The 71,133-nt window shown below is 45.2% G+C and overlaps 5 protein-coding genes and 3 pseudogenes across 5 annotated transcripts; 5 read left to right on the top strand and 3 right to left on the bottom strand.

Annotated features, from left to right (window-relative positions):
* The first annotated feature begins 1,077 nt into the window (after positions 1-1,077).
* Positions 1,078-3,643, top strand: LOC125530102 (FBD-associated F-box protein At5g60610-like; annotated as a pseudogene).
* Positions 3,644-9,033: 5,390 nt separating this feature from the next.
* LOC147961938 (uncharacterized) lies at positions 9,034-10,596 on the bottom strand (annotated as a pseudogene).
* A 5,978-nt stretch (positions 10,597-16,574) lies between these two features.
* On the top strand, positions 16,575-24,384 carry LOC125523736 (transducin family protein / WD-40 repeat family protein). The gene is made up of 19 exons (XM_048688797.2): positions 16,575-16,858; positions 17,252-17,279; positions 17,372-17,472; positions 18,010-18,213; positions 18,301-18,544; positions 19,092-19,267; positions 19,652-19,734; positions 19,816-19,888; positions 20,137-20,202; positions 20,287-20,329; positions 20,599-20,738; positions 20,911-21,123; positions 21,205-21,289; positions 21,370-21,664; positions 22,395-22,653; positions 23,059-23,272; positions 23,417-23,634; positions 23,709-23,864; positions 24,078-24,384. Exons 1-18 carry the CDS (start codon positions 16,730-16,732, stop codon positions 23,856-23,858), a joined length of 2,721 nt encoding a protein of 906 aa, XP_048544754.1. The 5' UTR covers positions 16,575-16,729; the 3' UTR covers positions 23,859-23,864; positions 24,078-24,384.
* Positions 24,385-25,466: 1,082 nt separating this feature from the next.
* Positions 25,467-27,999, bottom strand: LOC125523737 (Transmembrane amino acid transporter family protein). The gene has a single exon (XM_048688798.2). It carries the CDS (start codon positions 27,845-27,847, stop codon positions 25,793-25,795), a length of 2,055 nt encoding a protein of 684 aa, XP_048544755.2. The 5' UTR covers positions 27,848-27,999; the 3' UTR covers positions 25,467-25,792.
* A 3,709-nt stretch (positions 28,000-31,708) lies between these two features.
* LOC125521163 (uncharacterized) lies at positions 31,709-34,035 on the top strand. The gene has a single exon (XM_048686209.2). It carries the CDS (start codon positions 31,881-31,883, stop codon positions 33,873-33,875), a length of 1,995 nt encoding a protein of 664 aa, XP_048542166.1. The 5' UTR covers positions 31,709-31,880; the 3' UTR covers positions 33,876-34,035.
* Positions 34,036-35,088: 1,053 nt separating this feature from the next.
* OS9 (ER lectin-like protein) lies at positions 35,089-38,056 on the bottom strand. The gene is made up of 8 exons (XM_048686210.2): positions 37,846-38,056; positions 37,381-37,457; positions 36,742-36,942; positions 36,544-36,615; positions 36,061-36,173; positions 35,896-35,962; positions 35,666-35,772; positions 35,089-35,583 (listed from the first exon to the last, which is right to left on the bottom strand). The coding sequence occupies exons 1-8, from the start codon at positions 37,931-37,933 to the stop codon at positions 35,418-35,420; spliced, it is 891 nt and encodes a 296-aa protein (XP_048542167.1). The 5' UTR covers positions 37,934-38,056; the 3' UTR covers positions 35,089-35,417.
* A 16,205-nt stretch (positions 38,057-54,261) lies between these two features.
* On the top strand, positions 54,262-54,968 carry LOC125522465 (putative calcium-binding protein CML25/26). The gene has a single exon (XM_048687522.2). It carries the CDS (start codon positions 54,368-54,370, stop codon positions 54,821-54,823), a length of 456 nt encoding a protein of 151 aa, XP_048543479.1. The 5' UTR covers positions 54,262-54,367; the 3' UTR covers positions 54,824-54,968.
* Positions 54,969-57,538: 2,570 nt separating this feature from the next.
* LOC125523518 (putative calcium-binding protein CML25/26 pseudogene) lies at positions 57,539-58,248 on the top strand (annotated as a pseudogene).
* Positions 58,249-71,133: the final 12,885 nt, after the last annotated feature.

Genomic DNA, 71,133 nt, shown 5'->3' with positions numbered 1-71,133 from the left:
TACTTATTCAAATGGTCTCTTTTCTTTAAGCAGTGGAGTCCTCTGGGTAAGAGGAAGGACAGTTACATGACCTTCGAGGTGCTTCGCGAGATCAAATGCATGTACACCATCAACCGAAGCTCCAGCCAGTGATATCGGCTACCCCCATTTTACTAATCTACTTCGACGATGTTGAGCTATACCTTTTGAGTGGCTTTGTAATGTTTAGACTTATGCTCTGTTTTCTGTTTTCGGCTATGTATTCCTTTTGGTTGTAAGATTTTGTATGACTTTGTTGGTTTTTTAATCTAAAGCCGGGCGCTCCTTGCGCCTTTTATCCATAAGAAAAGTTTAATTCTTCTCATCCAACTCCTCGCAAATGAAATGAAAGAGCATGTACATTTCTCTAATTCCATAATTTTCAAAAAATATTATAGCATGAATTAGATACACATTAATAGATAATAGAAAATTCCCCGAAAATCCATTTCTGCACCCGAGCTCATCTGCACCCGCGCCGATGAAAAAAATCAAAACAAATACTAGAAAAATTCTAAAAATACCAAATAAAATTTGTGTGGTAGACAATTTGATGCGTGAGGCTCGCTCCAAATTTTAAATTATTTGGACATATGAGCAGCTCTCAGCAAAAAAGATAAATTAGGGGTCTGTAAAAATGTTTACTGTTCATGTTCTGCTTTGGCCTGATTTGTCTTTTTTGCTGAGAGTTGCTCATATGTCCAAATGAATTGAAATTTGGAGCGGGCCTCACCCATCAAATTGTCTACCACACAAATTTTATTTGGAATTTTTTGAATTTGTTTGTATTTTTTACGAATATTTTTAACCGGATGCAGATGAGCCTGGGCATCAAAACGCCCTACTCAAAATTCCCTAAAAAGATTAGATAATAGAGAAGGGGTCTCAAACCTGGAGCGCAGAATCCGGGGTCTCAAACCTAACCAAACCGTCATGACAATTTGTCAGCTTTACATGATTATAGCTGGGAGGATTCCAAAAAGGAAACTGGGAGGGGAACGTGCGCACATAGTAAACCTAGGGTTTTTATTTTGTGAAGCTACGCCCCCGACCCCGACGATGGAGTTGAGATCGGGGCACCGCTCCCCTTCCTCCCAGCAGCAGCCACCTCCAGCTCCAGGAGATGGCGGAGTGGACCGCATCAGCGCCCTCCCCGATGACCTGCTCCTCCTCGTCCTCGCCCACCTCCGCTGCGCCCGCTTAGCCGCGCGCACCAGCGTCCTCTCCCGCCGGTGGCGCGGCCTCTGGGCATGCCTTCGCCAGATCGTCTTCAGCGACGTCCCGTTCCCCTCGCTCAAAGCGGCGCTCGGCCGCGTCCACCCTCCAGTAGTTTCCCTCCTAGAAATCCGCGTCCCCCACTACGACGAGAGGCACAGCCCCCTCCTCGACCCCACCGGCGTCAAGTCTCTGCTGCGCGGCTCGCGCCGGAGGAGTTCGCCTTCACCCTCCGCGGGCACTTGAACGGACATGTCTTTCTCAGGCCCGTACCAGGCACATGTGCAGCGTGTGCGCCTGCACAGGGCCCCAAAGTCAGCAGGGCCCCCAAATCAGCGAGAGTATTAGTTAATTGCTGGGGTTAGTAGGAGGTAGGTACACTTATTACCATGAACGGTTGAATAATCAAAGCAGGAATGTACCAGCCTCTCCTCACGCATGGGAACCTGGCGCTTAATTAACTCGGCCAATACTAGTACTACATGGGAACCTGCATGAAGAAATTATCCAGCCTCTCCTCAACGCATGGCTCTTTTTTCCATAAAAAAAATGAGGTTCTCACCCATGGCTCTCTATCTACTCTTCGGCTTCTTTAGACATCAGGTACAATACCCCTTCCTACTCCTCATCAATCTTCACTCCTTGATCCTTAGTTTACTCCTAATTCCTAAATCCTCATCAACATTATTTCCTTGCTAATGTTCCACTCTGAATCCCCCATCTTCTTTTTTTTCGCATTTACCACAAGATAATCCATTGCGATGAACTTTCAATAGGTAACATTCCACTCCCAATCCCCATCTGCTAATTCTATGCTATTTCCACAAATAACCCATTGCGACGAACATTGAATAGGTAATGTTCCACTCTCAATCCCCATTTTTTTATTTGTGTTCTATTCTTCTTAGGTCTCAAATCGGTAGGGTTGCATATCAGTGTTTCTCTCGACCACTTAGCTGCCTGTTGCCAGCGCTGCAACTTATGTGCATCAGCATCAATTGGAGCCTGACTGCAATTGAAGGCTAAGGTAGCTTCAATCCTTTTTATCTATATATGTCCAATTTTTAACATTGGATGTTTGTCTCTTAGTTTTACCTTCTTCAGTGTCTTCAGAAGAATTAGGAACTACGAGTCATGATGACAAAAAAAGGAACTATGAGTCATGACATGGAAAAGTTAAGAAAAGGAAAAAAAAATGCCAAGTGCCCATAATTTGATTTCGCACCGGGCCTCCCTTTTCTCAGGTACGGCCCTGGTCTTGCTTCTACCGCGCCACCTCCATCGAGCTGGCGTCATGTCTCCTCTTGCTCCGCGTGCCGGCCGGCATCGAATTCCCGGCGCTCGAGACGCTTTCTCTGTCGGGCAGCGTCCCGGATCTCGACCCCTTGCTCTCCTACTGCCCACGCTTGCGCACACTCCGGCTCCGGAGCATTGAGAATGACAGGGGCGAGTTGAGTGTCAGCTCCGCGTCGCTGCACGAGCTCGTCGTCGACCGCTGGGGCAAGCGGACACGCCGTGTCAACATCGTCGCCCCCCTGCTTAAGCAATTGACCATGTCCTTCGCCGCCTTGGGGGTCAGCATCTCCGTCTTGGCACCGATGCTGGAGAACGCCTCGTGGGACTGCTGGTACTACAGCTTTGAGAGGGAGCCTAGTGCTTTTGGTATTTGGAGTCTCGAGATCAGGTGATGCTACAGACGGCAGAGAGACAAGGACATCTCCCTTCGCTGGAGATTTGGGTCTACGCAGTGGGTCTCATCTCCCCGCTCAGTTTACTGCAAAGCTTCAACCAAACTAAATGTGTTAATGATATATGTATCCTGTCAAATTGTTTTTTCAGATCGTCCACGTTTTAGGCCTAGGAGACAAGAACACCTTTGCACAGGAGATAGAGAAGCATATGGTTGCCGAGTTTTCTGTTTTGGAGCTAAATCTCACAACAAATGGACATGTTTTTGGACCACTCGTGTTTCATCTCCGAAGGATGGTTAAAAAATTTGGTTCCATGAGGAGGCTTAAAGTCATCCTACAGAGATCAGCGGTAATTCTACGCTTTAGTTATATATATACCCTAATGATACAATGTGTAGTAATTCACATATAACTTTTGGTTTTAGGTGGAAGAAGAAGAATGCCCATTTGGTTGTCCTTGTGAGCCTTCAAACTGGAGATCTCAAACAATCTCCTTGTTTGCTCTCGAAGAAGTGGAGATCAAAGAGTTTAAAGGATACGATCATGATATTGATTTCTTGAAACTCGTATTCAAATGTGCGCCGATGCTTAAAAAAATGATTGTGAAGCTGTTAGAGGAGGCCTCGGCAAGTAATGATGGATGCGCAAAGATATACAACATCTTCGAGGCATATTCTTCCGTGGAATGCACTATTTGCACGCACGCAGGTGAAACGTAAATGTAATTGTTAGCATGCGAATCATAGAGTTTAGTTGTGCATATACCATTTATTAGCTATATTTCCAAACTTTTGTGCCACGCCCTCATCCTTCCATGGAAATAGAAACCAAATGGTGGAGTGGATAATATGGACAATTCAACATTTTTACGCAGCTTTCCTTAACTAAGTTTCTCTTTTGCATTCTGCAATCTTCTCTAATGGTATCATGCCCTTTTGTTTTGCATAGTATAGTTTCTAGGTAAGCTGAGGTTGTCTCATCCTAATTTATTTGCCTTGGGGTTCGATACGAATTATTAGTTCCAGTTAAACTCTGCATCAAGTACTTCGCTATTTCTTTCTGCTATTAGCATGTATTATGTTTTATTTGCCACTGGCAATAATATGTTTTGCATCAGACAGTTGCTAGACTAAATGATGTTAGTTGCCCCATCTAAATTTCATTGGCCGTTGGGTTTCTATATGCTCTCACCATGTTGTGTTTGATTTTCCAGTTGCCACGTTCTTAACACATAAAAACTCCCTATTTCCTCATTGCGATAGTGACCAGATACGGATGTATCTAATACTAAAACGTGACTTGGTACATCCGTATTTAGACAAATCTAAAACAAGAATTTTAGGACGATGGGAGTATAAAAACTCCATATTTCCTCATCGCGATAGTGACCAGAGCTTGTTTAAATTTGTTTCCTCTGCCAGGTTAATGCATGACAGCCAAAAGTGCCCATCGACATGATGCTCATCCTTATTTGTGGATTCATGGTGCTAAAAGATCGTCCTTTCACATGCTGACCAACTCCGCTACCTTGTCTTAGAACTTAACTTGGTAGCTTCAATTGTCTGTGTTCTTGTGCCAGTGTACCTTAGCTATATATAAGGCACTCTTAGATTAATCTTGAATGGTCTCTCCAGTATTCAATTATTTAAGATAATGCACTCTAGATATTCTAGTCAATTATCATAAGCTAGTTATTATGTTAAGCCTAGGACTGAGCATTTTAGGGCTTTTAATATGCAAACAAATCTTTGGAATCCTGGATTATTTTTGAAAAAAGAGAATATAAATTTAAAGTTTAAACATTTTTTCAATATGCGAATAAAATTTTGGAATCCTGAACATTTTTTCAAAATTTGGACAATTTTTTAAAATTATAAATATTTTTTGAAAATTTATATATATGAAAAAATAAAAAAACTGGTTATATGGAAAAGAAACAGAAAAAGAAAAAAGAAACTAAAAAAATGAAAACTAATGAAAATTATTTCAGGAACCTTCGAGACGGTTCCCAAAACCGGATGAGGGCTGCTACAAATCAGCCGGTTGATTTGATCAAGAATTAAGCTGCCTGGAGAGCCGTTCGATCAAAAGCAAAACGAAGCAGCCATCGTCCTCCCCTTGCCTCACATCCACCACCCTAGTACAAGCAACAACGCAACTCCGCCATGACCAACGACGGATGTTATGAACCACGCTACTTATCTCTTCACCGTGGCACCGGTGCCAGCGCCGATGACCTAATCACAGCGGTGATGTTGCAATCCAGATGCACACAACATTATCAAGGCATGACGCCACCAGTCTACATCCTCGCCACGCAGCAGCTTTGGTTCTGCAAAAAAAATAGCCAAAAGGACGATGATCACCGCCCCCATTGTCGGTGTCTCGCTCAATCGACGCTTCATTGCAGTGTCGCCGTCCTCAACTTGTCGCGCCGCCGGCAGCAGCAGCCACTTCTTTGCAGCGCCGCCGTCCTTGACTTGTCGCATCGCCGGTAGCAATGCATGTTACATTACAGCGTTGTCGTCCTTGACTTGTCGCGTCACCGGCAACAATGCATGTTACATTACAGCATCGTCGTCCTGGACTTGTCGCACCGCCGGCAGCACCAGCCACATCATTGCGTCGTCCTTGACTTGCCGCGCTGCCGACAGGACCGGCCACTACACTGTGACGTCCTTGCCTTAGCACACGGCCGGCAACAGTGTGCACTTCATTGCAGCGTTGTCGGCAGCAGCACGCGCTTAATTGCAGCATGGCACACCGGCGGTGATGCGAGCCTGCCTCCCCATGCATGTTGCGTTGCAGCAGTACGGTAAGTGGCGCCGCCTTCGGCCTCCTTGGTCGTGCTGCACTGAAGCATTGTCGGGATGAAGCAGGCGGTGGTCGCAACCATGGCGGGATGAAGCAAAAGGAGATGAAGCGGGCGGGATGAAGCAAGGAGATGAGGCCATGGCGATCTCGTGCTGGCCGCTTGGGACAAAGGTGGAGGGGAGACTTCGGTGTGCATCGTTTTTTCCGTGGAGCTTGCAACACAGTGATTGGAGAAGGTATCAGCGAAGGATGGAGCAATGTCCGGTGACGAACGACGTACGATAGGGTTTGCTCAAGAAGAAGGCTGGAGGAAATGTGTGGATGAAGATCTCGCGTAGAGATAACGCTGTGAGATGGGAAACCGGTGGGTGGGCTGCACATGAGACACGTGTCAAGCGAGCGTGGCGGTTGATGGAGTGGAAAATCAGCCGGTTGAAACAGATCATTTTCCAAACCGGATACTGTAGCACATGCATTATCTCATAGTTGGGGCGGCCCATCTCGCTTGCTAGGTCGCTTGCCTCTATGCAAATGAGCCACAACTTGCCGCAGATAGCGGAAAAAAATAGATTTCCACCGTATTTAGCACCTAGGCTTTTTTTCAAATTTGTTAATCTTTTTCAATTTCTTGAACTGGTTTTTGTAACTTTTTCGTGATTTTTTTAGAATCTATAAAATATTTCCAATTTAAAAAAACTATGAATTTTTTGTGTAGGTAGAACTTTTTTTACAAAAAGATTCATAAACTTGAGAAAAAGTTCAGGAACAATAGATTATTTTTTGGAAAATCTGTGAAAGATTTTTAAGAAATTACGAAAAAAGTATGAACTTCCCCAAATCTGCAAACATTTGGGCATCCCCAGCATGCGCCCATGAGAGCGATGTCGTCGCCTAGTTGGCCCAAGGCCTAAAAATTTTGTTTCTATTTTTTCATTATTTTTCTCCTTTTGAGCTTTATTATTCTTTTGAAATCAGTTCAAAAAATTGAAATATTATTTGGAATACCAAAAAATATTCTTCAAAATTTTGAAAATGTTCTGGAATTTTAAAAGATTTTCCTTTAAAAAAATAAAATTTAAGAAATGTATGCATTACAAAAAAGTTGATTATAAAAAACCTCATGTTTACAGATGTATCCGTGTGGATTAGTCTAGCACACTTCTCTCGACTGGTAGTTTTTTTAGACTATAGATAAACGACTCTAACTTCTTGCATTAGTTTGGCATGGACATATGAAACATACATGTTAGGTTTGAACGACTTCCAACACCATTTGCATGTTGCGACATGTCCGGCCATTTATTGATCCTTTTTCACCATGAAAACTTTAGAAAATGTAAAATTTGTCAAAAATCCAAACTACTTGGCATGATACCTTAAATTGGTTACAGAAACTGATGGAAAAAATTGGGGCCATTTAACGAACATAGAAAATAAGGTCCTTTCAAATGGACCCTTTCGGCCTATCAGAACAACCTTCATTGCACATAGTCTATTCTTGAACGTCGTTGAAATGACCTCAACTTTTGCAAGGAGGTGGCATGCCCATGTTAGGCACCTATGCCTGGTTTGAATAACTTCTGACACCGCATGCACGTTGCGATACGTCGGCCATTCATCGCTCTTTTTCACCAAGAAAACTCCAGAAAATGCAGCACTTATCAAAACCCCAAAATATTTGGCATGGTTCCTTGAATTGGTCAGACTTATAAAAACTTGGGGCTATTTCAAGTATGTCGAGAAATAACGTGCTCTTAGATGAAGCCTTCTAGCCTACACAAACACCCTCTATTCAACATGCTCTATTTTTGTGCACCCTTGAAATTACTCCAAGTTTGCAAGTAGGTGGTCATGCCCATGGTAGGCATCCATGTCAGTTTTGAACGATTTTCGACACCGTATGCAAGATGTGACACGTCCAGCCATTTTATCGGTCTTCTGTTGATTGGGAAAACTATAAAAAATGCAAAATTTGTCGAAAACCAAAACAACTTGGCATGGTGCCTTAAATTGGTCATACAAGGTCATAGGAAAAAATTGGGGCCATTTAAAGGATGTCGAGAAACAACATGCTCTCAGGCGGAGCCTTCTGGCCTACCCGGAAACCCTCCATTGAACATGGTCTATTTTTGAATATTTTTGAAATGACCTCAACTTTTGCAATAAGGTGGGCATGCCCATGGTAGGCATTCATGTCGGGTTTGAACGATTTTCGACACCCTAAGCAAGTTGCGATACATTCGGCCATTTATCAACCTTTTTTGACTAAGAAAGCTTCAGAAATTGCAAAAATTGTTGAAAATTAAAAAAATTGGCAAGGTGCCCTGAATTGGTAATACAAGCCACTGGAAAAATTTGGGACCATCTCTAGGATGTTGAGAAACAACATGCTTTCACATGGAGCCTTCTAGATGTTTTCTCCGTTGCTTCTCTAGATGCTTTCACATGCTTTTCTCCGTTGAATGTGGTCTGTTTTTAAAAAACTTTAAATGACCCCAACTTTTAAAAGAAGGTGGGCATGCTCATGTTACGCATCCATGCTTTGTTTGAACAATTTTTTACACTATATACAAGTTGCGACATGTCTCGCTATTTATCGACCTTTTTTGAATGAGAAAGCTCTAGGGAATGCAAAATTTGTCAAAAAAAATAAAAGTTGACAAGGTGCCTTGAATTGGTTATAAAAATCAATTAAAAAAATTAGGGTCATCTCAAGGATGTCGAGAAACAATGTACCCTCAAACAAAGTCTTTTGGCCTACGCGAACACCCTCCATTCCACATGGTTTATTTTTGGACATTCTTAAAATGACCGCAATTTTTACAAGCACGTGGGCATGCCAATGGTAGGCATCCATGTCAGTCTTGAAGAAAAAATATTCAAATTATAGTTTAAACAGGTGCTTAAAACTGTTATTTCAATATTTTAACATAAATATAAACACAAAATGATTAAATTGAAAGCAAATAATGCTTTTTAAAAAGCATTTAATAAATTTCTAAACAAAAAAGAATTTTAAATCACTATTTAAAATAGTTACTTAAAACTACTAGTAAGCATGCACGTGCAACACACGTCTCAAACAAAATATGTTCACATGATATAATGCTAAAATGATTTTTACAAAAAAATCAGATCGCTACAAAATGTTATCATGTCACTCAAATTGTATTTTCAAAAAGTGCGATATATCTGTGATCCAACACACGTATCATAAACATGTCTTCGCATAAAACTCACTATCACATAATAATTGTATTATAATTGCTACAAGAATATATTATAAAAACCGCAACTAAGCATGTCTTGAAGGTCCTTCTTTTGAAGCAATGAAGGTCCATCTATAGATGCGATCAATGATGCTTCGTTCAATGTATGGGATATTGTTTTGAGCTTCATTCTCTTCGTACTTTAAAATATGCACCAAAAATTGCTTCCTCGGTTGAAAACCATCCTACATTGGCATTATACAACATTGTTATAACAAGTTGCATGTGCAATGTGTATACAAATAAGCATGGTGTAAATAGTCACCTGGGGTATGGGAAAATATAGCTTTCCATCGCACAATGAGTGCATGTAATTAAAAACCAAATAACCAGACAAGGCACTGCACATATGAAATAAACACATAATGTGTGTTGAATGAATCAATTAATATTGTAATGCGTTTAAAAGATTCATACCGGTGTGAGTTTGTTGGAGTAACAGGAACTATGCATTCCCATTTAGAGATATCATCCTTGAATGCAGGGTTTGCAACTTAAAGCGCAAGGTTTAGATTGTCGACCACAGTTTTAAGTACATTCTTCCCGAAAGTAGGTATTGGTATCAGATCGAAAATTGAGACAACTTTTCTATTTTGATCCAAGACAAACAATAGAAATAACCCAAACATATACCAAGGCAATAAAATCTGCAATGATGAAATAGTTTAGAAATACATAGAATATTAATTAAGGCCAAGTAAAGCAGTGTTACAAATGAAAAAAAATCTTACCATATCACATTGAGAGATATGATAATCATTACGGTCAGGCCAGCTATGAAACAATCGTTTCAATGTATCAATTTCCATATGTTCACGATGACTTGAGTCTCGTGCATAGTGGAACATGGACTAAAGTAAGAATGAGAAAATATTAGTGCAATGAGAGAAAAAATGCAGTACGTGATTATAGTAACTTACACAAAAGTTCAGATCCATATAGTGAGATGGAATGTCTCTGAGAAGCTGGACTTCCTGGTGCGCTAGTATTCGCATAGCCATATTAAAGCAATGAATATCCATGTATTCATCATTGCTTAATATGTTTTTATAGGGTACGGATCAGAGCTTTTCACCCATTTGCTTCGGTAAATCAAAATTCTATAAATTATAATGACATTATAGTAATTTGTTGGAATACAAAATGAACTAAAAATTATGGCTTACTCTAGTAGAGCGACATCATCAACCATACTGATGAACAAGCAAAGTTCATCTATTAAATCATCGTTTGTTGGGTTGACAGACGGTGAAAGGATAAATGACCGCGAGATGAGCTCAACTTCTGTCGATGTATTTGATGTTTTGAAATTCTCAGGGGGTCTATCCAAAATCATACATTCTGTGGGATATGTGTTGTTTTCGTCCTCTTCCATGTCTCGATTTCTTATATTATCATCATTCAATTCTGAGTCCACTAAAATGACAGCTAGTTTTGTTCTAAGATCTATCATATGTTCCTATTAAAATAGTAATGAGAGTTAAATAGTGATACCACATAGAATAAGTATAATGCTACACAGTAAAAAATACATGTGTAGGAATGTCAAACAACATATCTCCTGTGAAGTACTCGATAAAATTTACCATCCACAGACCACAAGATGATCTGCATGATTACAAATATAAAACTTAAATATACTCAATCATTTTTTATTATCAAATTTATAGATATTTGTATAAAACAACTTCTAGAATCATCAAATGATCATGACTGAAACAAGCCGTGATGAAAACAAAATTTTCACAAACTTAGTGAACCGGACATGCCCTATGAAATATAATGTTTATTTAGAAGATCTAATACAGTATTTTTTTTTGGACAACGCCGCACTCACTCGAAGCTCAATCAAACTTCCACCGCCCCCTCATTTCTCCATTCCTCCCCATTCTTCCCTCATCCCTCAAACTTCCACATTCCGTACTACATAAAAATCCCCATTCAGTCAAACTATTATTTTGGTGTTCCAAAAAGTATTTTAATTTTAAAAAAGGTTTCAAAATAATAATAACGTTTAAAAATGAGGAAAAAAATAACAAAACAAAGAAGAAAACGAAAAAAATAGAAAAGCAGCAGAATTCGGCAGATTGCCGCTGCTTCACACAAGGCGAACGGCCGAGAGACGCGTTTGGGCCTGCCCCATCTGGTTCTGGGAACCTTCTAGAAGTTTCCGCGAACCATTTATTTTTCATTCACCGGTTTTCTGGTTTCATTTTCTTTGTCGTTTTTTTTGCTTTTTCTCTTTCATTTTCTTCGTTCTTTTTACATTTTGTTTTCTGTTTCTTTTTCATTGTTTTCATCTTTTCCCTTTTCGTTTAATTTTTCCTCTTCAAATCTATTTACTTTTTTTAAAATTCTTCATGATTTCAAAAAATGTTTGAAAAGTACAAAAATGTTTAGGTTTTTTAAAGGTTGTTTCGAATTACAAAATAATTTGTTTTCAAATTTTGTTCGTAAATTCAAAAAATGTATGGGATTTTTAAAACATGTTCTTGTTCTCTAAACATTGTTCAAAGTGTTTAATAATGTTTCAATTTTCAAGAAAAATCTCAAAACTCAAAAGATATTTGTGTTTTCAAAAAATGCTCGGGAATGAAAAAAATGTTTGGTTTTTTGAAACATGTTCTTGTTCTCTAAACATTGTTCAAAACGTTTAAAAATGTTTCCATTTTCAAAAAAATATCAAATCTCAAAAGATGTTTGTGTTTTCCAAAAATGCTCGGGAATGAAAAAAATGTTTGGTTTTTTGAAATCACAATTTCAAAAAAGTTTGAGTTTTTATTAAAGTATTCAAAATTTCAAAAAATATTTGTGTTTTTATATTTTTCTAGAAATTATAAAAATGTATGAGAATTTCAAAGAATGTTCTTGTTTTCTGAAAAGTGTTTAGAATGTTAAAAATGCTAATTATTTCAGAACTTAGAAGATGTTTGGGAATTTCAAAAAGTTCACACTTTCGGAAAATTGTTAGAATTTTGAAGGTTTTCCCATCAACATGTTTCTTCTCTAAATTCCTTAAATGTTCATGTTTTTCCGAAAATGTTCAGGATTTCCAAAAATTATTTTTGTCAAAAAGGATGGTTTAAAAAAATGATTTTTCAGTGTTGAGTTGTTCAAACAACTTTCGTATTTCTAAAAATTATTCAATTTTCAAAAATTCACAATTATCAGGAAAATTTGAAAAAATCTAAAAACTACCCGGATTATGCGTTGTATAGACTGCTTAAAGTGATGCGCTCATTGTTAGTCACCAACGCTTCTCAGGTCGACTAGTTAGCAACTCTTCTTTGTGAGTTACAGGTCCGAAGTTCGAATCCTTGGGAGGTGGTGCTTTGTTCTCTTTAGATACTAGATCGTTGTCGGGTGCGAACGCTACTGCGACCACGTCCATGGGCCAGCCCAATCGGAGTACGTACGGCTTATACGTTCTAGCGGGCGACTCACCATACATACAAAAATGGGTATAAATTGTCAAAAGTCCATATTGTCCTTTATACATTTGGTGAAGGTGTTGTACCGAAGCGGGGCTCTTTTAATTAAAGTCGGAAGACAACTATCACATATTTACTTCGCAAATCGACGTGAACTGAGAGTTGTGCAAAGAAGTTGAGGACATCTTAAATGGTCATCATCATACTAGAATTACCCACCGGGGTGTTAATCAAACACCACTCTGGCCTTTGGGTGTCATCCTAATCATGCAGAGTCAACGGCCAGAAGCAAGAAAATAATCAAGAGGGAGATTCTTGGTTGGGCACATCTATCAACAACATTCTCGCTGCTTCTTCTTCTTCCATTGCCAATTCCTACTTTGTAGGATGTAAACTATGAATATATTTTATAGCATTTTTCCTTTTGTTAAGAGTATGAAATTTTGTACCAAGGCAAAAGTTGCCCCTGTGGAACGCTAAGAGGAGAACATAAGTTATAACAATAGTTCTCCCCATTTTGTTCTTAATTGTGTTAAAGCACTCATAGACCGTCAATACATTGTCCATAATGAGCCTACTTGGGACCAAAGCACTTTGAGCATGGTTGATTATCCTTGGGTAGAATCAACTTCGAATGTGTCGCCACCATCTTTGATATAACTTTATATACTACACTACATGGACTAATCGGCCTAAGTTGGGTGACCTTCTTTGGGGACTTCACATTTGGGATCATAACAATTGTTGTGTCGTGATAGTGCAGTCTAGTGCCCCTTTAGTGTTTTGAAGATTGTTGGACAAAACAGTTGAGGAACTAATGTGTTTGCTTGTGAGTAAAATAGTCCCTGAAGTATTGAGGAGTTTGCTATAAACTCATGCGATGATTTTCTGTGCAGCAGAGAAGAATGGTTGCTATCGAGGAGATTGCATGTCGGAGACGGCCCCCAAATTTTGTTATGCTGAAGCATTTGCTACGGTGTGTTGTTCGAGAAACAAGTGTCTGCAGCGAAGAAGGATGAAGACCGTGTGAAGATGTTGTACTTTTTCATAGTTTTATTTTCTTCGTTTGAATCATAGGGAAACTATAGTACTAAGGGGGGTTCAAGTGCGTTGAGACTTTTTTCTGGGCTGATGCTTAATTGAAACCCTATGGGTGAGAGAAATCTCATATTGTGTTGTGTTTTTTACTTTTACTCGTAAGACATAGACGATGTTCTTTTGTGCTTCGTGAGGAATTCACAAAAGTGAGTCAACTTTACTTGTTACTCAAGTAAAATTGACGCGTGAGTTTGAAATCCGACAGTTGGATACGTGTCGTTTGACCGTTGCATGGCCGCAGACCCCTATTGGTCATTTCACCCTCGAGATTGCTCCTGCTATAAGTAGTCGCTGCCTCCCAACCATTGTTGCTTGGCTGCTCCATCTAATTTGAGTGAGATTGTTGAGCAATCCTTCTCCTCTGAGAGATTTCACCGAGAGAAAAACCCAGAGGCAAAGCTTAGACTGTGGTTGAGCATCACGTAGATCTAAGTTGAGATTGCTTGTGCCTATTACTATTGATAACTGCAAACTCTCTAGACGGTTAGGCGTCAGTCTAGAGCAACCACATGTTATTATGGTTTGTCAAAGACAAAGTCCGTGAAGGTTAGGATATTGCCTTGAAGTATCCACCCCAAGTGGATTGACTTAAGTTGATGAACTTGCGGTCAAGGAGAATAAGATGGAGATTCCTCCAACCAAACATAGCTCTTTTTGCAGAAGAGTGAACTGCTTGAACAAATAACTTGTCGCCATCGGGCAACACTGTTTCTTTCTTTTTACCGCATTTCCTTCAATATTTATATTCATCATGTTATTCTTTGGTGTAATTTTTTTTGGTGTTCTATCTGATAAGTTTGTTGAGCATTTTCCATTAGTGTGACGAACATTTTATCCTTCATATTTTCCCTCGTAATGCTTAAGATGATATGTTTGTTTTTTGTTCGCATGTTTTTCATCTACTATCATTTGATTATTCTTCTAGCATCGGTTTTTATGACTATCTTGCATAGTGTTACTTAGTTTTTCATGTAAGTTATTTCCCTTCTAGTTTATCTTCAAGTATAACTTGTTCTGTTTGAGTTGTTTCCGCCGTGTCGTGTTGAGAGACTTAAGTGTTCCGAAGAAAATTTAAATCTTCCATTCACCCACTCCAGTCGATTTACTTTGATCCTACATGTCGTCCATCCCTTGGGAATTGAACGAGAATTCTTATCCAATACTTCTTCAGATAGATCCTCCTAACATATGACAAATCGGTTTATGAAGAACAACATGTGCAAACCATGATTATGGCACCTTCAAATCACCGGTATCAAATAAAGATATATGAACCTCCTCAACCAAGTATGGTGATAATAAGGTGTCATACATAACGCGGCCCCACGCCATTTCGAGATGAAACAATTTGATCTGGATCAATCACTTCAGAACATAATGGGTTAGTCAAAAGAGAAGAATTTACAAGTGGAGTTTCCAGTTGTTCCATACCTTCATGCCAAACATCGGAATCATCAAGAAGGTGCTTAATTTGGTTTCTTTCCTCCTGGAGTTGTTGCCCTTTTGGGAAAAAAAGGTGTTCCGATAACCATGCCGACCAATTTTCTATCCCATGGTGTAACCAATATATCCATCTCGACCCATCAAGTTTTCAATGAGAATATGGAATTATATCTCAGTCGTGCTCTCGTTCAATCGTAGTTGGCCCCTAGTGCACCTTATGAAGCTCCTTTTCAGTTTTGCCAATATGTCGGCTTGGACTTATGAGAATCTCATGGTCACATGTATAGAGTTGAGTGCAAACAACCAAGGGTTGAGCCCAACCAACTTCACCTGATTCCATGTTGTAATGAGGATCTCAGAGACTGTTTCCATCTGTAACCAACATGCCTCGAACTAGTGCCCACCAGTGGATCTCAAGAACTAAATCTCGTCATTGTATTATTTTTCTAACATAAGTGGGTTGCGACCAAAGTGTATATGACGCTCATTTGTTATTATTGTTAAAGGATACTTCGTTATCCAAGCTGCATTGTCAATGGCTCGGTCCAATCCCTCTCAGATTTCTCCCCTCCTCCAAGTGAAATTCGCTCCCAGTTCTTCTTTGTCCCAGGGAGATATCATGCACCTAAAAATCCTACAGAAAGTGAAACAATGGAAAACAACCTAAAATGGTAACAATTAGTAGTATAATCCAAAGAATGTCAAGGTTAAACTCAAGGAAAATATCGGTGTTAAATACCCTCATCAATACCATGTTCTTCGGTGACGGACTCCTAGTACCAGTGCTCCACAAGCAACAAAAGACAAAAAACCCGGGAGCTTCTCCACTTGCACCTGATAGTATTTCTTCTTCTGACTCTTGGTGATCAACACAAATCTATTCAACTTCTTATTGACATCAAGAATCATCGTTAGACAGACAAACTCACCAACACAAATCTGTCGAAAGTTGAACTTGAGCCTCCAGAACCTGCCAATGATTCGGTAGACACCATTAACTATGCCGAGTTCAAGAAGTTGCCTGGTACCTTCAAGACCCTAGCCCAAACGACCCTCTTATCAAGAAGCACTAACCTCACATTACTAAATCCATCATACTCATTCATAGGCGTGTTCCAATCACCTAGACACCCAAATTGCACGGTGACGAGATCACCACCGATCTTTCGCCGGTGCACCCTTGTTCCAGAATTCTAGGATGATCTCATGTCGGACAATAGCTGGGCTAAATCCCTTTGGAAGTGTGCAACTTGGTATAGCCGGGTAGTATTGGTGCAGCCGGAGAGAAAGAGGGTAGTGCTAGCGGATGGGTATTGCTTTCCATGAACGAGATACATCTTGGCCAAAAATAAACTCATCATGTGTGAGGGAGGGTGTGTGTGTTAGATCATAAAAATGTTTTTTTTAAGCAGAAGAACTTATTTTAGGAGAAAAAACAGAAGACTTCTTTTTAGGAGAAAAAGCACAAGAACTTGTTGCGATACTTGTATACAGTCGGGTCTGGCCCAAAACACCGATGGACCGGACCGGGGGAAGGGAAGCTGGACCCAAGTCACCCAACCAACCCACCACATGGCCCAAACAAAACCACCCAAACTGACTGACCTACCGCGGCCTCCCTCACCCTTTGCTCCCCCTTCCTCCTCGCGCCGCCGCCCCAAACCCCCTCTAAAACCCTCGCCGCCGGCGCATCCTCCCGCCCCGCTCCAGACCAGAGAAGCCATAGACGTCCGCCGCGGCCGGGGGAGGGATGGGGATCTTCGAGCCGTTCCGCGCGATCGGGTACATCACCACCGGCGGCGTGCCCTTCTCCCTGCAGCGCCTCGGCACCGAGACCTTCGTCACCGTCAGCGTCGGCAAGGCCTTCCACGTCTACAACGTAAGCAAACCCGCCGCCTCCACCAACCCGCCCTCTCGTCTCCCTCGCCCCGCCCACCGTACTGGACTAGTGTCATAGCCAGGGAGCTCGCAGGAGCCTACTGCTCGCTTCTCCGTCAGTATTTAGGGTTGGTATACTAGAGGCAGCGATGTTATTAGCTTCCATTTGGGGCTCATGCGGATTTCAGCGCTGAATTCCTGCTGGTTGCTCGCCACACCGGGCTTAATGTGACTTGCGCCTACGGTCGAGCTTTGTCTTCATATAAACCTGTCTTACTGCACCTGTCTGTCTTCTGTTGTTTCCGACGGCTTTACATATAGGAGTAACTCTGATGCAGCCGACTTCCATTTTGTGGTATGATTAATCACGCCGTTTTCTCTTTTTGTTTTGCAGTGTGCCAAGCTCACTTTGGTCCTTGCCGGTGAGCCTGCTATTCAGTATCTCGGTTTCTTATGTTCAGTGTTTTTTTTCCCTCTCCCGCTCATGGTGCGTGAACTTTCTTTGCCATTTAAGGACCTCAACTGCCCAAGAAGATCCGCGCTCTGGCATCCTTCAAGGAATACACATTTGCTGCATACGGAAGCGACATCGCGGTTTTCAAACGGACCGATCTGGTAAGGGAATTGCTGTGTTTAGGATAGCTGAATTAGTGTATCAACCCTAAGTGTGTGGTGCCTGGTGAATGAAATGATTATTGGCTACTTATTCCAGACTTCCAAAATTGCGTTCCTGACCAGAAAATGCCGTTGTCTCAGATGTACTTGTAGATCTCTTGTGAAACCAGATGTTGATTGTGGAATAATAGGTGCACTTGTAATGTTCTGCGAAACAACATGTTTGATTGTGTGGTTATACAAACAAAGATAAATTGTGGGCACTTTTAGTTTCTATATTAGCTCCTCTTCCTTGTTTTTACAGCACACGAATGTACATTTTTTGCAAGTGGACACATCAATCGTACCACGATCTACATATATAACTTTTTCATGCTTCTGCAAATTTGCAAATTCTTGTTTGAAAAAGAAACCCTGGGACCAAATGCACCCAGGAGCAAAGTATCTGCTCTTTATCCAGACCCCACTATATCATGTCCATCAACTACTATTGAAGTATTGCGGCCTTCATGTTTACGTTTTCTCTTCAAAAATCAGGTGGTTACCTTTACTAAACATGAAGAAAAGGTCAACATGCTGTACCTGTTTGGAGAATACATTCTCAGTGCAGATATTAAAGGTGATTTATTTATCTGGGCCTTCAGAGGAGCTAAACCAAGCAGTGAGCCTGTTGGAAACATATCACTGGGAGACAAGTTTACTCCAACCTGCATTATGCATCCGGATACTTACCTAAATAAGGTGCCTGCAATTATTGATTTCTTTGGAGATAGTTTGCTTTCTGAATTTTGTGTTTGTTGACAAGTCTGTTTATCATTGGTACATCAGGTCATTATTGGTAGTGAAGAAGGACCCTTGCAGCTGTGGAATATCAGCACAAAGAAAAAAGTATATGATTTTAAGGGTTGGGATTCATCAGTACGTTGTTGTGTTTCTTCACCTGCTCTGGATATGGTTGCAGTCGGTTGCGCCGATGGATCTATTCATGTTCACAATATACGATATGATGAAGAGTTGATGTCTTTCAACCATGAAATTCGGGGTGATGTAACTGCCCTGTCATTTCGAACAGGTGATTTTGTCTGACACGATATACAGTACAACCTTCTATAATTCACGTTTGCTCATCCTGTGACAGTAATGAAATTCCCAAACAAATCCTGGTTTATTCAAGTCCTCAAGTTTGGTTTGTGATTATGATTATATCGTATTTATGATGCAAATTCGTTAATTCGGAGATCCAGTTCAGAAAATGTAGCTGACACATTCTTTTTGGCTTTATGAATTTTCTTTATATGAGTTTTTGGAGATTTGACTTGTCAATGAAACCTTTACTGATTTGCGTACTAGTTCAAACTAAATAACGATGATATTTGGTATGCTTGAATAAAATTCTAGAGCCTGTGTAGTTTATTGTGGAAATACGGATACAGAGCTAAATTTTATGACCAGTCAGTAGATACATTACTGCCACCAAGGTGTTTTTCATGGTTATATATAGCTTTGACTCTCCCTGTTTGAAATAAGGAGGTGCATTGTTTTATTTTAATAATACACATTTTCACGCTTCTACATGTCAAGCTTAAGTGCTATTTTCTCAAATTTACTTTGTCTGCCAGATGGGCAACCCCTTCTAGCATCTGGAGGTTCCTCGGGTGTTATTAGCATTTGGAATCTTGAGAAGAGAAGGCTGCACTCTGTGATTAGGGAGGCCCATGATGGTTCTATTGTATCACTTCATTTCTTTGCCAATGAACCTATTTTGATGAGCTCAGCAGCTGATAATTCAATAAAAGTAAGTGCTGTTTTCTTGTCTTCTTTTTTCACATTATTGGTAATTTGGTAGTGAGGGACAAAACCTTTGTATCTTATTAGCTCTTGAGCTGTGACATATGAAGGTCAAAAGCTGCTGCATGTTGCCTGACCGCTTAGCCTGTTACATAGAACACCATCTCCCTTTTTTCTATTTATACCACATTGCCTTATTTGGCGGGAGCATATAAGGTTCCTCCTAGAATCGAGCTTTGCGGCCGGTTAATAAGTAACAAAATCAGCCAAGAAAAACAAAATCAATACTGGTGTGAGAATACTTTGCTTTGACAATGAGATTAAATTAGCCACAACACCTTAATTTCGGTTTTACATTTGAAACTTAGTAATCTAATATACTGCATGCCAGATGTGGATATTTGATAATAATGAAGGAGATGCTCGTCTGTTACGATTTCGAAGTGGACATAGCGCTCCACCTCGGTGCATAAGGTAACTAATGCCCTCCAAGTTTGTTGCGTCTGTACTTTTGTTTCGCTTGTGTTTTAGTGAGTCAGCCTATTTTGTTGTTAGATTCTATGGCAATGGAAAATTCATCTTATCCGCTGGTCAAGACCGTGCCTTCCGTCTCTTCTCAGTTGTTCAGGTAATTCATAACCTTTGTAACATTAATTTTTACAGCTGCACACTGGCACACCTGTTATCATTTCCTGCACTTTTTTGTCATCTCAAAATGCTATTGAAGTAAGAGTGTCCACTTCACGCCGCACACTCGTCTTTAACCTGAATTCCTGCATGTTTGTCTTCTTCTCAGGTTGTTTTTTCCTTTTCGAGCAAAATGAGTTTATGTTTGCTGTTTTTTTAATCCTATTGAAGTAACACTTTTTTTGACAGGATCAACAAAGCAGAGAGCTTTCTCAGCGGCATGTGGCAAAAAGAGCGAAAAAGCTTAGAGTAAAGGTGAATTTTTTGTTACTATTCCTTTATCGCCTTCCGTTTCATCATTTCCTTGTTGAGATTTTGACATTTTCTTCTTCTCTGCAGGAGGAAGAGATAAAGCTAAAACCAGTTATTGCATTTGATTGTGGTAATTCTCCGGTCCTTGCAATATTAAAGTTCATATCATGTTCTTCTGCTTTTCTATCTGTGTAATTTCTTCTAAAGTAGTAAACCATGATAACCTTCAATCTTTACTATTTATACTTGGTGCAAAGGGCATACCTATTTCCATGTTAACACATAATAAACCACTTACCAGTATTCTGTGCACCTTTGCTAGTGTTGAAAAGAAACCAGAAACTGTTATCTTTTTTAGATAAAATTGCTTATTTACCAATGGAATCAACTGCTGTTCAGCTGAGATACGTGCACGTGATTGGTGTAATGTTGTTACATGCCACACGGATACTTCAAAGGCATATGTATGGCGTCTTCAGAACTTTGTTATAGGCGAACATATTCTTACACCATCGTCAGAGACTGAGTCACTGATTAAGGTAATGCTTGTTTTTGTAATCTGAATGTTTGACCGTATACTACAAGAATGTATTGAATTCTCACCATGGGCTAATCAAAACAAGCTTTCTTGGGACTAACAAGACTCAGCTGTTAAATGATAGAAGTATCTCCCTACCTCTTCTTTAAGAAATTCCTTTTCTTTTTTGTCAGGCTTGTACTATAAGTGCATGTGGTAATTTTACTATCTTGGGCACTGAAGGTGGTTGGATCGAAAAATTTAACCTTCAATCTGGGATTAGTCGTGGTAGTTACATTGATGGCTCTCTGTCATTGCAATGTGCACATGAAGGTGAAGTTGTTGGATTAGCCTGTGATGCAACAAATGGATCTCTGATTAGTGCTGGATACCGTGGGGATATTAAGGTTTGATGACGCTGTTGCACTTCAGCTGCAATTTATTTAAACTGTGATTGCATTACTCAGATATTGACTTGTCTCCTGCAGGTCTGGGATTTTAAGAGTTGCAAGCTAAAATCCAAATTCAATGTTGGTAAATCTGTAACTAAGATTGCATATCACCGGGCAAATGGTAATATTCAACATGTTTTGTTATTCCCTTGTAGGATGACATGGATGATTAACAGTTTTTTTGTTGCTGTTTTATGGCAGGTCTTTTTGCTACTGTAGCAGATGATATGGTGCTTGTATTGTTTGATACAGTATCAATGAAAATGGTCCGTAGATTTGAAGGACATACAGATCGTATCACTGATCTGTGTTTCAGTGAGGATGGGAAATGGCTCATTTCGTCTAGTATGGATGGGACGCTCAGAATATGGGATATCAGTTTAGCAAGACAGATAGATGCGATGCGCGTTGATGTATCTATAACATCCGTCTCTATGTCTCCTAATATGGATGTGCTGGCAACCACCCATGTTGATCAAAATGGCGTGTATCTTTGGTAGGCTTTCATTGTTTCCTGTTCTCACCCTGTGCATTTGCATACCTTTGGTAGCTTCATATTTCAGGAAAATATCATAAGATGAGTTTCCAAGCTGGTGTAGTTTGTGCTAATCATGGCACATCTCATTTAGGCAAATAAATACCACTTTCAGTCCACATTGTACCAATGTACATAATGAACTCAAATTCCATACCGTCGCATGCAACCAACCAACCACCCCCACAATCTAAAAAAACGCATGCAAGCAACCAACTACCCCCACAATCTAAAAAAGATGAGTTCACTGGACAATGCTTTTTTTTATTGAAATGTTCATTTCCACTCCGTTGATAAAACTATGATAGAGCTTAAGACTATTGACAATATAAGTAGTTTTATAGTTTAAGTTATGAGTTGCTGCTGACTGGTTGCCACATGGAACAGCTTCTGAAAAACGTAAACTTTTCCGACATGTTCATTGTGGCCCTTATGTTGTTCATGCACAGAGGACAGTTTCTCAGGATACCTCATAAGGTCAATTTAAGGATACACATTTACAGTTTTGCTTTCCATGAAGTTGAATGTTCCTAAAAGCAAAGAGTTGAATGCAAGCAGAGGCAACTCAAGATATTTCTACTTCATAATCTTCTGCCATTATGGATAACAAACATACGTAATTTATTGTTGTTCTGCAATTTATTATTTAGCTCATATATAAAGCTCATACTTCTCTTAATAATTTTGACAGGGTTAATCAAGCTTTGTTCTCACCTTTGACAAATGTTGATAGCTATGCAAGTGGTAAACATGTCCGGAACGTGCTTTTGCCAACTGTTTCGTCAGCCGAAAGATCTGAGGAGGAAGAACCCATTAAAAAATCACAAGATTCAAATCAATCTAATATTAAACCTTTTGTCATAATGGATCATCAAATACCAGATATGATCACACTCTCATTACTCCCAAGGAGTCAATGGCAAAGCTTGACAAATCTTGACATTATAAAGGTAATGTATTTTGTCTCCGTTTTGATCCTGAAAATTTCCGCTGCAAAGTAACGAATCCTGTTACCTTGCAATAACTATGCAAGTTCCTTGAGTTAGAGAATTAGGCGGTGTATATAGTAGCATGTGTAGAAGAACTACTTTAACTGTGGCTGACAATATTTTGATGAACATTTCAAGCATGAAGTTTCTATTAAAAAATGCTTGGTAATATTGTAAATTTATAAGTTTGACAAATATAATACTACAGTAGGAAGTGCTGATCATTGCTATCACTTGATGGCTGTAAATGTCCTAATGGACACTTATTTGTGTCTGAAGGAAGAACTTATTTAAGTAATATTTTTGTTTTGTGCGTAAGCCCGACTAGACTTGGAAGTGCTCATCGTCACATTTCTGTGTCTTTAGGTTCGAAACAAACCGATCGAGCCACCTAAGAAACCTGAGCAGGCGCCATTTTTCTTGCCCTCAGTTCCATCCCTTTCAGGGGAGATATTGTTTGAGCCTCCTTCCAGTAAAGAAACAGACGGCAGCACTACTGAGGACATAGGTCATAAAAAGATGGCCGATCTCTCCTCCCACTTCAGTCGGTTGTTACAATCCTGTGGAGAACTTGAGAGCTGTAAGTATTTATTAGTATCTTCAGTCAAGCAAAACGCGTAAATAAACATCAGATATTTTGGTTCTCACTGTCTATTGATGAGACTATATGAAGAAGCTGCAATCTTCGTCATAGTAAGCACTGACCTTGGAATCTGTTTTGCAGATTCAGCGTTCACCGACTACCTAAAAGGCCTATCTCCGTCATCCTTAGATATGGAACTACGGATGCTACAGATAATAGATGACGACGAGGTGGAAGAGTCTGAGGAACCAAGACCCGAGCTCCATTCCATTTCATTGCTGCTGGACTACTTCATTCATGAGCTTTCCTGCAGGAACAACTTCGAGTTTGTTCAAGCTGTTCTGAAATTGTTTCTGAAGGTATGTGATAGTATTTTCCATCTTAAACCCATTGAGTTGGTGCTTAAAGTATATTTCATCTTCCTTGGAACCAGATACATGGTGAAACAATACGGCGCCACTCGACGCTACAGGAGAAAGTGAGGAAACTTCTAGACGTCCAGAGCAAGGTCTGGCAGAAGATCGACAAAATGTTTCAAAGCTCGCGATGCATGGTCACATTCCTCAGCAACTCGCAGTTTTAGTTGCAGGTAATTTCTTTTCATCCGTTTGCCAAATGAACTAGTGTTCTACTAGACTTAGTTGGAGCTAGAAAATATTTTGTACCTCGATTCGCTAACATTGTCATCACCTAGTTGAGATTTTTCAATACACTATATTGCTGTAGAAAATGACTTGTTTTCCTGCAGCTTCTTCTGAACTCTTACAAATGACTAAAAATCCTATTTCCTTGTGGTCCACAGGTCCCGATTTCTGAAATCAATGCATACTTGGGAGTCCATGTGGCTGTTGTACCATTCTGCTGTACCTCACCGTCTCGTCGTCGTGGTAAAAGCTGCAAGGCATATATACGGTGTTGTTAACAGAGATGACCACAGATTGTGCTCCTGATGATGATGTAACAGTTTTGTTCCTGTATTCTTTTGTAACATACAGATGTATGAGCACTGTTCAGCGAGAAATATTTGGGAATGTCGCAAGTGCCAGTTAGGCGAAACATCCCCAAGTGTTTATCCAGCATTTTACTTTAGTGATAGCCCTCCGTGTTCATCTTCGGTGTTTTGACTTCTAAAATCCCTTAAGTCCACTTTCGCGTGCGCTATCGAAGAACTTATCACCCTTTTGTTTATAATAAGATCTATTTCGAGATTGAGAAGTCCTGAAAAACGAACGGATTCCAAGCCTAGGATTAAGGTCCCAACTACTACCGCTTGTAGAATGATGACTATTGGATGCTGGAAAATGATATCTACAAGTACATGAAAAAATGCTGCAAGAATAGCCTAGTGTCCACACTTGAAGCTATGTTATCTGGTAGTTTGATGAGTTATGTGCTATATTATCTGGCTGGAGGGTGTTCCAGGATAGTCTTCATCTTGCAGTTGTTCTTTTTTCTGCTTTTCCTTTTGAACATTGGTTGTAAGCTGGAGGAACTGTTTGTGTGCTGTACCTGACTATGCAGGCATCTTTCTTGCAATGGAGCCGGGTAGCCATCCCTGTTATTCTAAAAAGAAAGATAGAATACCCAGAGTTGAAATGACAAGCTCCAGCAGATGAGAATGAGAAAGATTGCATTCTCTGAACTCAACATTCATCATAATGGACATAGATGTATTTTCAGGGCCACAAAATTAACAAGGTAAGGAGTAGAATTTATGAGTGCAGCTCTCATCATATCATAGGCAGACAATTAACCTCGGTACAAAACCCGGGTTGATTAGCTGCCTCGATCAGAAAGTAGACACATGATAGACATGCATACATATCTAACAAGAACAAGTAGCAAAAAGTACATCAAAGAATCTGGTGCAAAGGTTCTCAAATTAGAAAACTTTAATTCCAGTCCCCACTTGGAGAAATGATGTGTAAATAGCTGAACCACATAAACAATATGCATCAGAGTAAACTTTTTCTCAAATCTGTCTGTATAGTTGTTTCAGTGAGGATATAGATTGTCATAAAAAAATACTGCAAGAATATCCAGAGTCAGATGAGAATGACAAAGATACATTCTCTGAACAACATTCATCATATAATGCACAGAGATAGGTTTTCTGAATGCAAAAATTCAGTAATAAGGTAGATTTTCTGAATGCGGCTTTCATCATACCATAGGCACACAACAACCTCAGTAGAAAAAACCAGGGTTGGTTCGCTGCCTCGATCAGAAAGTAGACCCAGGATACACATGTATATGTATCTATCTAAGAATAAGCAGAAGAACAAAAAATACATCAAAGAATCTGGTCCAAAAGTACAAGAATGCCCACCAACAACATATCAGCCAGCACCCATGAAACAACTCTTTAGCCTGTAGGTGAACAAAATGTGTAGTATGAGCTTTGCTCAGCAGCTCAGCTGGAACTGGTGTACCTGCTAACTAGTGTATTCTGGCAGTGGTAATTCAGCCTGTGTATAATAAGCCCTACAAATATAGCTCTTCTTGATGATCCATCACTCACTCAGACTTGCTCCTCAGGCTGTACACGTTTCCGACAACCCCGACGACGCTGACGACGATGGCCAGCCCCAGCATTCCGACCGACAGGAGCCTCTCTCCGCGGCCCAGGCACTCCCCTTCCTTGTCCAGCCTCAGCGCCACGAGGGCCGGGAACATGAAACCCAATGCCAGCCCCGTCGTCGCGCCGGTGAACTTGAAGGCCATCCAGATGTTGGGTATCATGGTCGAGCCGAGGTAGATGAGGGCCAGCAGCACCACCGTCAGGGAGAGCATCCTCTTCCTGCTGTGGGGCGCGAGCTCACCGAAGACCAGCGAGTCCACCGTCTGCCTCAGCGAGAAGTGGACCACCGGGAAGACGAGGACCAGGTGGACGATGTACCCGATCCTCACAATGTAGTTGAGCACCGTGCTGAACTTGATCCCAAGGTCCTTGTCGAAGTTGGTGAGGACATCGGACTCGGTGTCGTCGCCGAACAGGAGGTACCCGGAGATGGCGGTCAGGGCGTACACGACTACGCAGAGCACGGTGGAGATCCGGCTGATATTGTACATGTTCTGAGGCGTCTTCTCCTTGAGCTCGTTGTAGATGGGCTGCACATTGAAATGGCAGATGTAGGCGTTGGTCATGATGGGTATCACCACCAGCAGGTCCAGAATTGCCGCCTTCGAGCTGAAATCAGGCCCCATCCTCGGCGCGGCGAGCTTGCCCTCAACTAGCTTCACCGCCGCGATCATGCACGAGACGGCCACAAAAACAACGGCGAGCCCGACCGACGCGGCAGACGACAGGCTCAGCGAGTCAATCTTCTCGAGCGCGCACAGCGGGGCGAGGAACACCACAAGGACAAACAGGATGAGCAGCCTGCGGTTGTCCCACTCGCCGTGGCCGACGAGCTGGTCCATGACGCCCATGTGCTTGAGGGACCCGGACATGACGTCCCCGATGATGATGAGGTAGACGACGAGGATGCCGGCGTTGTTGACGACGATGCAGAGCTGCGCGACGACGCTGGCGGGGCGGCCGAGGGCCCGGTGCACGAGCTCCCCGTAGGAGAGCGCGCGGCAGCGCACCGCGAACCGGACGAGCAGCTCGATGGTGACCTCCGAGAGCACCCCCATGACGAGGATGGAGACGAGGCCGACGGCCACGCCGAGGACCTTCATGGTCGCCGGCAGCGCCATGATGCCCGCCCCGATGATGGAGGTCGCGAGGTTGAACACCGCGCCGGAGACGCCCGAGCCTTCAGGGGGACCCGCCGGGCCGTCGTCGCCGATGAGCGGTAGCTCGTCGTGCTCGCCGGGGGTGGCGGCATCGTCGTCCTCGACCTCGCCGAGGAACGAGTCCTGCTTGGTGAGCTTGGCGGAGGCACCAGATTTGGGCGGCGGAGGCGGCTGGGCGGACTGCAGCTCGATGGCCGTGGAGGTCAGCGGTAGCGCGGAGTAGTTGGAGTTCACCATGGTCGCCGGCGCGCCCGCCCGAGGCGGATCGACGGATTGGAAGGCGGCGGCAAAGAAATCCTTCCGTCCGCCGACGCCGAGATTAGGGGGAAAATGGAGATTCACGCCCAATCTAGCGCTCCTCCAGGAACACCGGACCGCGCACGATCGGAAGGAAGATCCCGACCCCCGCCGTCCCAGCCGGAGATGCCTCACGGGAAACAGGCCCGCATTGGCGAATGCCGCCCGCCGCCGCCGGGGCAAATCTCGGTTCTTCCCGGCGAGATTTGGCTGGGCGGGGGAAGAAGCGGGGCGGAGAAGACCCGCGTGCTCTTCCGGAGCAGGGATCGACGTCGACGAGGATCCTGGCGAGGTAGACGGATCGCTGGGGGTGGGTTGATGGATGGATTGGAGGGAAGAGATCTGAGCCCTCTTCTTCTCCCCTTTCTTCAGGGAAGGAAAGAGTTTGCCAGGCAATTTACGTTCATTCCTACTCGTAAAGTTGGGCGCACCAACCACGTGCGGATTCGACCTCACTGGCAGGTGGGGGCAGTAGGCCCGTGTGCCGCTACTGTAGCACGCGGGTAGGAGGGTAGACCGTAGACGTAGAGGCATTCTCTTCTCGGGAAGGCACGTGGGAAGCGCCGGCCGAGCACATCTAGCCTTTCACCCGAAAACAACAACCAAGCACCAATACGAGGGAGGGAGATGCCGACACACCTTGACGACGCCTAAGAAGGGGAGCGACACCACCGACCATGGGCGCCATCACCATCGGCATCGACCGAAGACGCCATCTTCCCCCTCCACGAAGAGGAACCTACATCTTCAAGAAGGAAAAGACACCCACGAACGGCATAGAACTTCCGCGTAGAAGAATTTAATGTTGTCCTTCATGTACGGTGGTATACTGTCGCAGAGAGCACTTTAATTTGTTTATTGACTGTAGGAAAAATAATTTTTTTTAAACATCAATACAGACATAAGCGCTCATATACACGCGCATACACTCACTCATATAAACGCACACACGCACACTCTACCTTTATGAGCATCTCCGAAAGACTGAGCTGGCATATCATCCATAGATTTACGCGCATCGTCGGAAATCTTGAAATAAATCCAGAAATAAATGCGAGCACCAGAATCTTGATGGCTGAGATACCACAGTCCTTCTAACAATCCAACCACAAGTTGATTTTAGGAAAAACAATTCCTGGGCTACCTATCAACAGGACGTCAAGAGCTACGCGTACGTGCTAGTGGACGAGGTAGCGGAGGCGAAGTAGTCTACACGTACTGTACACATATGATCTGACCAGGAAATAAACTATGCTGATCAGAGTCATTGAACGATTTCTGGTTGACCAAGCGCCCCTCGAAGCTTCCAAGTTCCCTTTCAAAACAATTGAAAATAATAAATAGTGTAACGATGATGTGTTAGCTTGCAAAAAAGTCCTATATTATGGTCGGAAGGGGTATACCCTTCGTAACTATGGTCGGAAGAAGTATTAATCATTTCGCCTTGTTTGGCTAGGTTGAGTGAAGGTTGCAACCCACCCTGGCCTTTCTTCATCACTATGTACTTTCTTCGTTTTAAAATAGATAATCCAACTTTATACTAAGTTTAGTATAAAGTTGAGTTATCTATTTTAAAACGGAGGGAGTAACATGGGTATAGCTTTTCGAGATTTACTCCACTATATATTATATTATCTAAGTTCTGGACCACATGCAATGTTTTTGGGCTTTTGCATCCAAAGGTGAAGCTGTCAAGAGAATGGTCAGAGGCAACTAGTACCACCGTTGCTCACAAGATGATTCTTCACTTCAGGGGAATCTCTCTACCATGTGAATAAAAGTTGTGTACAAGCACAGCCTCACAAGATCGCTGCATAATCTTCTATAAACATTTGCCTGAATATCTCCTTTACTCAATTATAAAAAGTACAGTCTAGCTGATGTTGTGTAGAAGAACACACTTAATTAAGTTGCAATTGCAAGAACCAGTAAAATAACTGGTTGGTATTTCATTATGAACAAAATAACCTTATTTTGCACCAACATTGATATATCCTCAACAACAACAACAACAACAACAACAACAAAGCATTAACATTGCTATATCCTAGCAGAAGATATATTATCCCATGTATTACATGGATTGGCCTTGAGTATTACCCAAGTAGTCAGCTATTGCTCCTTGGACTTGCAAAACACCCATTTTCTGATCCCATTCCAGTAGAAAGCAATGGCGAAGCATACTACAGATGAAGCTATTGCGACTATATAGCCGATTCACAATGACTGTCATCATCTTTCAACCCTCGTCAATATTTTAAGATCATGATCTCCCATAGTAAGATCGGGATTTCCCGTTTGAATGGACCGCCATGGACAATGGAAACTTTGGGAGGGGTCCCCAGAAATGATTGTAGGAGATCGAGCACCAACATTGAAAAGCTCTACAAACCTTCGAGCGAGGGGGGTTCCAGACCGAACATGTCATTGTAGGAAAGATCAAGGACCTTTAAGTAAAAGTAAAGAGCCGATGCCTGAAGAGGGTACAGGCACTGAGATGGTTGTGACTTAGATTGAGGACCATGCTCAAGCTGGTCGATATTGTGGGGAATGAGGATGGCACCGCCGAGCAAATTATCTCCGGGAATGGAGAATGGGGCCGAGGTAGTGGATGTCAGAGCGGCAGCTCTGGACGGTGGATGTATGCCGAGGCGGGGGCCTCGGATGGCCATGGAATGACGGCCCTATGGGGTAGGTCCGCTGCTTTGCTTGGCATGGGCGGCGACCTGGTGCTGCGGGGGTAGCGAGTTCGTTGGCTCGGTCGACATGATCTGAGGGATCGGTCTGGCTGGAAGTCGGAACGGTGGCCCCGGATGTCTGGCACAATGTTCATGGTCTGCGGATGGTCGTCTCGTGTAGCAAGGGATACAAGGTGTCTGAGTCGTGTGGCGTTGTGGCTCGCGTGCGAGAGGGAGATGTCAGAGCGGTGGCTCCGTAGTCGGGCGTGTGTGTGTTTGTTGCGATTGTAGCCTTGGGTCATGTGGTCGGTGAGGCTTCGTTGCTTGTGTGGTTTTCGATTTGGTTTTCCTCGTAAACCGGGTCACTCTGTTAGATTAACTCTCTTCTTCTAAAATGCAATGCTAGAGCTCCTGGCCCTCTAACGAGGTTCTGTGAACAAAAGTTTGATGAAAACTACAATGATTTGACTGAAGTTGTCTTTTTTTGAAAAAAGGAGATTGAACCGGCCGCCTCTACATCAAAAGATGCACACAACTATCTTTATTAAATTATTCAATAAAGGTCTAGCAAAAACATACCTCAAACAACCCAGAGTCACCATACCACACCTACAAACTCGACAATAAAGAATGCCATCACAACGCCCCACCAACTAGATCCGAGTCATCATCGAGCCACCTGCATGACGTATGGGGTGTACACATCCGGTCCAATAGACCCTAAGCGCACCACATGCACACACTCCAGAAGCCACCACCACCATCGAATTATTGACCCATCTTCAGGACCGAGATCCACATGATCCTTGCCAGGCCAGGCGTAAACGCTGCCGAGCACTGCTCCACCTCCTCGAGCACCACCATTTGCCACTGGTCCCATAAGCTAGGTCCAACTCTCACACATTGTCCCCAAGGGGGAGAATGATGCTAGGCGTTGCCAACGTCCTACCCGGAACAAATCTAGGGTTTGCCCTTGGAGTGATTTGGGCGGGATCACGAACTATGTCGTCGACGCCTTCAACAAGGTTACGATGCCCACGGGCATTGTCGTCGATGGCTCTGTCAGCTGCGAGAGCCCTTCGGCAGTCCTACTCGCCCACCTTGATCCGGGCCGGCTTGTCCACCTAGCAGCCCATTCGCAAACCGCTTCGTCACAAGGATCCAGGTCTCCATGGCTTCAACCAAAGGATCTAGAGATCCAGATCCATGGCATCAAGACGCCTGGAGCTGATCCACCAGGACGTCCCTGCCGCTACCAAGCCCGCCTCGTTTGACGCTGCGTCTCGCTGCTCCATCGCAAGGAGGAGCAAACCCATCGTAGTGTCCCAGAACCCTGGGGTAAGCCGTCGACGGGGAAGCACCGTGTCCTCCCCAAAGGCCACCGGAGGAAAGCCCGGGGCTCCCCTGCGAGACTCTGCCATGGCCGCACCTTACAGGCGCGATGGAGGAAGGCCTCGCCCCCGCATCATCCCCAGTGATCTTGTTGAGTTTTAAAAAAAAAGTATCTTTAGTGCAAAAACAAAAATTTTCAGACTCGAGTGGACATGCCAATGCAATTATGCAAACTCGCGTTTTTGTTATTCCTGTGTTTTCCTAATCCTGCAAATCAAAAGGCCGTCGATGGTTGGATCTGGATCTAATCTATTTCTTGGTCAAACCATACATGTTAGTATGATATGATATGTGTATAAACGTGCAGACTACTTCCCCGTCAAAAAAAAAAGAGTGTAGACTACTTCTCCGCTACCTCGTCTACCGTTCGAGGCCCACTTGCCGACGACTAGAACATGTACGGTACTATCGCTGCTTCTACCCATCACCCTCTTGCACGTATGGTGATGGATCCATTCCCTTTCAAAAGCATATAGTTACGGAGAAAAGTAGCAGCCATGGAGAAGAGCAGCCGGTCATCCGGCTCACGTGCTTCTCACCATGGGTGGTCATTCCAGGCGCTGCTGCTGCTTCATCTGTCCATGGCAGCCGGCGCGCAACCGCAACCGCAGCCGCCGCGGCTGAGCGAAGCGCAAGAAAGCACCATGAGGGAGCTCTCGGCCACGGTATCCGCCACGGCCCCGTGGGCCAGCTGGAACACGACCGACCCGAACCCGTGCCTGTGGAGCGGGGTCACCTGCTTCGTGCCGCCGCCGCCGGCGTCCAACAACGGCTCCGGCTCATCCGCCGCGGCGGCCGTGCTCCGCCTCTCCATGTCCGGCTTCGGCCTCTCCGACACCTCCGTGCTCGCCGCCCTGTGCTCCCTTGACACCCTCGAGTCTCTCGACCTCTCCAGGAACAGGTTCGCCGACCTGCCGCGGCACTTGTCTTCGTGCTCCTTGGGCGCCGGGCTGCGGGCGCTCAACCTCAGCTATGCCCAGCTGGCCGGCCCGCTCGGCGACTTCGCCGGCTTCCGCCGGCTGGAGGTCCTAGATCTCTCCTTCAGTCTTCTCACCGGAAATGTGAGCAAGCAGCTGAGTTCTTTGCCTAGGCTGAGAGTCTTGAACCTCAGCTACAACGGGCTCCATGGTGACCTCCCGACAGACATGGCCATCTCTTTGGAGGAACTGGTGTTATCCAACAATAATTTCAGTGGGCAGATACCGACGGGCTTGTTCCGGCATGGAAATCTCACTCTGCTCGATCTGAGCGACAACAACCTCACCGGTGATGTGCCCGATGAGTTCCTCAAGCTCCCCAACCTCCAAACCCTGCTCCTTGCCCGCAACGATCTTCGCGGCGCGATACCCGGCAGCTTGTCGAGCGTGACAACACTGTCTCGTTTCGCGGCTGGCCACAACAAGTTCAGTAGCTCCATACCTAGTGGGATCACCAAGAACGTGAGGGTGCTCGATTTGAGCTCCAACATGCTAAGTGGTGAGATACCTTCCGATATGTTCTCGGCTCCGGGTTTGGATACCGTCGATCTCACCGACAATAAGCTTCAAGGGCACATTCCGCCGGGGTTCTCTCGTGGCCTCTACCGCTTTCGTCTCGGAGGGAATTTTCTCGATGGTGTCATCCCCGGCTCGATCGGCGATGCCTCGAGCTTGGCTTATCTTGAGTTGGACAACAATAACTTTGTGGGAGGTATACCTTGGCAACTCGGCAAATGCAGTAAGCTGCTTCTCTTGAATCTTGCAAGCAATGAGCTGAGCGGTGCGGTGCCCGTCGAGATCGACAAACTCGGTAGCCTGGTCGTTCTTAAGCTCCAAATGAACAATCTTGAGGGCCATATACCAATTGCACTTGTTGGTCTGGTGAACCTGAATGAATTGGACCTTAGCCAAAACTCATTTGATGGAGAGATACCACATGGGATTTTCCAGCTACCTCGGCTTTCAAACATGTACTTGCACGGTAACAAGATCACCGGCGCCATTCCGGCTTCAGTCAGCTCATCGCAGTTTCTCATCGAGCTTGATCTCGGCGATAATTCGCTCAGTGGTGTCATCCCCACAATGCCGACCACCTTGAGCACGGTCCTCAATCTAAGTCACAACCATCTCAGTGGCTCTATCCCTTCGGACATCGGATCTTTGCTTTACCTCAAGGTTCTTGATCTTTCCCACAACGAATTGTTCGGCCCGGTACCCTCATCGCTCCAAGGTTTGTTGAGCTTGACACGTTTGGTGCTTTCCTATAATTATCTGTCGGGGACCCTCCCGAAGTTTCCATCGTCCGTGGCGGTCCATTCGATGGGAAATCCTGATCTCACTATTGGAGATCCTGATCTTACCGATATCGACGAGGATTCGGGGGTGATAGCAGCCATTGAAGACAACGAGTCAGCTATATGGGTTGCAATAACTTCATTTGCGGTCTGCTTCGTCGTCGCTTTCTACTGGGATGGGATCAGAAACGGGTGGTTTGCAGGTCCAAGGTGCAAGTAGCGGACTGCTTGGGCAACGTCTGCCTGTAGTGATCCAAGGTCAATCCCTGGAATGCATGGCATAATATGTTTCTCTTATGACATAACAATGTTGATGCAAAATGATGAAAAGTGTTATTTAACTTGTTTTGTTTATATGTAAAGAACTGGTTGGTATTTTACTGGTTCTTGCGATTACAGCTTAACAGTGTTCTTCCACATAACATCAGTAAGGCTGTACTATAGTATAACTGGGTAAATGATATATTTGGGGTTTAGTGGCGAAGCTTTTGACACTACTAGCATTTGCTTCAAATGTTTATAGAAGGAAAACGTGCTGCACATTTTTCATGTGAGTTTCGTGTCGCATTATGCCATGCAGCCTTTGAAATTTGTATCTATAATTTAATTTTCGATGGGATGAACTAGGCTAATTTAATCTACATCTACATCATGTATATATGAGTACGAACTTACATGTTATGGTGCGGTATGTTGATATTCATGCATGCTTGGGTTATCAAAGCATCTACCAGTAGAAAGTAGAGACTGTTCTGAAGTGAAGAATCATCCTGTGAGTTACTTCTGAGTGCCGATGTTTGGATGGCCTGGCCATTCTTTTCATAATTTTACCTTTGGATGCTAAGCCCAAGAATAAGGAGCATGTGGTTCAGAGCTTAGAAAATAGTAGTAATCTCTGGGAAATCTCCACCCATGTTACATCACAGTAGTGATGAAGAAACGGCTGAGGGTGGGATTCAAGGCAATCTGGTTGTCAAACAAGGTGAAATGCTCACATCACATGTTTTCTTTCTTATTATAAGCAAGGCTTTGATAAAACTCATGCTATCACATTTGTGTCCATAAAAATGCTTATGATACTGGGTTGCATTGCATAAAAAGCCAGCGACTATGCTAAGCACCTCGCCTCGTTTGACTAGCAGATTGCCTTGAATCCCACCCTCAGGCCTTAATTTCTTCCAGCACGATGTACGAACATGGGTGGAAATCTGCCAGAGATAGTCGTCGTCCGCTTCTATTTTCTAAGCCCTAACCGACATGCTCCTTGTTCTTGAGCTTGGCATCAAAATTTGAAAACGTTGAAGCTATCAAAAGAAAGGTCAGGGCAAAGGCATCCTAACATCTGCATTCAGAAGCAAGCGCTACCTTCGCTCACAAGATGGTCCTTTGCTTCAAGGCGATCTCTCTACTTCAAAAATAACAAGCACAACCTCTCACGATCACTGCACTGTTTTTATGAACATTTCAAGAAGAAAATGTTAGTGATGTCTAAAGCCTGCCACTGAATCTCAAACATACCCCTTACTAAATTATACTACAGTACTATAGTACAGCAAGACACTCTTTGCCCTTAATCTTCCTCTAAAGGTAATCTCAACGTGTTTCAGATGAATGGATATCTGCTCAAAGAGCACCCTGTAAACACTAGTTGGCGTCAGACAAAACAAGCCAGGGGATAGTTATACTATGTTGCCAACTTGCTGTTGTACCTCCAAAATAACGGTATCTTTCATTAGCCGAGGGCACCGTGATTGGCAGGCAATCAGGTAGCGTAAGCTGCGTAGTTATGCAATTCGTCGGGGTTTGGAACGATGGACATCTGAGCTTCTTTTGGGAGAGAGTCGTCGTCCTCGGCGGCCTCAGCTTCTGCTTCGGGAAGCAACTCGTTGCAGTGGATGAAGAAGGTGCGTTTTTCCTGCTGAAACAACCTGCAAGCAGAACATGGAAATGAGTTCATATTGTAGAAAGGTAGGAGAACTGGCAACAGAAGGAGAAAAATATAGTACTCACGGGTTCTTGCAGAGCATTGGGCTTTGGACTGTTAAAACATACTTGCAGGAAGATATCTCCTTTATCGAACTGATCAGTACAGTGGGCTCAGAACAAACAAACCTAACCTGTAGGAAGAAAGCAAGGTACCGTCAAATGCACTACTCAATGGGGCACCACAGTTATCAAACGGCTTGAAGTTAGAACAACAAACACATGGATCATAACAGTAATTTCCTTTCTTTCCTTACCTCTGTGTACCGCGGTATATCGGTGAGATCACAGACAGTCCCGTTTGTGTACACGTGGACATGATACCTGCAATGGCACGGAAACATCAAACATTCATTCAAGAGGGTTCTGCTTCCAGATGTAATTTATTGTTTGTACCATTCTTTCCAGATTTAGTATAATACCTCTTAGAAGTATCTTTCACGTGACCCTCATCGGCAGATTCAGAGGTGTGGTTGTCATGGTAAGCATCGGTTGCATCAGGGTCATATTCACCTAGAACATACTCTTGGATAACCTGTAAGAAAAGATATACACTCAATAAAGCAACAAAAAACTCAAAAGTGCTAACAACTACGGCATGCAAAACATTTAGATATGTAACTGAAGCCATAGTAATACCATTGGCGCTCAAAAGCTATACCAACTATGACGTGCATACATGACACTCTGAAAGCATCAAGATACGTAATTGAAGCCGTATTATACTATTTGAGCAAAAAAAATGTTTGCTTCTTTCACAATGTAAATGAGTTCAGTTCTGGTCTCTCCTCTTAAAGCTAGCAATATTTGTACCGAAACAATTCAGAATTAGTTTCTGTGGAGGATAGAAAGATTAACACAAGCACGATCTATTTACTATGACCCTCACAAAGAGAATGGCATACCTTCTCATTCTCTACATGAACCTGTCGGATTTTCCCATAATAGCAGAATTCATAAGACCACCAACCTTCATGCTGTGTCAACAACAATAATAACAATCAGATCGTTTTTCAGGCATTCCATTAGCCTGGCACACATGCACGAGACCAAACATACGTCCCATGTGCTCATCATGCACAAAGAAAGAATTGCATGCTCACCCTGTAGAAGCACTGGTCTTTGAGAACCTCCAGCAGTTCATCTGGCTCCTTTGGCTTAACTTTCCGTTCGCTTTCTATTATAACATTGGTTGCATTCTGTGGGACAATCGACTTCATGGTCTTGGTTTCTTCCACTGGTAGGTAGCAGGTGTATTGTCTCCCCTCGTGGTCCGTCATTGGTTCAGACTCCTGGCCATTCTCCTGCAGAAGAACAGCAAGTATCTTTAGTTAACAGTTAAAGTTAGCTAGAGGAAGTAGGTTTGTCAAATAGCAACCTCTGCAGCAAGGACTTCAGGTAAGAGAAAGACTAAGGTTCAGGATTTCTAAAGACACAAATGGCATGGGATACACATGACTCAGTAGAAACATTGTGAATTAGCATCGGTTATACAGTAGCACATTCCCCTGTTTGAGAAACAGAGGATGGGCAGTTCCTCTTGATATTCCTCACTCTTTTGAGATCTTAGCTAGTTACATACATTTAACATGTCATGGACTGATTATTACTTCTTGGTAGTATCATCTTATGGTGGCTTAAATTCTTATTCGCTAAACCCGGCAATCCAGGACTGAAGAAAATCCCATGTTTTCCTGCTGCTGGAGAACAGAATGAAGACTCATCAGGAGTTAACCACTCACCGGGTGGTAGGGCGAATCGGTGGGGTGGAACTCCACGCGGTACCTCGGCTCACGCGAGTTCTTCCCGAACGGCACGCCTGAAAATCACCAACAGTTCAGTGCAGCCCTCCATCTAATTTCAGTTACCAACAAGCCAACACGAGCTAGGCATAGCAACCAGTTAGAATTTTGCATCAAATCAAGTGAACTCGGCGAAACAGCGGAGTATTTTCGAACTGCAGGGAGCTGGATCTGGCTAGGAAGTCGCGCGAGGACGCTCGCCACAAGGTCGCTCGCGGCGGCCGACCTATCTACGACCGGATAGCTGGTTGGGCCACGGGCACGCATCGGCGGGCGGGGCGAGAGGCTGGCGGCTTAGGATCCAGGAAAGGCGGTGCGGGAAGAGGAGGGGGTCTCAATTCCAGGGGCGGCCGAGAGGGAGGGCGGGAGGGCCCGAGATCGGACGAGTCCCTGGTGCGATGTTACCTGAGGTGGTGAAGATCTGGTCGGTGGCGGCCGCGCCGGCGATTAGGAGGAGCAGGAGGAAGGGGAGCGGCCGGCCGGCGAACCCCATCGGCGACGGCGGAGATCGATAGGGAGTCGGGGTCAGTGTGGAAGATTGGAGACGACGCGACGCAAGTCTTTTCCGCCGTCTTCGAAGGCTCTACTCCTCCCGCCTCCCGCTTTCCCGGCCGGGTCGCGTACTATCCCTTTCCGCCTTCTCTTCGTGCGACTGCCTTCGCAACTTTTTGCTGTTTTTTTTGAATTATTATAAGGGCATCTCCAACGCAACCTGCAAATTTTCTCCTGCATCTGCCGCGGACAGTGGGACTAGTTCGCAGACACGAATGCGAAAGGTTGTCATCCAACGCTAACGCCATACATTTCAAACTCTTTTTCAATAAACGAATGAAATTCATGCAAACTCAACCGGATTTCATATAATCATGACGGATTTCATACGAACCGGATGAATACATTTTGGACATTTTTAACTAAAAAGGTAAAATTATGTGCATATACAGTCGCGCGGAGCTCCGCTCCCGCGACATGGATACAATACACTAGTCTATGGTTGGATCCCTTTGTCTTCCCCACGTCCGACAGCACGCTAACCGGACTTTCGAGAGGCCAGAGGCATATTCTTCCTCCATATCTTCCCTATGTCCGGCTACACCGCTCATCAGAGTGACAAAGAGGATGCTTCAGCCGGAGGGGAAGGTGCTTCCGTGGAGTCTAGACGAATGTGCTCAGGATGGTCCGAGGTAAAGACCGGACAGGATCACCGGCTGTACAAGCCGGCGACACAATGGCAGTGGCCTCCATGGTATATATGCTTGTAGTCGTCGTTAAATGGTCTACGGATCTGGATGTAACTATTACTATTTCTAGTGTTTGTTGCACTGCCATCATTGAAAATGAAAAAAATCAAAAGTTTTCCTGCCAAGAAAAAACAAGGCTCGTGTTGTAGTCCTTGCAACACGGCCATGCAAATGGGGTCAGTTGCGGACAAGTCAACCAGCAAGAGCGGCAGCTGGATCTGCAACACGTCACATGTTGCAGACATGCTGAGTGCAACACGACTCGTGTTGCAATGGTGGAAGTGATAGTAACCCAAGCCAGGGTGCAAACACGACACGTGTTGCAGACATGTTAAGTGCAACATGGCTCGTGTTCCAATGATGGAAGCGGTCGCAACCCAGGCCAGGGTGCAAACATGTCACATGTTGCATGCATGCTGAGCGTAACACGACTCGTGTTGTAATGGTGGAAGCGGTTGCAACCCAGGCTAGGGTGCAAACATGGCACATGCTGCATACATACTGAGCACAACATGACTCGTGTTGCAATGGTGGAAGCGGTTGCAACTCAGGCCAGGGGTGTAAACACGGCACATGTTGTAGGCATGCTGAGCACAACATGGCTCGTGTTGCATTGGTGGAAGTGGTCGCAACCCAGGCCAGGGTGCAAACACGGCTCGCTTTGCAAACCCTCGAGCACATCATGAGCTATGTTGAATCGGCTGGGGCGCAACTTGTTAACACGGTAGGTGTTGGATGGCTATCGTCTGCATCATTCGACGGTTGTGGAGGTGACGGATCCGATCGTATCATATAACCCCACTGACGTGTAGCGCGTCAAATATAATTTGTACATAAGAATATGCTCATTGTGATTTATCTATTTTTAATCTGGAACATGCAGATTGCATTAACTTTGGCAAACAGCTAAACGTCTATGGTTGCAAAATCATCATCAGTTAAGACCCTGACAAGTATAATTAATAGACTCGTGCGAACCAATTTATGATTGGATGGTTAGGAGTGTAGTGGTATCTCCAAGGACGTGGAGTATCTACACCCGAGCTCAAATGAGCTCGGGTGAACAGTAAAATCAAAAGACATTTTACAAATGTTCAAAAAATTCTGAATTTTTTTTGTGATAAATTTTGACAAATGTTCTAACTGCTTGCAAAATTTCATCTTCAGATCACATTTGTGGAAGGCGTGACAAAAAAAACAAAATCGATACTCTGAAAATGCTACTTTCAAAGCATTTCAGAGCACTGATTTTGTTTTTTTTGCCACGCCTTGTACGAATGTGATATGAAGATGAAATTTTGCAAGCAGTTAGAATATTTGTCAATGTTTACCACAAAAAAATTTCAGAATTTTTTGAGCATTTTTAAAATACTTTTTGATTTTACTATTCATCCGAGCTCATTTGAGCTCGGGCTGAGAAAGGACTTTCCGTATCTCCAACCCATCAGTGGGAGGAAACGTTTTCGTCGACTATGAGCCACCTGTGGTGACTTATTTAATCTATCCCTATATATAATAATAATAATAATAATAATAATAATAATAATAATAATAATAATAATAATAATAATAATAATAATAAAGCACGGATTGACTCCGTGGGTTCACCGTCACAATACGCTTTAATTTTTTTTCTTCAACACGTCTATATTTATTGTCTATATCCAAGATGATACTAATCTATACCTACTATTAAAGGGGTGATTGCTTCTTACTTCCAAACTTTAGTCTGTTTCGTCCGTCCGTCACAGTAATAATTTTCGTACGTGCAGCTCACTCGCCCGCACGATCGCTTGAGGCCTCTCCCTTGTGCGCCCGCTCCTTGTGCCTAAGTGGGCCTCAAAGCAACAAATTGGCCCAGCTATTTTTTCCTCAAAAAAGTAAATTGGCCCAGCTATTTTCATATGTCGTTTCCTCTCCTGCACGCACACATCATTCCCCCGCTCAAAAAACGCACACATCGTTTCCAACCTTCAGTCCAGCGCCAACAGGAGAAACCAACTAAGCTAGCTTACACAACTTTGATGAGCTTTAGGTTCTTCACCAAATTAAATAGTACCATATCGCTTATCTATACCAACTCCAACCAATTTTTATAGGTCCACGAATTGACTGTAAAAGAAGCTACGTTGAGAAAGGAAAAGGTGGAGTCGGGTTGCCTGAGGCTATCGGGAATCAGTAATAAGTGAGAAAGATATAATGAAGGAAGAAGGATCATGACAAAGAGATTATAAGAAGAAAAGAAAAATAAAGGCACTCCTTGCCCGCTCCAAGGAGAAGTGGCATGTACACGGATTATTATGGGGAGGAAATATGAAGGCATATAAAAGGAGCGGCATCTACTACACGGCTTATTGGAAGCAAACAAAATGAAGAATACCTGTCATGCTTCAACAGAGTAGGAGCGGATTGTTAATTATGTGGAGGGATCCATAACATTAATGGGTTGGCTAATTAACGTGTGCTGCCTACCTCTAAGAGAAAAACTAAAAGAGATTGGTTCTGTGTGCGGTCATCGAATATATGTCGGCTAAATCTCTCGAAGGTGATCATATATAGATATATGGTGTGTGTATTCTTAGGGGTGTATATATAAACACCTGCTTGTTATATTCTAAAAAAATGTTCTCAACAACTACTTACGTACCTTTTCTCGACAGGAAAAAAGATCTACTTACATACAGACCTTATCACGTGGATATGAAACAATGCTGATATACCTTTGCTTCAGCGATTTGGAACGAAGAAAATCGTAGCTAAAAAATAAAGCTAGGTTCGTGCCTCTCTCACCGGCGAGCCGCATGTCCGCCTCGTCTCTAGTGGCTCTAGGGCCATGGAGGCGCGGTGGATCCTGGCAAGGGCTGGCGGGAGGGCTTCGTTTTTAGTCGTTTTTTCTGTCTTGTTAGGGTTTGTGTATTGCTCAGGAAGACGAGATGGCGGCGGCTCCCTAAAGATGAAATAAAGGTCTCCCCGGCTAGCCCTCGTTCCGGCGGTGCGTCTAGCATCATTGGTGGGCGTGTGGAGATGTGTCTCCGGCGGATCTATCTTTGGTGGATTTGCTCGGATCTTGTCGTTGTTCGTCTACGTTCGTGTGTCTTCGGGTTGAATCCTTCCAGCCTACGTTATTCTTCATCAACGGTGGTTGCTGTTTTGGTGCGCTGGTCCTATTGGGCCTTAGCACGACGACTTCTCGACTGTCTACTATAACAAATTGTGCCCGACTCCGGAGATGGAGGGGTGATAACGGCGGCGCATCTTCGGCTCACTCAGTGCTTGTAGTCGTCGCTAGATAGTCTATGGATCTGCATATGTAATTTTTATTTTGGTGTTCGTTGTACTGTCATGATTGAAGATCAATAGATTGAAAGTTTTGTTGGTAAAAAAAAAAGAAACAATGCTGATATATACATCCACATGTCACATGATATGCACGTCCCTGTCCAAAAGAAAAATGAGTACAGGACAATGCCGCGTATGAGTATAGGTACTCAAATGTCCATGTGAGATCGATGCGTGAGAAAAATCTCACATAGAAATTCAATACTTATGTTTTCTTCGCCAGAACCAGAAAGGACACGGAAGTAACATCATTTTCGATAAAAGAAGAAGAGAAGACTAGCTATTAGTTCTGTCACACATCATTTGACCTTGACCTTGTCTTTTCATAACATATAGAGAAGACAATGGCGGTTTGAATAGCAGTAGTTTTCTTGCGAGGCAGTTGAGAATCTGATCTTTTTCCCTCTTCCCAGATAATTAATCAATTAAGCTCTAGATAACCGTACCCATGTGGCTGCCATGCCGTTGCCGTGCACATCTCACCCAGCGCGTTGGCGTCGTCGATCGCTGGCTCACGTTGCGGCGGTGCTGGTCGGCCTGCCGTTGACGTCCCCGTTGCCGATCGACATTCATTATTCGCCATCTCATATCCATGAATCCACGTGTTGTCACTAACATTTGACACTTGGTATAAAACATGATTTGGGAATCAAACCAACAAGCTTCAACGGCGACTCTTGCATAAAAGTTCCCCTAAACCCCTCATGTTGTCCCCGTGGGCGACCCGGGGGTAAACCCTAGCCGCCGCCACTCGAACCTACCCGCCTCTCCCCCCTCCTCGCCGCCCTCCGCAGCGCCGCTAGGCAAAACCTGGTCGTCAAGGCGGTGGCGGGGCTTCTCCACCCTTCAAGCATCATGGTCGGCGCGGGACGACCAGATCGTGGGGAGGCGCCGGGCGACAACTCTTGGCGGTGTCGTGCGCGGCGCGGCGGCGACGTCTAGGATGCGAGCTCGGCGGCAAATCCAATCTATGCGGCGCGGCGTCGATGGCTGCAGCGGTGTGGTGGCCTGCCCTGTCTCGGGCGGCGGCAGCTGCAGGCGCAGCGCGACCTTGTACCGGGAAGGGCGGCAGCTACAGACGCAACACAGCCCTGTACCGAGAAGGGCGGTGGGTGCGGTCGGTGCGCCATCGGGCGTCGGATAGGCGGCGACGGCATGAAGAGCCATGGTGGACTGGTCGGCGGCACCTCCGGTTAGATCTGATCTAGACGGTGCAGCCGACGGTGGTGGCCAGTGGTCAGCCTGATGCTAGTGGTCAGATCTTGAGATCCGTCATCTAGCTCTAGCTGCGAGTCGGGAAGACATAGTTGCCGGTGAAAACCGAGCCGATGGTAAACGATGGCGTTCTTCTGCGTTGTTACCTTGATGAAGGCATCATCATGTAACTACTGTCGACCCACTTGTGCTGCTCCGGGGGAAACCCCATGATCTGGTCTTCGAGATCGGACGATGGTAGTACTGCGATATCTTTTTTTCCTTGGGAGCATTGTTTGTGGAGTAGCACTGGAAGACAAGACAGAGGAAGGAGGTGGAGTGATGTCTACTACACAACCTTCTTCTTGTAGACGTTGTTGGGCCTCCAAGTACAGAGGTTTGTAGGACAGTAGCAAATTTCCCTCAAGTGGATGACCTAAGGTTTATCAATCCGTAAGAGGCGTAGAATGAAGATGGTCTCTCTTAAGCAACCCTGCAACCAAATAACTGTTGGGGAACGTTGCAGAAAACAAAAATTTTCCTACGGTTTCACCAAGATCCATCTATGAGTTCATCTAGCAACGAGTGATCGGATTGCATCTACATACCTTTGTAGATCACGCGCGGAAGCGTTCAAAGAACGGGGATGAGGAAGTCGTACTCGACGTGATCCAAATCACCGGAGATCCTAGCGCCGAACGGACGACACCTCCGTGTTCAACACACGTACAGTCAGCGTGACGTCTCCTCCTTCTTGATCCAGTAAGGGGGAAGGAGAGGTTGATGAAGATCCAGCAGCACGACGGTGTGGTGGTGGATGCAGCAGTCACCGTAGCAGGGCTTCGCCGTTCTTCTGCGAGAGGGAGAGGTGTAGCAGGGGAGAGGGAGGCGCCAAGAGTCAAGGGTGCGGCTGCCCCTCCCTCCCCCTTTATATAGGCTCCCCAAAGGGGGGGCGCCGGCCCTAGGAGATGGGATCTCCTAGGGGGGTGGCGGCCAAGGGTGGAGTGGCCCCCAAGGCAAGTGGGGCGCCCCCCACCCTAGGGTTTCCAACCCTAGGCGCAGGGGGTGGGCCAAGGGGGGCGCACCAGCCCACTATGGGCTGGTTCCCCTCCCCACTTCAGCCCATGGGGCCCTTCGGGATGGGTGGTCCCACCCGGTGGACCTCCGGGACCCATCCGGTGGTCCCGGTACAATACCGGTGACCCCCAAAACTCTCCCGATGGCCGAAACTGCACTTCCTATATATAATTCTTCACCTTCGGACCATTTCGAAACTCCTCGTGACGTCCGGGATCTCATCCGGGACTCCGAACAACTTTCGGGTTACTGCATATTCATATCTCTACAACCCTAGCGTCACTGAACCTTAAGTGTGTAGACCTTACGGTTCGGGAGACATGTAGACATGACCGAGATGGCTCTCCGGTCAATAACCAACAGTGGGATCTGGATACCCATGTTGGCTCCCACATGCTCCTCGATGATCTCATCGGATGAACCACGATGTCGACGATTCAAGCAACCCCGTATACAATTCCCTTTGTCAATCGGTACGTTACTTGCCCGAGATTCGATCGTCGGTATCCCAATACCTCGTTCAATCTCGTTACCGGCAAGTCACTTTACTCGTACCGTAATGCATGATCCCGTGACCAGACACTTGGTCACTTTGAGCTCATTATGATGATGCATTACCGAGTGGGCTCAGAGATACCTCTCCGTCATACGGAGTGATAAATCCCAGTCTTGATCCGTGTCAACCCAACAGACACTTTCAGAGATACCCGTAGTATACTTTTATAGTCACCCAGTTACGTTGTGACGTTTGGTACACCCAAAGCACTCCTACGGTATTCGGGAGTTACACGATCTCATGGTTTAAGGAAAATATACTTGACATTGGAAAAACTCTAGCAAACGAACTATACGATCTTGTGCTATGTTTAGGATTGGGTCTTATCCATCACATCATTCTCCTAATGATGTGATCTCGTTATCAATGACATCCAATGTCCATAGTCAGGAAACCATGACTATCTATTGATCAACGAGCTAGTCAACTAGAGGCTTACTAGGGACATGTTGGTGTCTATGTATTCACACATGTATTACGATTTCCGGATAACACAATTATAGCATGAATAAAAGACAATTATCATGAACAAGGAAATATAATAATAATTCTTTTATTATTGCCTCTAGGGCATATTTCCAACAGTCTCCCACTTGCACTAGAGTCAATAATCTAGTTACATTATGATGAATCGAACACCCATAGAGTTCTGGTGTTGATCATGTTTTGTCCTAGGGAGAGGTTTAGTCAACGGATCTGCGACATTCAGATCCGTATGTACTTTACAAATTTCTATGTCTCCATCTTGAACATTTTCACGGATGGAGTTGAAGCGACGCTTGATGTGCCTAGTCTTCTTGTGAAACCTGGGCTCCTTGTCAAGTGCAATAGCTCCAGTGTTTTCACAGAAGAGTTTGATCGACCCCGACGCATTGGGTATGACTCCTAGGTCGGTGATGAACTCCTTCACCCAGATTGCTTCATGTGCTGCCTCCGAGGCCGCCATGTACTCCGCTTCACATGTAGATCCCGCCACGACGCTCTGCTTGCAACTGCACCAGCTTACTGCCCCACCATTCAAAATATACACGTATCTGGTTTGTGACTTAGAGTCATCCAGATTTGTGTCGAAGCTAGCATCGACGTAACCCTTTACGACGAGCTCTTCGTCACCTCCATAAACGAGAAACATTTCCTTAGTCCTTTTCAGGTACTTTAGGATATTCTTGACCGCTGTCAGTGTTCCTTGCCGGGATTACTTTGATACCTACCTACCAAACTTACGGCAAGGTTTACATCAGGTCTGGTACACAGCATGGCATACATAGTAGACCCTATGGTTGAGGCATATGGGATGACACTCATCTCTTCTATATCTTCTGCCGTGGTCGGACATTGAGCTGAGCTCAATTTCACACCTTGCAACACAGGCAAGAACCCCTTCTTAGACTGATCCATATTGAACTTCTTCAATATCTTATCAAGGTATGTGCTTTGTGAAATACCTATGAGGCGTCTTGATCTATCTCTATAGATCTTGATGCCAAATATAAAAGCAGCTTCTCCAAGGTCCTTCATTGAAAAACTCTTATTCAAGTAGGCCTTAATGCTGTCCAAAAGTTCTATATCATTTCCCATCAAAAGTATGTCATCTACATATAATATGAGAAATGCTACAGAGCTCCCACTCACTTTCTTGTAAACGCATGCTTCTCCATAAGTCTGCATAAACCCAAACGCTTTGATCATCTCATCAAAGTGAACGTTCCAACTCCGAGATGCTTGCACCAGCCCATAAATCGAGCGTTGGAGCTTGCACCTTGTCAGCATTCTTAGGATCGACAAAACCTTCCGGCTGCATCATATACAATTCTTTCTTAAGGAAACCATTAAGGAATACCGTTTTGATGTCCATTTGCCATATCTCATAATCATAGTATGCGGCAATTGCTAACATAATTCGGACGGACTTCAGCTTCGCTACGGGAGAGAAAGTCTCATCGTAGTCAACCCCTTGAACTTGCTGATAACCCTTAGCGACAAGTCGAGCTTTATAGATGGTAAAATTACCATCCGCGTCCGTCTTCTTCTTAAAGATCCATTTGTTTTCTATCGCTCGCCGATCATCGGGCAAGTCTGTCAAAGTCCATACTTTGTTTTCATACATGGATCCTATCTCGGATTGCATGGCTTCAAGCCATTTGTTGGAATCTGGGCCCGCCATCGCTTCTTCATAGTTCGAAGGTTCACCGTTGTCTAACAACATGATTTCCAAGACAGGGTTGCCGTACCACTCTGGTGCGGAACGTGTCCTTGTGGACCTACGAAGTTCAGTAGCAACTTGATCTGAAGTTTCATGATCATCATCATTAACTTCCTCTCTAGTCGGTGCAGGCACCTCAGGAACATTTTCTTGAGTTGCACCACTTTCCGGTTCAAGAGGTAATACTTCATCAAGTTCTACTTTCCTCCCACTTACTTCTTTCGAGAGAAACTCTTTCTCTAGAAAGGATCCATTCTTGGCAACAAAGATCTTTCCTTCGGATCTGAGGTAGAAGGTATACCCAATAGTTTCTTTAGGGTATCCTATGAAGACGCATTTTTCCGACTTGGGTTCGAGCTTTTCAGGTTGAAGTTTCTTGACATAAGCATCGCATCCCCAAACTTCTAAAAATGACAGCTTAGGTTTCTTCCCAAACCATAATTCATACGGTGTCGTCTCAACGGATTTCGACGGAGCCCTATTTAAAGTGAATGCGGCAGTCTCTAAAGCATAGCCCCAAAATGATAGCGGTAAATCGGTAAGAGACATCATAGATCGCACCATATCTAATAGAGTGCGATTACGATGTTCGGACACACCATTACGCTGAGGTGTTCCAGGCGGCGTGAGTTGTGAAACTATTCCACATTTTCTTAAGTGTGTGCCAAATTCGTGACTCAAGTATTCTCCTCCACGATCTGATCGCAGGAACTTGATTTTCCTGTCACGTTGATTCTCAACCTCACTCTGAAATTCCTTGAACCTTTCAAAGGTCTCAGACTTGTGTTTCATTAAGAAGACATACCCATATCTACTCAAGTCATCAGTGAGGGTGAGAACATAACGATAACCACCGCGAGCCTCAACACTCATTGGACCGCACACATCAGTATGTATGATTTCCAATAAGTTGGTTGCTCACTTCATTGTTCCTGAGAATGGAGTCTTGGTCATTTTACCCATGAGGCATGTTTCGCATGTGTCAAATGATTCGTAATCAAGAGACTCTAAAAGTCCATCTGCATGGAGCTTCTTCATGCGTTTGACACCTATGTGACCAAGGCGGCAGTGCCACAAGTATGTGGGACTATCATTATCAACCTTACATCTTTTGGTACTCACACTATGAATATGTGTAGCATTACACTCGAGATTCATTAAGAATAAACCATTCATCATCGGAGCATGACCATAAAACATATCTCTCATATAAATAGAACAACCATTATTCTCGAATTTAAATGAGTAGCCATCTCGTATTAAACGAGATCCTGATACAATGTTCATGCTCAAACTTGGCACTAAATAACAATTATTGAGGTTCAAAACTAATCCCGTAGGTAAATGTAGAGGTAGCGTGCCGACGGCGATCACATCGACCTTGGAACCATTCCCGACGCGCATCGTCACCTCGTCATTCGCCAGTCTCCGCTTATTCCGCAGCTCCTGCTTTGAGTTACAAATGTGAGCAACTGCACCGGTATCAAATACCCAGGAGCTACTACGAGTACTGGTAAGGTACATATCAATTATATGTATATCACATATACCTTTCGTTTTGCCGGCCTTCTTGTCCGCTAAGTATTTGGGGCAGTTCCGCTTCCAGTGACCACTTTCCTTGCAATAAAAGCACTCAGTCTCGGGCTTGGGTCCATTATTTGGCTTCTTCCCAGCAGCTTGCTTGCCGGGCGCGGCAACTCCCTTGCCGTCCTTCTTGAAGTTCTTCTTACCCTTGCCTTTCTTGAACTTAGTGGTTTTATTCACCATCAACACTTGATGTTCCTTTTTGACTTCTACCTCTGCTGATTTCAGCATTGCAAATACTTCAGGAATGGTCTTTTCCATCCCCTGCATATTGAAGTTCATCACAAAGCTCTTGTAGCTCGGTGGAAGCGACTGAAGGATTCTGTCAATGACCGCGTCATCTGGGAGATTAACTCCTAGCTGAGTCAAGCGGTTATGTAACCCAGACATAGTGAGTATGTGCTCACTGACAGAACTGTTTTCCTCCATCTTACAGCTGAAGAACTTGTCGGAGACTTCATATCTCTCGACCCGGGCATGAGCTTGAAAAACCATTTTCAGCTCTTCGAACATCTCATATGCTCCGTGTCTCTCAAAACGCTTTTGGAGCCCCGGCTCTAAGCTGTAAAGCATGCCGCACTGAACGAGGGAGTAATCATCGGTACGTGTCTGCCAAGCGTTCATAACGTCTTGTTCTGCAGGGAGAGCAGGTGCTTCACCTAGCGGTGCTTGTAGGACATAGTCTTTCTTGGCAGCTATGAGGATGATCCTCAGGTTCCGGACCCAGTCCGTATAGTTGCTGCCATCGTCTTTCATCTTGGTTTTCTCTAGGAACGCATTGAAGTTGAGGACAACATTGGCCATTTGATCTACAATACATGTTGTAAAGATTTTAGACTAAGTTCATGATAATTAAGTTCATCTAATCAAATTATTCAATGAACTCCCACTTAGATAGACATCCCTCCAGTCATCTAAGTATAACATGATCCGAGTTAACTAGGCCGTGTCCGATCATCACGTGAGACGGACTAGTCAACATCGGTGAACATCTTCATGTTGATCGTATCTTCTATACGACTCATGCTCGACCTTTCGGTCTTCTGTGTTCCGAGGCCATGTCTGTACATGCTAGGCTCGTCAAGTCAACCTAAGTGTTTGCATGTGTAAATCTGTCTTACACCCGTTGTATGTGAACGTTGGAATCTATCACACCTGATCATCACGTGGTGCTTCGAAACAACGAACTGTCGCAACGGTGCACAGTTAGGGGGAACACTTTCTTGATATTATTATGAGGGATCATCTTATTTACTACCGTCGTTCTAAGTAAACAAGATGCAAAAACATGATAAACATCACATGCAATCAAATAATAATAGTGACATGACATGGCCAATATCACATAGCTCCTTTGATCTTCATCTTGGGGCTCCATGATCATCTTGTCACCGGCTTGACACCATGATCTCCATCATCGGGTCTCCATGAAGTTGCTCGCCAACTATTACTTCTACTACTATGGCTAACACATTTAGCAATAAAGTAAAGTAATTTACATGGCGTTTCTCAATGACACGCAGGTCATACAAAAATAAAGACAACTCCTATGGCTCCTGCCGGTTGTCATACTCATCGACATGCAAGTCGTGATTCCTATTACAATAGCATGAACATCTCATACATCACATATATATCATTCATCATTCATCACAACTTTGGCCATATCACATCACAAAACACTTGCTACCAAAACAAGTTAGACGTCCTCTAATTGTTGTTGCAAGTTTTACGTGGCTGCAAGAGGGTTCTAGCAAGAACGTTTTCCTACCTACGTTAAAGCCACAACGTGATTTGTCAACTTCTATTTACCCTTCATAAGGACCCTTTTCATCAAATCCGCTCCAACTAAAGTGGGAGAGACAGACACCCGCCAGCCACCTTATGCAACTAGTGCATGTCAGTCGGTGGAACCGGTCTCACGTAAGCGTACGTGTAAGGTTGGTCCGGGCCGCTTCATCCCACAATACCGTTGAAGCAAAATAAGACTATTAGCGGCAAGAAAGTTGACAACATCTACGCCCACAACAAATTGTGTTCTACTCGTGCAAAAAGAACTACGCATAGACCTAGCTCATGATGCCACTGTTGGGGAACGTTGCAGAAAACAAAAAATTTCCTACGGTTTCACCAAGATCCATCTATGAGTTCATCTAGCAACGAGTGATCGGATTGCATCTACATACCTTTGTAGATCACGCGCGAAAGCGTTCAAAGAACGGGGATGAGGAAGTCGTACTCGACGTGATCCAAATCACCGGAGATCCTAGCGCCGAACGGACGACACCTCCGTGTTCAACACACGTACGGTCAGCGTGACATCTCCTCCTTCTTGATCCAGCAAGGGGGAAGGAGAGGTTGATGAAGATCCAGCAGCACGACGGCGTGGTGGTGGATGCAGCAGTCACCGTAGCAGGGCTTTGCCGTTCTTCTGCGAGAGGGAGAGGTGTAGCAGGGGAGAGGGAGGCGCCAAGAGTCAAGGGTGCGGCTGCTCCTCCCTCCCCCCTTTATATAGGCTCCCCAAAGGGGGGGCGCCGGCCCTAGGAGATGGGATCTCCTAGGGGGGCGGCGGCCAAGGGTGGAGTGGCCCCCAAGGCAAGTGGGGCGCCCCCACCCTAGGGTTTCCAACCCTAGGCGCAGGGGGTGGGCCAAGGGGGGCGCACCAGCCCACTATGGGCTGGTTCTCCTCCCCACTTCAGCCCATCGGGCCCTCCGGGATGGGTGGTCTCACCCAATGGACCCCGGGACCCATCCGGTGGTCCCGGTACAATACCGTGACCCCCGAAACTCTCCCGATGGCCGAAACTGCACTTCCTATATATAATTCTTCACCTCCGGACCATTCCGGAACTCCTCGTGACGTCCGGGATCTCATCCGGGACTCCAAACAACTTTCGGGTTACTGCATATTCATATCTCTACAACCCTAGTGTCACTGAACCTTAAGTGTGTAGACCCTATGGGTTCGGGAGACATGTAGACATGACCGAGATGGCTCTCCGGTCAATAACCAACAGCGGGATCTGGATACCCATGTTGGCTCCCACATGCTCCTCGATGATCTCATCAGATGAACCACGATGTCGAGGATTCAAGCAACCCCGTATACAATTCCCTTTGTCAATCGGTACGTTACTTGCCCGAGATTCGATCGTCGGTATCCCAATACCTCGTTCAATCTCGTTACCGGCAAGTCACTTTACTTGTGTCCCCAACACACCCAATACAATGGTAAATTGTATAGGTGTACTAGTTCGGCGAAGAGATGGTGATAAAAGAGCAATATGGATGGCAGATAAAGGTATTTGTAATCTGAAATTATAAAAAACAGCAATGTAACTAATGGTAAAAGTGAGCATAAACGGTATTGCAATGCGTTGAAACAAGGCCTAGGGTTCATACTTTCACTAGTGCAAGTCCTCTCAACAATAATAACATAATTGGATCACATAACTATCCCTCAACATGCAACAAAGAGTCACTCCAAAATCACTAATAGCGGAGAACAAACGAAGAGATTATGGTAGGGTACAAAACCACCTCAAAGTTATTTTTCCAATCAATCCGTTGGGCTATTCCTATAAGTGTCACAAACAGCCCTAGAGTTCGTACTAAAATAACACCTTAAGACACAAATCAACCAAAACCCTAATGTCACCTAGATACTCCAATGTCACCTCAAGTATCCGTGGGTATGATTATACGATATGCATCACACAATCTCAGATTCATCTATTCAACCAACACATAGAACCTCAAAGAGTGCCCCAAAGTTTCCATCAGAGAATCACGACGAAAACGTGTGCCAACCCCTATGCATAGGTTCATGGGCGGAACCCGCAAGTTGATCACCGAAACATACATCAAGTGAATCACGTGATATCCCATTGTCACCACAGATACGCACGCAAGACATACATCAAGTGTTCTCAAATCTTTAAAGACTCAATCCGATAAGATAACTTCGAAGGGGAAACTCAATCCATTACAAGAGAGTAGAGGGGGAGAAGAAACATAAGATCCAACTATAATAGCAAAGCTCACGATACATCAAGATCGTACCACCTCAGGAACATGAGAGAGAGAGAGAGAGAGAGAGATCAAACACATAGCTACTGGTACATACCCTCAGCCCTGAGGGAGAACTACTCCCTCCTCGTCATGGAGAGCACCGGGATGATGAAGATGGCCAGGCGGCAACTCTTGGCGGTGTCGTGCGTGGCGCGGCGGCGACGTCTAGGATGCGAGCTCGGCGGCCAATCCAATCTATGCGGTGCGACATCGGTGGCTGCGGCAATGTGGTGGCCAGCCCTGTCTCGGGCGGCGGCAGCTGCAGGCGCAGCGCGACCCTGTACCGGGAAGGGCGGCAGCTACAGACGCAGCGCGGCCCTGTACCGAGAAGGGCGGCGGGTGCGGTCGGTGCGCCATCGGGCGTCGGATAGGCGGCGACGGCATGAAGAGCCATGGTGGACTGGTCGGCGGCACCTCCGGTCAGATCTGATCTGGACGGTGCAGCCGACGGTGGTGGCCAGTGGTCAGCCTGATGCTAGTGGTCAGATCTTGACATCCGTCATCTAGCTCCAGCTGCGAGTCGGGAAGACATAGTTGCCGGTGAAAACCGAGCCGATGGCAGGCGATGGCGTTTTTCTGCGTTGTTACCTTGATGAAGGCATCATCATGTAACTACCGTCGACCCACTCGTGCTGCTTCAGGGAAAACCCCAGGATCTAGTCTTCCAGATCGGACGATGGTGGTATTGCGATATCTTTTTTTTTTCTTGGGAGCATCGTTTGTGGAGTAGCACTGGAAGACAAGACAGAGGCAGGAGGTGGAGCGGCTTCATCTTGCACGGAGCTTTCGGTGGAGATGTCAAGTCATGCCTGGCCGACAGGTGCTACGATGTGTCATGCCTGGTCGGCAGGTGCTACGCACGACAGATCTTCCAGAATCTTCGCGTCTGGATGGACAAGCGCGGGGTGGTGGCGTTGTTGGAAGCCGTGCTGGCGTCGACGGATGGATAAACTGGTAAGGATGATGCGGATATCTCTTCTGAAGATGGATTAGCGGTCCGATGAAGATGATGGCGCCTAGAATGTATGCATGTGGTGTACGTTTTAGGTCTGCTGCACCGCCTGTTGGTTCCGATATGTTACGTGGATGGATTGGCGACGACATCCGATTTAGATATGGGGAGTGAGAGCACTTTATATTATTGAGTTTGGTAGGTGTGAGTGATGACTTTGAGTGGTTTGATGTATATTCTTATTAGACCTTTGTGGAACGATAACCGTATACATCGATTGATGCAGAGGCTGGGGTCTTAACCTCCTTTTCCAAAAATATATAAAAAACATGATTTCATGGTGCTTAATTAATTGACGGATCGAATTGAGGTCGATGCATGCGCCATATATACTACTTCCATGGTCGACGACGAATTTCTTCGAAGATACTTGTACGCGTACAAAACACGGAGGATCGAAATATATACTAAATTTCACATACATGTGATGTGTAGTGCGCAAAAGTAACGCGGAAACTAAGCCGTCGATGCTGACACATCGCCTCCATCGATGCCAACATGTTGTCTTCCGTTCGCACATGTATATATACCCGGCCACGCGCGCCATATTATCATCAACTGCTTTCAGGGCATACATACAAATCAAGTTACCAGATCCCAATCAGCTAGTCAGCAGCAAACATCTATTTAGCGAAAAGGAAGCAAGATCGATGAATAGTCACTCGATCATGGCGGTGTCGTCGGTGTTCGCCGCCTTCGACAAGGACGGCGACGGCAAGGTCTCCGCGTCCGAACTGCGGCGCTGCATGGAGGCCACGCTGGGCGAGAGCGTGTCCGAGGAGGAAGCGGCGGCGGTCCTTGCGGCAATTGATGCCGACGGCGACGGGCTGCTAAACCAAGAAGAGTTCTCGAGGCTGGCCGCCGGCGCCCATGAAGAGGAGGACGATGCCGACGTGAAGAGAAGGTGCCTGAGGGAGGCGTTCGGGATGTACGCGGAAGACACGACGACAACGGTGATTACGCCGGCGAGCCTGAGGCGAACACTGAGCAGGCTGGGGTCGCACGAGCTGGGCGTGGAGGAGTGCCGGGCAATGATCTGCAGATTCGACCTTGACGGCGACGGCAAACTCTCGTTCGACGAGTTCCGGGTCATGATGATGGCCTGATCATCGATCTCTCTTCTTCGCATTCTTCTAGATACATATTTTGTTCACTCTTTTTTTTGCGGAGGCTAATAGTATTCACTTAATTCATTGATCGATCACATATGTATGTACAGTCATGTTTTCATTCATTGTTTTACTCGCGCGATGGCCAGTGTGTTATGTCTACATTTATTCATTGCTTTGCTCGCACGATCACTAGAATGCTAGTACATGGGAAGTTGTGGCTTTAGTTGACAAAAAGGTTTTTGTCCCGCTCTATATATAAAGCAGCAATACGACCTGCAGGGAAAATTCCATCGGACCTGCGGCAGCTACCTATGAAGGGTGTATTTTCTTATGTCGCAATTTTACTTTTGTTATTTTTGCTTATTGTCCTAGAGAAGCAAATATAGCAGCTCATGTGATAGCTAGTATGGTGGTTGATTCCCAAACGAGTGTGTGGACGGCAGATCCACCTGAGTTCTTAGTTGATGTACTATGCATCTTTTTCCCCCAAATCAATATAATCCACCGTGGTGGCATTCCCTCAAGAAAAAGCAATACGACCGAACCGACATAAGATGACGGGAAAAACCTCTTACAAGCAGACCAAGAGATAAACAACATGAATACAAGAGTGCCCACACCCTAACAAGAAGCACCCGAAGCTACAAACAAGAAAAATCAACTACTCCTTCATGAGAGAACACCCCGACCCACACTAGGTTCGACAAAACGGCCTCATGCCGTTGCGACTCCAGGCCGAATTGTTCCATACATTCAAGAACGACACCACCATATATAACGTGCAAACCGTCGGCCCCCTCCTGTTAGCCGGCCGAGCACCCTCTATTCAGTCGGCCGAGTGCCCTCTTTTTAGCCGGCTAAGTTGTTGCACGCAAGTACCCAGGTGGGACCAACGAACGTTGCTTCTGTCAGGCGGCGGAGGGCCCCTCCTATCAGTCGTCTGAGCACCCCTCCACACTCCCGGCTGATCACCCTCTGCATAGAGTAAATTAGGTGTTTTGACCTTTTTGTGAAAGTTGAGCCAGATCTGACCAATGTTTTTTTCAAGATCTGACATTTTTCCTACCGCCGGGGTCGATGGCATAAGGGTATAGCAACCTGCCGTCGATGCCCTCTTGGCGTTAGGGGTGCACGCCCTACCGTAAATAATTTATAAGTATCACATACAGTGCTTGTACACCTACCGCCAGGCATCTCAGCGGTATGGATAGATAAAGATCTCGTCAATTTGCAGTATCTTTTGGACGCACATATCATGTGGATTTAGAGCAACACGGAGTTGAACATAGGCGACCGACCCAACGGAGTTGATCATCCTAGTTCTCTTTTGGACGGGAACGTGTATCTTGGTCAACCTGAAAAACCTAGTCACAAGTCTAAATATTTACATGGAAACACCTAACGAAATTTACCGCTCTATTTAGGGGTCAACCTGAAAAACCTAGTCACAAGCCCAAATATTTACATGGAAACACCTAACGAAATTTACCGCTCTATTTAGGGTGAGAGAGAGAGACAGAGAGAGAGAGAGAGAGAGAGATGTTTGTAATAGTAGTCTCACGCATTCACAAGTACTACTAACTACTTCTATTTAGGGACTACTAGTACAGCATCGATGTTCACAACAACCAACTTATGTACCTACTACCTCATCAAGTGGATATGAAACAATGATGATATAAAAATCCACATGATATGCACCTTCCCGCCCAAAAAGGAACTGAGAATAGGACGATGCCGCGTATTTTTATAGGCACTTATGTCCATGTGAGACCGATGATATGAAAATCTAACATAAGATTACTATAGTACGTTTCTCTTCACCAGAACCAGAAAGGACACGGAAGTAACACCGTGAAAGAAGAGAATGCTAACACCAGTTAGTACTTCTGTCACACATCATTTGACCTTGACCTTGTCCTTTCATAACATCATTTTACCTTGACCTTGCCTTTACCTAGTCAGTAGGATTTTCTACAATAACTTGCCATCGAACTAGTTAAGGTTTTAGACAGTGTAAAAGCTCTCAAAAATCCTGAAAAAATACAGAACCAACACATCTATAATATAACATGATCTAACAGAGGGATTGAAAAAGTATGAGTGCATGTGTCCTGGACAAAAAGAACAAATGTTTCAATACATATTGATCCTACAGTGAGCTGAAATGCTTGGTTTTTCCGCTGAGGACACATAAATGCATATTTTCATAATCACACCATTGGATCATCTTATTATATTAGAGCGAGGCCCCCCTATTTATTTTATATTTTTCACCTACTTTTAAACCATTAAATATTTAGCAATCCTTAACTAGTTCTGTGACAAGTTATGATAAACACAATTTTACATGTCGCAGCGGTGCTGGTCGGCCGGCCGTTGACGTCCGCGTTGCCGATCGAGCTTCATTATTCGCCATCTCATATCCATCAATCCACGTGCCGTCATTAACATATCGTGGTGCTTATAATTAATTGACGCAAGGAATTGAGGTCCACGCATGTGCCATATATACTATTACCTCCATCATCAACGGTAAACTTCTTCGAAGGGACTTGTACGCGTACAAAGCACGGAGGATCGAGATATATACTAATTTCACAAAAATGACGCGGAAACTAGGGCGTCGTTGCTGACACATCACCTCCATCGATGCCAACATGTTGTCTTCCGTTCGCACGCCCGTATATATACCCGGCCACACGCGCCATATTATCATCAGCTGCTTTCAAGGCATACACCTACAAATCAAGCTCCCAGCTCCCAATCAGCTAGTCAGCAGCAACACTTATTTAGCAGCCAATCATGGCGGTGCTGTCGGTGTTCGCCGCCTTCGACAAGGACGGCGACGGCAAGGTTTCTGTGTCCGAGCTACGGCGCTGCATGGAGGCGACGCTGGGCGAGGACGTGCCCGAGGAGGAGGCGGCGGTAATCCTTGCAGCGGTGGACGCGGACGGCGACGGGCTGCTAAACCAAGAAGAGTTCTCGAGACTGGCCGCCGCTGGCACCCATGAAGAGGACAATGCCGACATCAAGCTAAGGTGCCTGAGGGAGGTGTTCGGGATGTACGCGTCGTCGTCTGCGGAAGACATGATTACGCCAGCGAGCTTGAGGCGGACGCTGACCAGGCTGGGGTCGCACGAGCTGCGCGTGGAGGAGTGTAGGGCAATGATCTGCAGGTTCGACCTTGACGGCGACGGCAAACTCTCGTTCGACGAGTTCCGGGTCATGATGATGGTCTGATCACCGACTTGATCTCTTCTTGGCATTCTTCTAGATCACATACAATGTTAACTTAATTCGTTGATCGATCACATATGTATGTACAGTCATGTACTCGTGTTCATTCATTCATTGTTTTGCTCGCACGATCCTAGTATGTCATGTCATGTGTACATTTATTCATTGCTTTGCTCGCACGATCACTAGTATGCTATAGGGAAGTTGCTGCTTTAATTCAAGGGAATGGCTAGAAATCAGTCGGCTGACTTTTTCAGTTGAGGTCAGCTGATTTCTGGGCCATTGAATTCGAAATCAAAGGCCCAGATTGCTTCTCCAACCTTCAGCCCTTGAGCCGCCAGCCACCACCGGCCGAACCGCCACCCCCCGCCTCCCGTGGCCGGCGAAGCCGCCCCACCCTCCGTGGAACCACCCCCACCACCGGTCCTCCGCCGCCCCGGCCATCCTTGTAGCCCCCCCCCCCCCCCCCCGATCCAAAGTTTTTCTCCGGCGAATCCCCACGCCACAGCGTCCCACCACCGCCGGCGACCATCGCCCCCACCCTGAACCCTAAAATAGATACCGGGGTACGTAGCCTCTCCGGCGAGCCCCCGACCCCCCCCCCCCCCTCCTCCCCCGTGCTGCCACTGGTTCTTCCCTCCGGCGAGCCCCCGACCCCCCCTAAAAATCGACTGACCCAAAGTTGGATCAGTTGATTGAACTGTAGCTAAATCGTTAATTCAAATGTGGGTTAATCGGCTTCAGTTGTCCAAATGAAAGGATGGTTATATTTGCAATCTAATGCAACACTTGAGCATCTTATTGTGGCGAGTGAGGACTTGATGAGGTTTGGAGCCGGAGGCAAATTTGCATTTCATATATTAAGCTGAAAATAATTGTTAGATATTGTCGGAAAGGCAATTCGGCCTGTCGTCGTAGGTTGTGCGCCCTTTTCAGCTATAGAGTTGCCAGATAATTAAACCCAAGCGGCCTCGAGCCTAAATTATAACGCTTGCAACCAAGCCAAATTAGGCTTATATTACTGATCCATTTGACCACCAAGAAAGATCGATGCACCAGTGCTAAGGCTAGGACTTGAATCTTGATGAGCTGATTCCACCAGCAAGAAGCAAACCATCTGAGCTAGGCTCAATTTGCCCTAAGAGGGTTTTGAGCTCGGCCCAACAGCTACACCTAGTACAAGGGAGCCAAAGCATTCGTTGCTTGTGGTTCTCGGAGAAGAAGGTGAGACATTCACTCCCCCCCCCCTCCAACGGAGATTAGCACACCCCTCAAGTGTGTGAACTTCATATTACATAATCTTCTGTACCGCTTTTGGTTCTCTCTTTACCCTAGCTTTACTTGTTTCTACTTGCTTGTGTGTTACGTTGTGTAGCTTACTACTTGTTGTCATGCAGCATAAAGGGTTGTATCACTTAATTGCATTTGTAGATAACTTATATTTCCCCAGGTGACATTCGTCATCTTTACTCCTTCAAAGCGGCAGGGAGGTGTGAGGAAGACGGTTGTGGGGCACCAAGGACCGTGTGGGGTTGCCGACGAGCATAGGGGTGAGAGGCGTCGGTGGGCTGTCGCCTGGGAAGAACAAGGCAAAGAGGTGTTTTGTAGCCGGCTGGTGAGGGTTGGCGTTGCGGGCGTCGGGGATGGCGGCAATGCGGGTGTCGACGATTGCAGGGATGGGAGCGACGGTGGGAGTTTTGCGGCGCGATTGGATGTGAAAACCGTATGCACAAGTTCGTGGCATGATTGCTAATTGCAATGAAGTTGTCTTATGTATTCCCACTCTCAGCAGGAAACTTCCCTCCGCGGGCAAAGTGGTCCCCCTATTGTAATTGCTCGGCACACTGCCCCACTACACAAATGTCTTTGCAAAACAATTCATGTTGCATAGTCCTTGCAACATGGCTTCGCAGACGGGGTCTGTTGCGGACAGGTCAACCAGGGAGAGCGGCGGCTAGATGTGCAACATGGCACATGTTGCAGAAATGTTGAGCGCAGCAATGCTCGTGTCGCAATGGTGGAAGCAGTCGCATGTCGCAAGGCCAGAGCGCTACACGGCTCGTGTTGCAAACACCCAAGCACAACATGAGCCATGTTGCAAACCTGCTGGGACGCAACCTGCTGACACGGTAGGTATTGGACGACTATCGTGTGCATCGTCCAATTGATCTGGAGGCGGCGGATCCGGTCGTATCATCACCCTACCGACGCATACCGCATCAAATATACTTTGTACATAAGATATGCTCACTTTGATTTATTTATTTTAAATCTGGAACACACAGATTGCATTAACTTTGGCAAAGAGCTAAAAATCGTTGGTTACGAAATCATCATCAAATTTTTCTTGGGGGAAAAATCATCATCACTTAAGATCCTGACTAGTACAACCAATAGACTCATGCGAAGGTTATAAAGATGTTGTCAACAACCTACTTACGCACGAAAATTCACAGGGAACGCACTTGCCAAGTCCTGTCCGGCCGCTCAATTGCCTCGAGATTCGTGAATTAGTTGGATTCCGCACGAGAGCACAGTAGGGGCACACTAAGTAATAAGCTTCGGTCATCGAAACTTACGATGTTATCGCTCATTCATACCAAGTTTCATAGATAGAATTTTAAGGCATTTTTTTGTCATAGGCAAAATAATCGTGATTTTATTGGTCACTCATACTAAGTTTCAAGAGTTGAAACTTAAGGTTTATTTTTCAAATTTGTCAAAACGTATTTAAAATGAATCTATTTGAAAGCTCTTGTCACGAGAAACGCGAATATGAAAACATAACTTAATTTAAACTTTTTTATTCAAAAGATGAAAAATTTAAAAATCAAAAGCCAAAAGAAAAAAGCACACGTGAGAGACTCGATGCCCTGCACTTGCATGCACCAAATCCGCTCCCACTACCTATGTTTTCTTTAGAAAAGGAGGATGACCCCCGGTCTCTGCATCTGACCGATGCATACGACCACTTTATTAATTATTCTCACAAGACCTTACAAAGTAATATAACAGTAAGTCTAAAGCCGCCGTCTAAGCAACTCTATCCAATTGATAAAGGGGCGCAGATAGCCTGGGCAAACAGACATCGCAGCCAAATCTAACATCTAAGACCTGAGGTCCCGTCCAGGACGCCTGCCGGGCATGGGTCTCACCGGTCCGACGTGCACTTAGAGGCCGCCGCCGCCAACTGCCACCGCTCCATCTTTAGAACTGTACTGATGCATCAACCTTGCTCGGTCCAGCTATCGTCGACGCCACCACGGCGCCAAACGGCACCTCCTCCTTGCGCGCAAACAGCTGAGCACGTTGCGGTCGCCACTGATACACCTCAGCACCATGCTGCCAAGTATCACCAGCCGACATAGCTTGAAGTCTTCGGAAGATCTGTCGTGTGTAGCACCTGCCGACCAGGCATGACAAAGCGTAGCACCTGTCGGTCAGGAATGACTTGACATCTCCACCGAAGCTCCGTGCAAGATGAAGCCGCTCCACCTCCAGCCTCTCTGAACGGGACGGGAGCACCCTAGGAAGACACGGCGAAGAGTTGAGCACCACAATCACCACAAGAGCCGGACCAGCCGACCGCCATGGCGAAGCGACACCACTAAAGAGAACCGCCGCCATCAGGAACGCCAAGAACGCGCTGCAGCTGTCCCACCTCCCCGTGGACCCAAAGCGGCGCCTTCAAGAAGGTGACGGAGCCGGGCACCGCCGCCGCCCAATCAAAGTTGTGGGTTTTCACCCAGGTGCAGGGGGAGGACGAGGGAGAGGGAGCTGGATCTCGAAGCCGCCTTCAAGAAGGAAACAACGCCTGGAGCGCCGCCGGCGTCGTGGCCGCCGCAGCCGACCAAGAAATTACTCCGATCCAGAGCTCCCAACCCCACATCCGCGCAGTCCGTCACAGGATCCGGCCGGACTGACGAGGAGGAAGCAGCAACACGGGGGCGCCGTCTTCAGATCTGGCGAAGAAGAGCAGCCGGGGATCCCTCCACGCGGCGCCCGCGTCCATCGCCAACTCGCTGCCCGCGCGGCCGAGTAGACGCGGCCCTCAACTCCGGCGAGCGCCGCCCTCACTAGCAGAGGCCGCTGCCTCAAACCATAGGCCCGAGCCCAAGCGGCGTCGCTGCCGAAGGCCTCGCCGCCACCCTCATCGACGGCCGCGCGGGGGACCTGGCGCCCGTCTCCGGCAGCGGCGAGGACAGAAATCGAGAAGAGGAGGAAGCGGACCGGAGGGGGGGGGGAGGGGGTTGGTCGCCCCCGAGTCGCCCTCAAGAGGGCGACGCGAGGGAACGGGGAGGAAGCGAACTGGTGGCTGGTGGCTATCCCTTTTTTCGTTCACCCAAAGGAGCTTAAGCCTACCTACGTACCTACCTTATCAAGTGGATATGAAACCATGATGTTAAATCCACATGATATGCACGTTCCCATCCAAAAGAGAACTGAGAATAGGACAATGCCGCGTATGTAAGTATATGTATTTAACGTCCATGTGAGATCGATGGTTTGAGAATCTCATATAAGATTACTATAGTATGTTTCTCTTTGCCAGAACCAGAAAGGACACGGAAGTAACACCGTGAAAGAAGAGAAGACTAGTTAGTACTTCTGTCACACATCATTTGACCTTGACGGCTTGGCCTTGTCTTTCCATAACATAGAGATAGACAAAGGGGGTTTGAATAGCATCGAATTGTGTAGTAGGGCCTGACGTGCTATGCGCGTATGCATGACATCCCATCCGTGGTACTAACTGATTAGCAGTAGTTTTCTTGCGAGGCAGCTGAGAATGATATTAGGAGTAGTTAATTTCCTAAAAGTCACTAGAAATAACTGATTAGTAATTTTCTTGCTAGGCAGTTGAGCATCTGATTTTCTCTCTCCCCTGCTAGTTAATAAAGCTTTAGAGAACTATACTATATGTGGCTGCCATGCCGTGCACATCGTGGATTGCTGTTTTAGGCTCTTCCACTTACCGGTATAAGGTATTGGCTAGGTGCGACTTAGAGGAGAAAAAACTCAAATTTACTTTCTTACAGGCTTGCAAACTTTGAGCCCATCCTCCATTTTCTGTCTATATTCTCCACGGGCTGCAGGTGGGATGTAGCAGCAGCGTGGGCCTGCCAGACCAGCGCTACTACTATGTGGGCCCCATCGTGCCCCCACAGGCTGGCCATGCTAGCAGCGCGGATTACCGACCAGCGCTACTACTTAACCCATTAGCAGTACCGCTGGCCCACGACCCACACTGCTACTTTGGCTAGCTCGGGCCCAGCTCCCCTTCCCACTTAGCAGCAGCGCCGGCCTGGAACACGTGCTATATCCAATGGGGTTAGCAGTAGCGTGGGCCCATGACTAGCGTTGCTGCTAAACCGCCTTATCCTCTTCTCGCGCGGTCGCCCTCACTCCTCCTCTTGGTACTGCTGAGCTGCGTTGGGATTTTCCCCGAAGAGGAAGGGTGAAGTAGCATAGTAGAGATAAGTATTTCTCTGCCTAGTCCCCATCCCGATGGTGCGCTTATCATAGTCGGAGGGCGTGTGGGGGTGTTTCTCCGACGGATCTCGTAGGATTCAGTCAGGGGGTTGTCTTTGATGGATCAACTTGGATACGATCTCTGTTGTTTATGTCCGGGTGTTTTCAGGTTGGATCATTTCGATCTACGTGTCTCTTCATCAACGGCGGCTACTATTCTGGTGTGATGGTCTTATGAGGTCTTAGTACGACAACTTTCCAACTGTTTACTAAAACAAGTTTTGCCCCGTTCCAGCGAGGGACGGGTGATGATGGTGGCGCTCCTTCGGTTCGCTTAGTTGTCGCTAGGTGGTCTACAGATCTGAATGTAATTCTTATTATATCTGTTGTTTACTATACTGCCATGATTGAAAATGAATAGATCAAAAAAATTTCCGCCAAAGAAAATACAGCTCATATTGCAGAGTCCTTGCAGCACAGCTTTACATACGGGGATTGTTGCGGATAGGTCAACCAGAGAGAGTGGCAGGTGGACTGAGCTCAACACGGCTCGTGTCGCAATGGTGAAAGCAGCAGCAACATAGGATAGAGCGCAACATTAGCTCGTGTTGCAAACCCCCGAGCACAACATGAGCCGTGTTGCAAACTGCTGGGGGTGCAACTTGCTGACGTGGTAGGTATTGGGCAGCTTCCGTCTGCATCGTCCAACGGCTGTGGAGACAACGGATCCGATCGTATTGTCACTCTACCGTTGCGTAGCGCGTCAAATATAATTTGTATATAAGAATGTGCTCACTGTGATTTAGTATAGTTATTTAAATCTGGAACATGCAGATTGCATTAACTTTGGCAAACAGCTAAAAATCGCTGGTTACAAAATCATCATGAGTTTTTCTTTTCGACGAGGAAAAATCATCATAAGTTTGTTATGACCCTGACTAGCACAACTAATAGACTCGTGCAGAAAGCTGGTTATAAAGATGTTCTCAACGAAATTTCTCAACAACCTACTTACGTGCCTACCTTCTCAAGTGGATATGAAACAATGATGATATATACACCCACATGATTTGCACTTTCCTGTTCAAAAGATAACTGAGAATAGGACAATGCTGCGTATGCAAGTATAGGTTCTCATGTCAATGTGAGATCGATGACATGAGAAGAATCTCACATAAGATGAGCACGTAGAAATTTAATAGTATGGGTATGTTTCTCTTTGCCAGAACCAGAAAGGGCACGGAAGTAACACCATGAAAGAAGAGAAGACTAGTCGTCCAGTTGGTACTTCTGTCACACATCATTTGACCTTGACCTTGTCTTTTCATAACAGAAACAAAAGGGGTTTTGACTAGCGGGAAGATTGGTCATACCAAGGCTTACGTGCTACCATGATATGGACTTATGAAAGCGGTTGGATCCAACGGCTCCCGGGAGTTCTTGAACATTTTACAAAAAGATCATTCAAAAGTTTTAAAATTGCGCACATGTATAATAGCTCTTTAAATGCCGTTGGATTTGAGATCAAACGGCCCAGAGAGTTGTATCACGGTAGCACCTAAACTTAGTATCACCTGAAATTTTCCCTCTCACTAGCAGATACCTTATACCTCCATCGAATAGTGTAGTAGTATGGGAGTGCGGCGAATCTGCACCCAGGCTCAGCTGCACCCCGCTCACGGAAAAAATCAAAATAAATACAAAAAAAATTCAAAAAAATCCAAATTTTTTGTGTGTGATAGATAATTAGATGCGTGAGGTTCGCTGAAAAATTCAACTCGTTTGGACATTTGAGCAAGTCTGTGCAAAAAAGACAAAATCGGGGTCTGTAAAAAAGTTTACTGTTCATAAGCTGTTTTGACCCGATTTGTCTTTTTTGCCGAGACCTACTCAGATATCCAAATGAATTGAAATTTGAAGCGGGCCTCACGCATCAAATTATCTACCACACAAAAAAATTTGGATTTTTTTGAATTTTTCTAATATTTGTTTTGAATTTTTTTCTGACCGGGAGCAGCTGAGCCCAGGCTCCAGGATGAATTATCGAGTAGTATGGGCTGATGTGCTATGCGCCTGTGCATGACATCCTATCCGTCGGGAACGATATTAATTATTTTTTAAAGCTATTGCTGCCTTATAAAAATATAAGATGCTTTTTAAAGCTACTCCCTCCATTAATTAAACCCATTAAGGTGTGCATCAAGGGTGGCCGCTTGCGCGTGCCACGTCGGCAGAGACGCTACTGTTACACGTTGGCAAGGTTGTGTTGTTCGCTTCGTCGCGAAGAAAGCCCTCTCCTCTCCTCTCCTCCTCTCCTGACGCACGTGTCTCCTCTCTCTTCCTCTGCCCCAACCTCCGCCCCCCGCCGGGATTTGGCAACCCCGGCGAGCACCGAAGCAGCAGCCGCCCTCCGAAGCCCGCCCGCGTCCGCGCGCCACCCGCTGGAGCCTGGCCATGGCCACCGTCGTCTGCTTCTGCTCCGGCCATGGCCGCCGTCGTCCGCTGCTGCTCCGGCCATGGCCATCGTCTTCCGCTGCTTCTCCGGCCATGGCCACCATCGTCACACACACAACCTCTTCTCTCCCTAGCTAGGGTTGCCGCCGCTGCCACCGCCACCGCCCCATCGCTCCTCAGGCGTTCGCCACCGAAGGAAGGTGGTAGCAAGAGCTAGAAGGTGAGTGGCGTCGCGAGCTCTCGTCCTGAGGAAGCCGCGGAAGGACGAGTAGAACCCAGACGAGGTCGATGCGGTTGTCGGCCACAACACCTGTTCGACGGAACGCCGCTCTAGGGTGGGAAGCTTGGACTATGGCGCGCCTCTGGATTCCTGCGATTTCGACTTCGATTCCGACGGATTCATGTTGTTGCCCGCTAACCAGCGGCGTGCGAGCAACTGGCTCTGGAAGGCCCTGCCTCGTGTCCGGGCGCTCCGGCTCTGGCTTCGTATTCTCGAGGATCCGGGAGCCTCGCCAATATCTTACATGCATCTCTTCTCCCAGCATCTCCGTCATTGATTTTACAAGCTATTCAGCATTGGTGGAACTGAGTATGGATGCTTGCGACGTCTTTGTCATACAGTTGTTGTCTCCATCCTTGAAACACCTGCGAATTGCCCGCTCCTATACTCCTGAAAATTACCGCATTCTTATTTCTCTACCAAATCTTGTTTTGCTTGAGTTGATCGAATGGGGCCAAGGAAGGATTCCATTGCTTGGGAGCATGTCGTGGTTAGCAAGACCTGCTGCTGTGCTTAAGGAGAGTTGTGCCGATCAATGCTCTCAACGTCGGCTTGATAGTTGTTGTGCTGATAGTGATATGTGTGGTCGTTGTTGTTGTTGTTGTTGTTATTATTATTATTATTATTATTATTATGGGGATCCTGAACATGGGCCTCATTATGACCGCAACAACTGCATCTTTCTCAAAGGTTTGTCAGAAGCCAGAGATTTGGAGCTGTCGGCTAATTCTGATGTGGTATGGTATGCTTCCAGCCGCTTCTCTCTTATTATCATGCTATATATGTTTCATCATTTCTCATGTAGAAACTATATTCATCATCACAGATCGTAATTGCTTTACATATGACTTACTTCACACATCAGCTGATTGCACTTTGTCTTCAAAGGTCAAGTGGATCCTAATTTGATCTGGTTCTTTTGCACTTTCCTTGGACTGTTTTCCACAGGGATTTGAAGTGGTGTCCTACATTTACCAAGTTAAAGACTTTGCTACTCAATGATTGGTGTTTGGCGGCTGACCACAATGCACTAATTTGTTTTCTCCAACACTTGCCAATTTTGGAGAAGCTTACCCTTCAACTTTCTCAGGTATTGATTTTTTAGCTCGAGAGTTGCATATCATTTTGGGGATCCTGATTGATTTTTGTGTGCGTGCTAGGGACCTTCATATGTAACTGAAGCAGAAGGAATATACAAACCATTGGGACAGTCAATTGCATCCAACTGTCTTGAGATTGTTGAAATCAAATGTGCAAATATCGATAGTAGGGTTCACAAAATTCTGAAGATTCTGACTACGTATGGCATACACCTTGAGCAAATTAGTGTCCAAGAGACTTGCAAAATTCCTGGATCTGGATGTGAGTTAAACTGTTGGCACTCTTCATGCTACTTATATTTCCAGTTGTAACGTATTTATGCATTATAGAGCTATTGGGCATATGTTGAAAAATCTCAAACTAATTAGTAGAATATATTTGTTAGAAATCCGGGCGTATGTCGACAATTGTTCGAACAACCCATATTTGATGAAGAGAAAATGAGAGACAACAATGTACTGAATGTTTGTAGCTGGCTTTATTATTTGAAAACCTATACTATCAATTAGGATTTTGGATTGAACTACTCTGTAATGCCCAAATTAGTTAGTAACAATTATGCATCAAGCAGTTCCAACTTCCAAGTCTATTATATATCGGCATTATATAGCAGTTGAAGTTTATCGACATATGGAGAATGAATGGTTCCAGTACTCTTGGTAGACAGTATCCATATAGGTGAATGCAATGCTCTATCCAGCCATTTTGATTGAGAAAACTATCATCTAGATCCGTTACAGATAGCATGTGACTATCTTACTCTTCTTACGATACAAGTCACTTCTTTTTAGCGGACATCTCACAGCAAATGACATAAATGATTTAGGAAATTGTTAACTCCATACTGTTGCCATCTGTAATCGTGTATGAACCCTGTTATGTGCGGTGTTACATGTCAAATAACCAGAAAGAAGCCAAAATATTACCATCTTATTTTAGTAGTGTTAGTTCTTATACATGTTTCCATATTACTTATAAAGCATTGAAAACTCCCATTGTCTGTATTACGTTCTCTTTGAATTGATTCTGTGATTTTCTTGTCTTGCAGGTTTCAATTTTGTTTGCACTGGTTTCTACTTCCTCCGCCCGGAATTACTTGTCACGGAAATGGATTAAAATGGATGTATCTAGAACTAAAATAGGTCTAGATACATCCATTTCTCTGACAAGTTACTCGGGGTGGAAGGAGTACAATGCAACACTATTGGAATACTGGCAATATCTAGCGTAGATGTTCACTCATTCTGCTTCATACATGGACAAAACTTGTATACATATATAAATGAAGGAAAGGTAAATGCTTGCTTGGTTAAAGTTTGGATGTAAACCAGTAGATGAACAATTTCTCGTTATTCCTAGACCCAATGATGACAATGAAGGAAATATGCCCTAGAGGCAATAATAAAGTTATTATTTATTTCCTTATATCATGATAAATATTTATTATTCATGCTAGAATTGTATTAACCGGAAACATAATATATGTGTGAATACATAGACAAACAGAGTGTCACTAGTATGCCTCTACTTGACTAACTCGTTAATCAAAGATGGTTATGTTTCCTAACCATGGACAAAGAGTTGTTATTTGATTAACGGGATCACATCATTAGTTGAATGATCTGATTGACATGACCCATTCCATTAGTTTAGCACCCGATCGTTTAGTATGTTGCTATTGCTTTCTTCATTACTTATACATGTTCCTATGACTATGAGATTATGCAACTCCCGTTTGCCAGAGGAACACTTTGTGTGCTACCAAACGTCACAACGTAACTGGGTGATTATAAAGGAGCTCTACAGGTGTCTCCAAAGGTACATGTTGGGTTGGCGTATTTCGAGATTAGGATTTGTCACTCCAATTGTCGGAGAGGTATCTCTGGGCCCTCTCGGTAATGCACATCACTTAAGCCTTGCAAGCATTGCAACTAATGAGTTAGTTGCGGGATGATGTATTACAGAACGAGCAAAGAGACTTGCCGGTAACGAGATTGAACTAGGTATAGGATACCGACGATCGAATCTCGGGCAAGTAACATACCGATGACAAAGGGAACAACGTATATTGTTATGCGGTCTGACCGATAAAAGATCTTCGTAGAATATGTAGGAGCCAATATGAGCATCCAGGTTCCGCTATTGGTTATTGACCGGAGATGTGTCTCGGTCATGTCTACATTGTTCTCGAACCCGTAGGGTCCGCATGCTTAAGGTTACGATGACAGTTATATTATGAGTTTATGCATTTTGATGTACCGAAGGTTGTTCGGAGTCCCGGATGTGATCACGGACATGACGAGGAGTCTCGAAATGGTCGAGACATAAAGATTGATATATTGGAATCCTATGTTTGGATATCGAAAGTGTTCCGGGTGAAATCGGGATTTTACCGGAGTACCGGGAGGTTACCGGAACCCCCCGGGAGGTATATGGGCCTTAGTGGGCCTTAGTGGAAGAGAGGAGAGGTGGCCAGAGATGGGCCGCGCGCCCCTCCCCCCTTGGTCCGAATTGGACAAGGAGAGGGGGCCGGCCCCCCTTCCTCCTCTCTCTCCTCTCCCCCCCCCCTTCACGAATCCTATTCCAACTAGGAAAGGGGGGGAGTCCTACTCCCAGAAGGAGTAGGACTCCTCCTGGCACGCCACACCTTGGCCGGCCGCCCCCCTCCCTTGAACCTTTATATACGGAGGCAGGGGCACCCCTAGAGACACTAGTTGATCCACGTGATCATATTCTTAGCCGTGTGCGGTGCCCCCTTCCACTATAGGCCTCGATAATATTGTAGCGGTGCTTAGGCGAAGCCCTGCGACGGTAGTACATCAAGATCGTCACCATGCCGTCGTGCTGACGGAACTCTTCCCCGACACTTTGCTGGATCGGAGTCCGGGGATCGTCATCGAGCTGAACGTGTGCTAGAACTCGGAGGTGCCGTAGTTTCGGTGCTTGATCGGTCAGGCCGTGGAGACGTACGACTACATCAACCAAACGCTTCCGTTGTCGATCTACAAGGGTACGTAGATCATACTCTCCCCTCTCGTTGCTATGCATCACCATGATCTTGCGTGAGCGTAGGAATTTTTTTGAAATTACTACGAAACCCAACAGTGGCATCCGAACCTAGGTTTTATATGTTGATGTTATATGCACAAGTAGAACACAAGTGAGTTGTGGGCGATATAAGTCATATTACTTATCAGCATGTCATACTTTGGTTCGGCGGTATTGTTGGACGAAGCGGCCCGGACCAACATTACGCGTACGCTTACGCGAGACCAGTTCTCCCGACGTGCTTTGCACATAGGTGGCTTGCGGGTGACAGTTTCTCCAACTTTAGTTGAACCGAGTATGGCTACGCCCGGTCCTTGCGAAGGTTAAAACAGCACCAACTTGACAAACTATCGTTGTGGTTTTGATGCGCAGGTAAGATTGGTTCTTGCTTAAGCCTGTAGCAGCCACATAAAACATGCAACAACAAAGTAGAGGACGTCTAATTTGTTTTTGCAGGGCATGTTGTGATGTGATATGGTCAAGACATGATGCTAAATTTTACTGTATGAGATGATCATGTTTTGTAACCGAGTTATCGGCAACTGGCAGGAGCCATATGGTTGTCGCTTTATTGTATGCAATGCAATCGCGCTGCAATGCTTTACTTTATCACTAAGCGGTAGCGATAGTCGTGGAAGCATAAGATTGGCGAGACGACAACGATGCTACGATGGAGATCAAGGTGTCGCGCCGGTGACAATGGTGATCA

Source organism: Triticum urartu, chromosome 7A (assembly GCF_056163025.1).
Source record: "Triticum urartu cultivar PI428250 chromosome 7A, HENAU_Tu73, whole genome shotgun sequence".
Classification (NCBI taxonomy): domain Eukaryota; kingdom Viridiplantae; phylum Streptophyta; class Magnoliopsida; order Poales; family Poaceae; genus Triticum; species Triticum urartu.
This window is presented reverse-complemented; position numbering and strand designations above follow the sequence as displayed.

Bases quoted from the DNA above. Each gene is read 5' to 3' on its own strand.
- LOC125523736 (XM_048688797.2), top strand. From the start codon at position 16,730: ATGGGGATCTTCGAGCCGTTCCGCGCGATCGGGTACATCACCACCGGC. The intron at 17,280-17,371 runs GTGAGCCTGCTA...TTGCCATTTAAG, and splicing joins GCTCACTTTGGTCCTTGCCG to GACCTCAACTGCCCAAGAAG. The intron at 21,124-21,204 runs GTTTGATGACGC...TGTCTCCTGCAG, and splicing joins GATACCGTGGGGATATTAAG to GTCTGGGATTTTAAGAGTTG.
- LOC125523737 (XM_048688798.2), bottom strand. From the start codon at position 27,847: ATGCCTCTACGTCTACGGTCTACCCTCCTACCCGCGTGCTACAGTAGC.
- LOC125521163 (XM_048686209.2), top strand. From the start codon at position 31,881: ATGGAGAAGAGCAGCCGGTCATCCGGCTCACGTGCTTCTCACCATGGG.
- OS9 (XM_048686210.2), bottom strand. From the start codon at position 37,933: ATGGGGTTCGCCGGCCGGCCGCTCCCCTTCCTCCTGCTCCTCCTAATC. The intron at 37,458-37,845 runs GTAACATCGCAC...GGTGATTTTCAG, and splicing joins CCAGATCTTCACCACCTCAG to GCGTGCCGTTCGGGAAGAAC. The intron at 36,943-37,380 runs GTGAGTGGTTAA...GTTCTTCTGCAG, and splicing joins CCGATTCGCCCTACCACCCG to GAGAATGGCCAGGAGTCTGA.
- LOC125522465 (XM_048687522.2), top strand. From the start codon at position 54,368: ATGAATAGTCACTCGATCATGGCGGTGTCGTCGGTGTTCGCCGCCTTC.